At 36.5% G+C, this 70,106-nt stretch overlaps 3 pseudogenes; 2 read left to right on the forward strand and 1 right to left on the reverse strand.

Annotated features, from left to right (window-relative positions):
* Positions 1–1,006: 1,006 nt before the first annotated feature.
* Positions 1,007–3,714, forward strand: LOC120127577 (annotated as a pseudogene).
* Positions 3,715–15,762: 12,048 nt separating this feature from the next.
* On the forward strand, positions 15,763–34,117 carry LOC120127580 (annotated as a pseudogene).
* Positions 34,118–34,496: 379 nt separating this feature from the next.
* On the reverse strand, positions 34,497–35,272 carry LOC120127581 (annotated as a pseudogene).
* Positions 35,273–70,106: the final 34,834 nt, after the last annotated feature.

Here is a 70,106-nt window from a genome sequence, read left to right on the forward strand (position 1 = left end):
TAACATTTAAAAAGTAATCATATTAATATTTTAATTACATCATAAGTTAAAAAACTAATAATTTATAAGATTTCCATGGTAATATATAAGTCAGATAAATATTAGATCAGGTCATTAACAAGTCGAATCATTTACAGGTCAGATTAAAAACAAATCAGGTTAAAAATAGGTCAGGTTGAAAATATGTCAGGATGAAAACAATCGGGTAATACCAATTATTTACCAGGTCAATCTCGGTTCGGTTCATATCAATCGGATGTAGTTCGGGTTTGAGTATCATATTTTCGGTTCAATTCGGGTTCAGGTCGTTCTCAGGTCTAGTTCGGATCCACAATTTCCAGGTCCAAATCGGGTTCAGGTCAACACCAATTTCGACTCGAGTCGATTTCGGATCACCACAGTAAGTTAAAAATAATTTTGACTCGAGTCGATTTCAATCAATTTTACAAGTGGGGTCAGCTTTTTACCCTACCTTTAAGGTGTAATATATATATTTTATTTCTTTTGCTCTAATTTCCAATTCATTTGCTCTCTGTGTCTGCTGATGAAATGCGGGAAGTACAGGAATGACATGTGAAAATGCAATTTTCTTTTCTTTTTCCCCTTTTCCATTTGGGTTTGTTTTGATTTGGTTTTTTAATGAATTGTATGCCAGATTTAAATTTTACATATGTAGATCAAGCTCATTTAAGTTTCTAGATATCCTTGTACTTAGACAACGTTTTAGTTAGATTTGCTTTGTAATTTTACCTCTTTGCTTTGTATTGTTACAGTCTTTAGACCAAGCTAATAGATTTATCGTTTGCTCTGTCTCTCTGGGTCATTGAGAATTGTAAAGTGTTTAATGTGTACTGTGAGATGACAAACTATTTTGACTACAATTTTATCTCTTAGCATTTCGTCTCAATTGAAAACTCTTGCAAATTGATCTCCTGTATTTGAGCTCATATCTTTGATTTATGAACATATTGAAGCATTTGAGTATGGATGCGAAGGTCATTTTTTAGGTTCACAGCATGCATTTCTTGTGTTGCTCAATGGTAGTGCTTATTTTCTAGTCGAAATGATGCAGGTTGTGCAGTTGTTTTCTTGCTTGGATAAGATAAGCTATATTGAATGGGCACTTGATTCTGAGTATATTCTTTGCGGTCTCCATAAAAGACCGATGATACAGGTGTGGTCACTCACCCAACCCGAATGGACATGCAAAATAGATGAAGGTCCTGCTGGTATTGCTTATGCAAGATGGAGCCCAGATAGTCGTCACTTACTGACCACCTCGGAGTTTCAGCTGCGATTAACGGTTTCGTCCTTAGTTAACACAGCCTGTGTTCATGTACAATGGCCGAAGCATGCTTCTAAAGGAGTTTCATTTAGCAAAGATGGAAAGTTTGCTGCTATTTGCACAAGGCGGGATTGTAAGGACTATATAAATCTGTTGTCCTGTCACAATTGGGAGATAATGGGTGTTTTCGCTGTTGACACATTGGATATGACTGATATTGAGTGGTCACCGGATGACAGTGCAATAGTGATATGGGATTCGCCTCTTGTATACAAAGTATGTGAACTTTTTTATTCTTAGTTGTTATATCAAATTGTTATTTGGAAGAACTCTTTTCTTTTCGTTTATAAACGTTTGGTACATGGTAATTATAAGGATCTTATTCATTTTTAACGTCTTGAAAGCCTTTGCTTTTTTTACTTGATTGATCTGCTTCTTGCCTAGCACTATGAGCCAAGGGTGCTAAACTTTGCAAGCTAAGATAAAATAGAGCTCTATGTTGTTGTTGTTGTGTGTTTTCCCTATCCTGGTGTAAACGGTAGCTTGTGTAAGATATATTCAAATATACAATTACATGGCCCTGAAAATTGTGTTTCTAATTAGCTATCTATTGTTACATACTAATGTTTATGGTTTTACCAACGTAAAAGTAGCATTTTATTTTGTGTGCAAATAACTTTCTCTGTTGAACTGATATAATTGGAAATATTTAAGTGTCCAATGCTCTTATTTAATTTGATAGGTTCTAATATATTCTCCAGATGGAAGGTGCATCTTCAAGTATCAAGCATATGAAAGTGGATTGGGAGTTAAAAGTGTTTCATGGTCCCCTGTAGCCAGTTTCTTGCCATGGTTAGTTATGATCAGATGCTGCGAGTTCTAAATCACCTTACTTGGAAAACTTTTGCAGAGTTTATGCACTTATCAACTGTTCGTGCTCCTTGTTTTGCTGCTATTTTCAAGGTAAGCTGTTTTCCTTGTTATGATGATTCAATCTGTGAGAAGCATCTATTAAGTTTGTTTCTTATAATGGCAGGAGGTAGATGAGCCATTGCAACTTGATATGTCTGAATTATGTTTGGACGATGATTTTTTGGGAGGCTCTGGTAAGGCTAATGAGATTCTATATCTCTGATTATTTTCTTTAATTTGATGTAATGCTTGATACTAGAGCTTGTTGTGGAATTGTGCTCAACTGTCTAGAACCCGAGTGATTTGTGCATTTTTATACAATTTCTTGAACTTAAATGCTTTTGCCTGCATGGCTTTCCTGTCATTATTCAGTATCTGAATTGCAGCCTTTCTGTTATTTAATTCAGTTCATGTGCCCCACTAGCAGATGCTCCAGAAGGACACTTCAAGGTTAGATATGAGGTTATGGAAGTACCCATTACTCTGCCTTTCTAGAAGCCTCCTGCAGACAAACCTAACCCTAAACAAGGAATAGGTAAGTCTTACCAAACTGATGTAGATTGAATAAAAGTTCTATGCTTTTCGTACTGTATATTCAAGTGACACAAAATCCCAGTACAAAGAATTGAGAATGCTTTTTTACTTCAAATATTAACAAAACTCTCTTACAGTATATTTCATTTTTATCCGAAAAATATTGTTGAATTTGGAAACAATCAGTATCCTTTCTACGTTACCTCTACCATTATAGCGATCAGCCTGTAGCATGCAACTTAAAACCAATCTCTAATGAGAGGCAAGACCATACGAAACCTAGCACGTAAAGGCCACTCAGCTCTCCACCTCATTTGTAACTCAGCAGAGGTCTACACGTAGACAACCTTAAATGGAATTTGGCAGGAAGAACATAACACATTGGGTTTGTTTTCGTGTTAAACAACTATCCTAAAAGCTAATTGACTATAGGTGGAGAGGTGCAACTTGATACAAGACCACCACTTAACTGTCGGTTGCCAATTATCATTGCCGATGCCATATTAAGATGTTTGAAAATGTATTCTTAATTGATATGATGATTTGGTTTCAAGTACTTTTTCTAAGGATCAATCTTAAGGACACTCGTATTTAAGGCTGCTTAATAAACCGAGTAGCATGAGTTGATCGAATTAACTTTGATTTTCCTCCCTTTAATGTTGTTACTAACCAACTAATTTTATTCTAGGTCTTCTTTCATGGAGCAGTGATAGCCAATATATCTGTACTCGCAGCGATAGCATGCCGACTGCACTCTGGATTTGGGACATACGCCATTTGGAATTAGCTGCCATCTTGGTGCAAAAGGATCCTATTCGTGCAGCAGGTTGGGATCCGATATGCACTTGCCTTGTTCTTTGCACCAGCAGCTCTCATTTGTATATGTGAACCCCTTCGGGTGCATACTGTGTAAATAATCCACTACCACCGTCTTTCAGTTGGGCCCGAAATTGGCTTCGACTTAGGAAAATAGATTAGGAGTCGCCACTGACCATTTTAAAACGAATTTAGGTGGGTCGGATACCATCTTACCTGATCTGCGTTGTACCAAAACGTTTTGATTTGGAGTCGGTTACGGTCAAGGAAGGATTAGTACCCTTGAACCGCTCTTCGATGGCAATTAATTTGTCGGTTGTCTTTATTTGTGAAAATTTAAAATTTAAATTGAAATTTAAAATTTCGGTTCGATTTGTATACCTTTGATCGATTGAAATTTCTCTACAAAGTTAAAATGTTAAGAAAAAAATATATATATATATATTAAATAAATGAGGAAGAAAAAGAAAAAATAATAATAAAATAAAACAATAAGAAAATAAAGAAAATAAAAACATTAAATAAATCAAAAGGGAAAAAATAAAAATAAAAACAATAAAAAAATAAAAGTTAGATTTTAAAAATAATAAACTAAAAATAAGAAAAACAAAAATACACCAAAATTTGGAAAAAACTGAATAACTAAAATAAAAAATGCTAAAAGTTAAAAAGGAAAAATAACTAAAAAAATAAAGGACAAAATCAAAATAAATTAAAATGGATGGATTAACATGACACTAAAAATGAATTGCAACAGAAAAAATAAAAGTTAGGGGCCAAATTGTAAAAAAAAGGAAAAAGAATGTAAATTGAAAATAAGATCAAATTGAATAAATCGAAAATGCAGAGGCCAAATTGCATACAGTGACCAAAATGAATTACGCTTCGAAAGTAAGAGACGGCAGAAAGGATTAAACTTTCCCCTAATTGCAACTTAATTCCCCGTAAATAAAAGGCCTAAAACCCCCAATTTTCCCTCGTTCTCTCATTTCACTCAAATTATCATTCTCTAATTCTCTCCCAACTCTCTCAACATATCCCCATCGACGGGGAACCGACCACCAGCCGAGCACCGTCTGCCACCGCCCAAAGCCGCCGTCGGCAGACACTTTTGGTGGTCGAAAAAATAGAAATTACATCCAAACACTCGTTTCAACGTCCCCAACCCAAAACCATAGCCCGATTACCACAAAAAACCCTCGGTCGACCTAGATCTGAAGTAAAAGCTTCGACTTTTTACCTTCCACGAACGGTTCGTCTTCCGATGGTCCTTCTTCTCCTGCTTGCTTGTTGACCTTGATGAGGCAAAAAGGCTTGCTTTTTTTGCGGTTTTATTTCTGTCGTTTTGGTGTGGTTGGTTTCGGCAGACTGTTTTGGTGGGTTTTTGGTGTAATGTTCTCTTTACTTTGTGTTTGATCTTGTGAATGGGTTTGTGATGCTCTCGGTATTTTTGGTCGTTGGTTCGATTGTTGTCTCTGTTTGGTTGGTTCTTGGTTCCCCGTGGGTTTTCTCTGTGTATTGTGGTATATTGTTGATGGTATTTTTATGGCTCTCGGTTTTCTCGATTCTGTGTATTCTGTTGTTGATTTTGGGAACTGTTGATGTCGTTGTCCGTTGATTCTCTGTGTGGTATTTTTGTACAGCCCCAATGGGGACTGTTTTCGATGATATAGGGGTTGTTCCCGTATGTTTCGGCCTTACGTTGTTCATGGTTGGCCGGTCATCTAGGGATGGGTCAGTCTCGAGAATTTCGGCGGAAAATCTGACCGCTTGGGCGTTTCGTGCTTGACCCCTTGACTACCCCCTTGTGCGGCGCCTGTGCTGACGCGTGTAAACCCTAGCTTCTTTGGATGTTGACTACAGGCTGGGTCAGGCCCAACTATCTCCAAACTGAGACTTAATGGACTCAAAAATGAACCTGACAATAAAATGAAAGTAAAATTAATAAAAGAAAGAAAAAATAAAAATAAATAACAATGATAATAATAATATATTATTATATAAAATATTTTCTAAAATCTATATAATATATATTTTCAAAAGTATTTTAAAATTATATATTATATATTTTTAAAAAAATGTTTTTCAAAATTATATAGTTTTCAAAAATGTTTTTAAAACTATATATTATAAGTTTTCAAAATGATTTCAAAACTATATAATATATATATGTTTTTCAAAATGTTTTTAAAAACTCTATATATTTTCAAAATGTTTAAAAACTATATAATATATATATTTTCAAAATTTTTTAAAAACTATATATTATATTTATTTTCAAAATGTTTTAAAAACTATATAATATATATATTTTCAAAAATGTTTTAAAAACTATATATTATATTTATTTTCAAAACTTTTAAAAACTATATAATATATAAATATTTTCAAACATGTTTTCAAAACTATATATTATATATATATTAAAATTTTTTAAAACTATATAATATAAAAAATGGGACGAAAATGAGTGTTTACAGCTGCCTATCTTTGTCATTTTTCGTGGAACGAAAAATAGGACAAAGATAAAAATACACAAATTTTCGTTGGTGGAGTTGAAGAATAACTCCCTGTCGAATTCAGTTGCAGATGGCTCCTCCGTCGCGAAGTCGAGTCCACCTTGAAATGATACAAAATTGAAGTCGTAGTTCTGAATCAAGATATGACTTCAAATTGCAGTCCACCTCGATCTTCTTCTGGGTTTAAAGATCTTGGTTGGAAAATTCGACTGGAAAGTAGTTCCTTGAGCCTACGATGTGGTTGATAGGCCCTCGAGCTGAATGAAATTGAACTCAAAAGGTCTTCGTTGACAGATAGATTTTCTCGACTTAAGCTATGCTACCTCAAAACAATTTTTTGTCACTGAGGCACGGTTAACCCGAGTCTTCTTCTTGACTTGAAAAACCTCGATTGCAATCGGACAGTAATGTGATTGAGGTATCATCGAGCTGAATGGAATCGAACACGACAATTTTATTGACATATAGCCCTTTTGCCTTGAACCATGCTATAAGCTTGATTTTCCTTTGAGTTGAATGTAATTGAACTCGAAGGCCTTTAGCAGATAGCCCTTCTCGACTTAAGCTATACTGCAAATGATGGTGCCTTTGAGCTGAGTGTAATCGAACTCGAAGGTCTTTGGCAGATAACCCTTCTTGACTTAAGCTATGCTGCAAATGATGTGCCTTGGAGCTAAGCGTAGTCGAACTCGAAGGTCTTTTGTTGGCAGATAACCCTTCTATCCTTGAGTTATGTTGCAAATATTGGTGCCTTTGAGCTGAGTGTATTGAACTCGAAGGTCTTTGGCAGATAACCCTTCTCGACTTAAGCTATGCTGCAAATGACGTGCCTTGGAGCTGAGCGTAGTCGAACTAGGTCTTTGTTGACAGATAACCCTTCTAACATTGAGTTATGCTGTAAATGATGTGCCCTCGAAGCTGAGTGTAATCAAACTCGAGAGTCTTTGGCAGATAACCCTTCTAACATTGAGTTATGCTGTAAATGATGTGCCCTCGAAGCTGAGTGTAATCAAACTCGAGAGTCTTTGGCAGATAACCCTTCTCGACTTAAGTTATGCTACAAATGATGTGCCTTGGAGCTGAGCGTAGTCGAACTCGAAGGTCTTTGGTTTGCAGATAACCCTTCTCGACTTAAGTTATGCTGTAAATGATATGCCTTGGAGCTGAGTATAGTCAAACTCGAAGGTCTTTTGCTGGCAGATATCCCTTCTAGCCCTGAGCTATGCTACAAATGATGTGCCTTGGAGCTAAGTGTAGTCAAACTCGAAGGTCTTGGCTGACAGATATCCCTTGAGTTATGCTGATATTTTCTTAAAAAATGGCTTCCCTTCATGGGTCTAAGACGATCATAATTCTCCAGGTGGCTCCCCTGCGCGGATCTGAGCCAAGTAATGTGATTTTTGTATAACTTCCCTTAATAGGAAAGTCCACTGATAAATTTGCCAAACGAATATCTTCCGTCGTGAATTGAAATCAGCTTGAAAACGTCAATCGGGAACTAGCCACTCATCGTTGAGTTAACCTGAACTGAACACTTTCTAACTAGTTCTCAAACTCATCTGAAGTTGATTATCGATCTTTCAGTCTGTCGAATTAGTTGAGGTGTAGCTTCTTGATGTCGAGTTAAGCAACCACCATCAATCTTTAAAGGTGCTTTTGAATCGAGTATCCTTCGTCTTGAAGTCGAAACTTGACTCTAAAAGCAGTAAAAAATCATGTATGTGAATAATAAATGTGATGCTCTTAAGTATGCCTAAGATGCATGCAACATGAATGAGTTATGTTTTATCTCTTGGATTGGAGTCCTGTGTTCTGTCCGCCAATATGGTCTTAGGATCGATCGTGCCCCATTTGCTTCTCGAGCTTTGGCTTTACAGACTTTCATATCTGAGACTGTTCTGTTTGAAAATGTTTTTCCATTTTTCTTGTTTTTGGAGGGAAAAGAAATTTTTTTGTAAAATATTGCTCATTCATTCAGGCTTGCAATCGAATCAAATCATAAACGTGAGTTCGAAGTATATCAAATGAATCATTATCTCTTTTAATGCTTTCAGAGTTATAGATCTTTGACAAATGTTCAAATGGATGAGTTGACTTTAGGTTGACCTAAGGTTATTTTTTCGGTTATTGCAACATGCTTTTCTTTGGCTTGGCATCTTAATTGGATGCAGACAAAATGACGCAACTATCACACTTACAGGACCTTCTATTTCGGTTCTCTGAAATCTTCCATTTGTTCAAGTTTTGTAAGCTCCTCTAACAAAGGTAGTGCAGAAATATCGGTCTAAAAATGAAATTCTTGAGTGCTCGTGTGTATTTGACTATAACAGGTGTTCCTTAACTCCCTTAGTCCATTTTTATCGAAACTCCTTATTTAATTTGCCATTGTATGGCTAGCTGGATCCATAAAGTCGGGCGTTTAACTAATTGCTTTAGAGGGACAACTCAATAGATATTATAATCACCTTTATCAGGCTAGCTGAATATTATCCATAAAGCCGGGGCGTTTATCCAATTGCTTTAGAGGGATAACTCAAGCTTTATTGTATATTAATCACCTTTATCAGGCTAGCTGAATCTTATCCATAAAGTCGGGGCTTTTAACCAATTATTTTCTAGGGACACTCAAGCTTTATTGTATATATATAATATTATAATTTGGGTATACGGGTCTAATTTCTTAAGATTGTCAAGAAGAACCTGTTATAGTCTAGGTGTTTTTGAAAGTCAAGAAATCTCATCTTTAGAGTTCAATTTCCAAGCAACTGACCTAAACTAGATTTACCTACTCAATTATTTCATCTGTGAATATCATGATCATCACTGAATGTCTTAAATAAAAAGCGTAGTAATGTCATATGAAAAAGAATGCCCCAAGTTGTCCGCAACTTATGAAAGGAAAATGTTATATTGGTTAATTGCAAGAGCAGGGTACAGTGTTTGAGTGTATATTCTGGGTAAGGTCAAAGTCCTTGTTTTAAATCATGTTACTTCGTCAAAGATTTGTAACTTTGAACCATTTACTGAGTTTCTTAATTCAGATGATATTAAAGAGTTACAAGTTTGCAAATGTGATTCATTGCTTAACATCTTTAAAGTAACACAAATTTATTTAAAAGTCCTTACAAAAACTTGAGAAAATATGAAAAAATAAATTTAAACAGAATGCCTCAAATGATGAAATGATCTTCCTCACTTGGATGCCACCAAGTTGTTGAAGTCGATCCAGTTCTGGTTACGCATCTTCTGTACGACTCTCATGAATGCGTAACAGTTCTTAATTGTGTGCCCTGGGACACCGCCGTGATATTCACAATGAGCATTCTCATCATACCACTTGGGTATGGGGGCTTCATGGGTTCCACCGGGTATGTGACACTACATGGGTGTTAAGAAGTTGTTGGTAAAGCTCTTTGTAGGTCATGGGAATAGGGCTGAAATGTTCCTTTTCCTTTTTGGGTTCTCTAGAATCTTGTTTAGAAGTACATGACGGTACAAATACAGTTGATTTTGGTTTGGAGATTATAATACCTTTACTGACATGGTTGATGTTGTTAATCTCCACCCCTCTCTCATATATGAGGTTTCCTACTGGCCTCCCCATCCTTAATTTTGCCTTGCTTTATGGCCGACTCGATCATTTCTCCGGCCATAACCAAGTCTGAAAAGCTCCCTGATGTAATCACAACCAGGTTTCTGAAGTATAGAGCCTTCAGGATCTGTACGAAAAGCTTCTGGGTTTCCTTTTCATCCAAGGGTAGATGAACTTGTACAACCAAATCTCTCCATTTTTGTGCGTATTGCCTGAAACTCTCGTTATGCTTCTTTTCCATGCTTTGTAGCATAACTCGATCTGGCCTTATGTCATTGACATGCTTGTATTGTTACAAAAATGACTTGGCCAGGTCCTTCAAGGTCTTGATATTTGATCGGCTTAGCTGGTTGTACCATCGGATGGCTGAGCCTGATAGACTCTCCTGGAAGCAGTGAATCAAGAGTTGATTGTTTCCTCCATATACTGTCATCTTTCGGTAGAACATGGTGATGTGAGCGGATGGGAAGCTATTTCTGTCGAACTTCTCGAATTTCGGGGACTTGAATTTCGGAGAAGAACCAAGTATAGGACTAGGCTGAGTTTCGTGGCATCGATTTCATGGTAGTCATAGTCTCCTTTGACTACCTTCATTTGGTCCTCCAATTGTTTGATTTTTTCCTGCATCTTATTCGCTTTGTCCTCTTCGTCCAAATCCGGTATATGGTAATAACCCGGATTGTTATTAGGGTTAAATATAGCAGCTTGTATCTCTGTAGTAGATGTGGTTTTTACTTTTGCAGTGGATAGGTCCTCTTGAAGTTCAGGTAAGATTCCAGGTGCGATAACCACTTGTGGGGTAGGTGATATATTTACCCCTTCGGATGAACTGCCCCAGGTGCACTCGCTTACTGTAGACCAGACAACTTGGCCACAATTTGATCGACCAATGACTCTTGGTTTTTCATGATTGTATTCAGAGTACTCAGACTGCTCTGGTTCATCTTGTCTTCCAACTCCCTCTGGAGCTTCAACATGTTCTCCTCGATCTGAGCAATTCTGGCTTCCATTTTCTTCTTTTTCAAGCGGGTGTTACACAGATGGGGTGTGTCCAACGCTTGAGGCGGTGTATCTAGTATTTATTCCTTTATTGAGACATTCTTCCGTTAGTTAATGCGAATGCAAAGAAAATAACAAAATGCAAAATATGTCTAAATGCATGATGCATGAAATGTCTGAGGCATTGATCCAAAAAATGTGCTTGTTATTATGAATAATCCTGATTGGGGACAAAAGTGTTACGTATGGAGAGACAAAAAACATTTTGATGGTATAGATTCAGAACACCTCTGATAAGTGATTCGTCTTCCGTCTTTTTTGTCACTGGTTGAATATCCTATCGAACCGTTACGGCTCCTTTGGCTAAACTTGTGTCAGTGACGAGCTGCTTGCCCCAAAAAAGGTCTCGAAGTACTGCATCTCCGACTTTCACTCTCTACCGAGCTTGTTTCTATTGGAGCCCTCCATCCAAAGTTTATCGGCTCGTTTCTTGAATTCGTCAATAATGGTCTCCAGCTTAGCTAGGGTTTCGCCATCTTATTCTCGTAGTTTTCGAAAGGACCGCCCGGGTCAGAAACATTTTCCTCGTCTTGCCCCTAAACCTTTGCCTCTGAGTATTCTTTGACTACGGCTGGACTTCTGAGCTTTTCATCTCTTTGTATTATAACCCATTTGTCCATTAATGCAGATTATTCATGTTTAACAAATACTTTTTTGGTGGATCAACACCTCTTTTAAATGATGCGAATGATGAAAACAAAATAAAATAGAACAAAAATGAAAAAGGTTAGTGAGGTGAAAATAATAAAAAACAATCATTAAAATAAAAGTCCTACCCCACATGATATCTACCCTACATGCTTATTGTTCCTACTCGGACATGATCTTATCCTACATGCTATTTTCAAACAAATTCTAACCGCATATTTCTCTAGTTCGCATGCTTTGAACTAAAGTAAAGCATGAAATAAAATCAAAGCAGCCTAGGGTTTGGAATGAGGTTTTAAGGTGGGCTCTAATTGCCTGTACTCTCCGGCTTAGGTTCAAAAAAGGTACCCGAGTTCTCCTTGTTGGTGCCCCTTTGGGCTTGCCAGACCCTCAGTCTCAAGCCCATTACAAGCTTGTGTGGACTAAGTTAAACTCGAGAGGATACATTTCCTTATGCCTATACGGTGAATAAATTCACATGAAGACATAAGGTATATGAATCCCGAAGGCTACTTGCTAGGCCTATGCGGAGAATAAATTCTCACGAATGCGTCATTTTCACCCCCACTTAAAAGGGTTCAGAGCTCAGGTAATCTGAAATCATTGAGAAAAACGTCAGTACAACTATTTATTTGAAAAAAATAATCAGAGGTAAAAAATTGGAATCGAATAAACAAATTAAAATTAAAATTTACCTTTTTGCATAAAAGACAACCGAAAATTAATTCTAGTCTGACTCACTTACCTGTCCCCAGTGGAGTCGCCAAGCTGTCGGGACCGTCTTTCGATTGGGCCTGAAATTGGGCTCAAAATTGGGCTTCGACTTAGAAAAATAGATTAGGAGCCGCCACCGACGATTTTAAAATGAATTTAGGTGGGTTGGGTACCATTTTACCTGATCTGCGTTGTACCAGAAACGTGTTGGATCCGGGAGTCGGTTACGGTCAAGGAAGGATTAATACCCTTGAACCACCCTTTCGGTACCAATTAATTTACCGGTTGTCTTTATTTGTAAAAATTTAAAATTTAAATTGAAATTTAAAAAATCGGTTCGAATTGTTTACTTTTGATCGATTGGAATTTCTCTACAAAGTTAAAATGTTAGAGAATAAATAAATAAATATATATATTAAATAAATGAGAGGAAGGAAAAGAAAAAATAATAATAAAATAAAACAATAAGAAAATAAAGAAAATAAAAGCATTAAATAAATCAAAAGGGAAAGGAAAAAAATAAAAATAAAAACAATAAAAGAAAAATAAAAACAATAAAAAATAAAAAATAATGAACTAAAAATAAGAAAAACAAAAATGCACCAAAATTTGGAAAAAACTGAATAATTAAACTAAAAGTTAAAAAGAAAAAATAACTAAAAAATAAAGGACAAAATCAAAATAAATTAAAATGGATGGATTAACTTGACACTAAAAATGAACTGTAACAGAAAAAATAAAAGTTAGGGGCCAAATAACAAAAAAAAGGGAAAAAGAATGTAAATTGAAAATAAGACCAAATTGAATAAATCAAAATGCAGAGGCCAAATTGCATACAATGACCAAAATGAACTACGCTTCGAAAGTAGGAGGATGGCGGAAAAGATTAAACTTTTCCCTAATGCAACTTAGTCCCCCGTATAAAACCTCCAATTTTCCCTCATTCTCTCATTTCACTCAAATTATCATTCTCTAACCCTCCCAACTCTCTCAACATATCCCCACCGGTGGGGAATCGACCACCAGCCGAGCACCGTCTGCCACCTCCCAAAGCCGAGCGGCAGTCAAAAAAATGGAAATTACCCCAAACACTTGTCTCAACGTCCCAACCCAAAACCATAGACCGATTACCACAAAAAAAAACCCTCAGTCGACCTAGATCTGAAGCAAAAGCTTCGGCTTTCTACCTTCCCCGGCGAACGGTTCATCTTCCAATAGTCCCTTCTTCTCCAGTGTGCTTGTTGACCCTTGATGAGGCAAAAAGGCTTTCTTTTTTTGCGATTTTATTTCTGTCGTTTTGTGTGGTTGGTTTCGGCCTATTGTTTTGGTGGGTTTTTTGTGTAATGTTCTCTTTACTTTGTGTTTGATCTTGTGAATGGGTTCGTGATACTCTCGGTATTTTTGGTCGTTGGTTCGATTGTTGTCTCTGTTTGGTTGGTTCTTGGTTCCCCGTGGGTTTTCTCTGTGTATTGTGGTTGTATATTGTTGATGGTATTTTTATGACTCTCGGTTTTCTTGATTCTGTGTGTTCTGTTATCGATTTTGGGTACTGTTGATGTCATCGTTCGTTGATTCTCTGTGTGGTCTTTTTATACAGCCCCGATGGGGATTGTTTCCGATGATATGAGGGTTGTTCCCGTATGTTTCGGCCTGATGTTGTTCATGGTTGGCCGGTCATCCAAGGATGGGCCAGTCCCGGGAATTTCGGTCGGAAAATTTGCCGTTTTGGCGTTTCATGCTTGACCCCTTGACTACCCCTTGTGTGGTGCCTGTGCTGATGCGTGTAAACCCTAGCTTCTTTGGATGTTGACTACCGCTCGGTCAGGCCCAACTATCTCCAAACCAAGACTCAATGGACTGACAATAAAATGAAAATAAAATTAATAAAAGAAAGAAAAAATAAAAATAAAAATAAATAACAATGATAATAATAATAATATTATTATATAAAAAATATTTTCCAAAAACTATATATATATTTTCAAAGTATTTTAAAATTATATATTATATAGTTTTTAAAAAATGTTTTTAAAATTATATAGTTTTCAAATGTTTTTAAAACTATATATTATAAGTTTTCAAAATGATTTCAAAACTATATAATATATATATGTTTTTCAAAATGTTTTTAAAACTATATATATTTTCAAAATGTTTAAAAACTATATAATATATATATTTTCAAAAATGTTTTAAAAATTATATATTATATTTATTTTCAAAATGTTTTAAAAACTATATAATATATATTTTCAAAAATGTTTTTAAAACTATATATTATATTTATTTTCAAAACATTTTAAAAACTATATAATATATAAATGTTTTCAAACATGTTTTCAAAACTATATATTATATATATGTTTTAAAAATGTTTTTAAACTATATAGTATATTAAAAAAATGGGACAAAAATGCTCCATAACTGATTTGAAACGGAAATCGGACGGGAGCTGTCTTCTCCTCAAAGACAAGGACTCATTCTGCCGTGCCGCTACTGCCGGAATCTAGCAACTATAGCTCAGATGAGTGAACCAGATTTCTCTTTTAATTTGTTTGCTTGATGTTATCAAGAGGAACAGAAATATAAATAGGCATCCTCAGTTCTTAATCGACCCCCGTCTCCCGCTCTCACTGTTGTACCATGTTGTTGTGTATCTGAGACATCGATGGCAGAGTTATCGAGCTATGAAAATGTTTATATTGTGTCGTTCTTTTCCCATTGTTGGTTAATGCTCAAAATGTAACCATTTTATAATGATATTTAATTCTTTTTTTTAATAGAATTAAATTGTACGTTTCACCAACAATCAGTTGATCTAGTAGGATGAGACATTAGGCCCCTTAAGTAAGGTTAGGGGTTCGAATCCTGACGTTTGTGAATGGAATAAACTGGGTTGGGAGGATCGTCTTCGCCTCTGCAGTACCCTATATGGATTAGTCGGTCAATAGATCGGATATTAGTGATTAATTCAAAAAAAATTATTAATTTGAAATGACATTTTTGCCTCACTATTTAACTTATAAATAGTGGACAATTTTTCTCTTTTGTGAGATATTTCCTTAAGCAACATTCGTCCATTGTAGCGATTACATATATCGAGACGAATTCGTTTCTAAAATAATAATTAATACTACGATATGATTACCGTTCTGATTGACTATGTAATTCAATATTTTTCAATCATGGCTGACGCCTCATTCGTACCCAACAATCTCAAAATATAAATATGCCCGTGCTTCAACTGATGTAATCAGTTTACATAAATTGTTGTTTAGTTTGAGCCGTTCCTTTTATTAGCACAGCAAGTTGTTAGGGATAAGCTGAGCTCCATACATCTCATAATTTAATACATATTTAGAGTGATGTATTTAACACTCAAAAAATATATTAACTATGTGAAATTTTAAAGATAAATTTTAAAACGTTAAAGATAAATTTTAAATTTAATAAGTCTTGTATTACTACAATAATTAAAATTAATTATAAATACTAAAATCTCAAATATTTCGTAAAACAACTAAACATACACTTATTATGAACTAATGTAGTGACAAGACAATAACAAGAACTTTAGTTAAATTATAAAATTAAATCAATATTTTATCCATTACAATTTTTAACTAAACAGGTCATCAAATTAATGAAGATTAACATCTCATTTTAACTTAAAATAAATTTATTTTCTCGCGTTCTCTCTCTCTCTCTCTCAATATTTTCTCGAGAATCTTCAAATGCGTGATTTTTTGTTGTTAGTATAATTACTCATCATTAGGCGTCGTTGGACGGGACTGTAATATATAATTTAGATTAATTAATGATGCAAAGCGGCGTCGCGGCCAACGGAGTTTGCTCGTCGGAGTCGGTGAATGGAAGTCGAGATGTTTGCAGTCGTAAAGATTCTGATTCTTTATCAGCTGATCATCTTGTTATCATGATCCACGGAATTCTCGGCGGGTTACCTTGTCTTTCTTTCCTTTAATATTTCCGTTGAAGAATTTTGAGATTTTTTTTAGTTGGATTTTGGATGCTTGAATTAGTTCATTGGTACCTTAACTTTGTATTATGATGAATTACTTATTCCTTGTACTCTGTTTTGCGGAACTTTTTAGTTGTACTTGCACCATGATTATACACATTTCATGCTTGGTTTTATTGTAATCGGTTTAACCGGAAATGATTAAAATTATATTTTCGTGATTCTGAGATTAACTCAACAAATGTTGAATCTGAATTGCAATTTTTCCTGGTTTTTGACTATTTGCTTATAGTACCAATATCTTTGTTTTCAATTCTATGGTGTTTAATTGTGTTAAGTTCTATATGATATTTTTCTACGATTAATATGATTAAAAGTTCTTCTCAATTGGTTTCGGCCCTGGTTTTATGGTTGCTTGTGTAGTTCTTCGGATTGGAAGTTTGGAGCTGAACAGTTTGTTAAAAATCCCGGAGAAAGTATTTGTCCATTGTAAGTACCATTTTTTCCTCTTGGATAAATTTCATTATATTACCCAAAAGGAAGCAGTTAACTTGATATGATCCCGATTATGTGTTTTGAGTCATAAATGTGAATGTCCGATCGTGATTCTAGTAAGAAACCCCATAATGATAGCTTGAACTCTGAAATTGCATAAATATAAACATAAGAAGGAAATGATAGGAAATAATAATTGAAATGATAGAATGAGGAAGTTGTTTGAAGGTGATGGAAGAGTGATGGTTGTTGTGGTTTAATGATAATGAAAATAGATGAAGTATGAATGGCGTTGTCGTGGCAAATGGTGTTGTCATGGTAAGTGTTGTAAGGATAAGCGGATTGTGACCCGCTAGCTATTTGGAGCTAAGAACCAACAATATAAAAAAATGGAATCAAAATGGTAGGGTATGGAACGTGACCCACTAGCTATATATGAGCTAGGAACCAACGATATAACAAAAGGAAATGGATGAAGACTACAAGACTATCTTGAAGCCAATAAAGTTCTACAAGAGAACAAGAATGAAAACAACCTCTCAAAGATGTTTTATATATTCAAATGTGTGTCTACAAATAATCCCAAAGGTGCCTATTTATAGTATTTCTAAGAAGCATATGAAAAGACTCAAAAGATGAAAACATTCTCATCAGTTTAGCAATAAAATGCACTTGAATGCTTTGTCTTCTTATTTTCAAAGTTGGATGAATATTCTAGATCATTTTGGGGATGAATCTAGACAATTTGAAGATGAATTTGGCCTTAATTTCGTCCAAGGGGAGGAAGACTCTTGCTATTCCATGCTAAAAATTGTCTTGATAAGTGAATTAAATCACCCTTCATTGCATACTCCCTTGAAGAATATGAACAACCCTTGAACTTAGATGATAACAATCAGCTTTGAATGCCTTTAATGGGTGAATCAATAGTCCTTCAATGGCTTGTCACTTGGCTAAAGTTGAAAAGACTCTCCCTTGGCTCAAACTCATCCAAATCATCATGCATAAAATTCCCGTAACAAAATTCCAGCCTGCACTGTCTTCAATTAATCGATCATATCTCAAGCTCCTGATATCGGATTAAGGAGATTCAAAAGGCGTTGGAAAGATAAGAGATAGAGGAATAATGTCCAATTGATTTCTAGAACCAAACACATCTGTATCGCATCCAGAATTGGAAGACATTCTGACTAACATTCTTGCATATGATGAAACCATTCTACTTCTCTCATGCACCTAGACACAAAGGTGAACTTTATTCAATATTTAATTGAAAACATGCATGAAACAATTAAGACTTAATCTAATAAATGACCTAATTTCATGAATGAACTAGATGATTTAAATGCAATGAATGCTTGAATGAACAATACACTTATTAAATGCAATGGATGTTATGCAAACTTTAAATTCTCATGCAAATTCATGCATAAGCAAAGTAAAGTATTCCTCCCTTATTATTCCTTCTTCATCACATTCCAAACATGATGTGAACATACTCTCCATGGCTGCTTGAAACTCCTTAGCCCTTGCTCGTGTGATGGGGCCACTTGGGTACTTCTCCGGGTCTTTGCTATTGGCTATCATATCAGTCCCTCCCTCTTTAAGGCGATTTGTCCTCAAATCATCACCTATATCATAAGGAGAGAAGTCAGCAACATTGAAGGTTGTACTGATATTAAAATCACCTGGAAGATCTAATTGATAGGCGTTGTCATTAATCTTCTTGACTATTTGGAATGGTCCATCTCCCCGAGGCATTAATTTGGACTTTCTTTGTACCGGAAACCTTTATTTCCTCATGTGTAGCCACACTCAATCCCCTGTCTCAAAAGTAATTCACTTTCGACCCTTATTTGCTTATTGCTCGTATTGCTTAGTTCGCTTTTCAATGTTCTCCCTTACTTGTTGATGAAGCTTCTTAACAAACACAGTTTTGTTAAGTCCATCTTTATTCACAATTTGATCAGCATGTAATGGTAACAAGTCTATCGATGTTAATGGATTGAACCCATACACCACTTCGAAAGGCGTACGCCCCGTATTAGTATGGATTGAACGGTTGTATGCAAACTCCACATGTGGTAAACTCTTCTCCCATGTTCTCAAATTCTTCTGAATGATAGATCGAAGTAACATGGAAAGTACTCGATTCACCACTTCAGTTTGACCATCCGTTTGAGGGTGGGAAGTGGTGGATAATAGTAGCTTAATACCAATCTTACTCCATAGGGCTCTCCAAAAGTGGCTTAAGAACTTCACATCCCGATCAGACACAATAGTTCTTGGTATACCATGTAGCCTTAAAATTTCCCCTAAAACAAAGTAGCAATATGTGAGGCATCATTAGTTTTGTCACATGGAATGAAATGAGCCATTTTGAAAAATCTATCAATAACTACAAAGATGGAGTCTTTGTTGTTCTTTGTGCGTGGATGCCCTAGCACAAAATCCATTGAAATATACATCCATGGTGCTTCCGGTATGGGTAGTGGTATGTAAAGTCCATGTGGCATGGCTTTAGATTTGGCCTTCTTGCAAGTAATGCAATGCTCACATAACCTTTCCACATCTCGTTTCATTTTGGGCCAATATAGGTGTTCTTAAAGTATAGCCAAAGTCTTTGTTATCCCAAAATGTCCCATTAATCCTCCTCCATGGGCTTTCTTAGTGAGCAATTCTCGCATGGAACCTTGAGAGACGCATAGCCTCCCTTCCTTGAATAGAAAACCATCATGCTTAAATTATTTATCAATCGTCCCTTTCTCACAAACTTTGTAAATTTCCCCAAAATCAGAGTAAAAATATATAAGTCTTTAATAAAAGTAAAGCCCAACAACTTAGATTCCAAAGTGTTTAAAAGAACATACCTTTGTGACAATGCATCGGCAACTATATTCTCCTTACCTTTCTTGTACTTGATAACATATGGAAAAGTTTCAAGAAACTCTACCCATTTGGCATGCCTTTTGTTGAGTTTATGCTGCCCCGAATATGTTTCAACGCCTCATGATCAGTGTGAATGATGAACTCCTTAGGCCAAAGGTAGTGTTTCCATTGCCCTCACAAGAGCATACATCTCTTTGTCGTAGGTAGGATAATTAAGCGTAGCTCCACTTAATTTCTCACTAAAATAGGCTATAGGACGTCCACCTTGAGACAAGACTGCTCTAATTCCTACACCTGATGTAGCACATTCAATATCAAAAGTTAAATTAAAATCAGGTAGAGCAAGTAAAGGGGCATGTATTAAACAATATTTAATTTTATTAAAGGACTTCTCTTGATCTTCCCCCCAAAAGAATTTAGAATTCTTCTTAATAACACTTGTTAGTGGGGTGGCTATGGTGCTGAAGTTTGGGACGAATCTTCGATAAAAACTTGCAAGTCCATGGAAGCTTCTAACTAGAGAAATGCTTGTAGGTCATGGCCACTCTTCAATGGCTTTAACCTTCTCTTTGTAAACCTCCAAACCTTCAGAACTCACAACAAAACCTAGGAAAACAACCCTGTCAGCATAAAATATACATTTTTGTAAATTAGCAAATAGTTTTTCCTTCCTCAAAACAAGTAAAACTGACCTTAAATGTTGAATATGTTCTTCGTTTTACTATATATTAGAATGTCGTCAAAATAAACCACACAAAACTTTCCCAAGAATGGCCTAAGAACATGATTCATTAACCTCATAAATGTGCTTGGTGCATTAGTTAAGCCAAAAGGCATAATCAACCACTCATAAAGACCTTGCTTCGTTTTGAATGCTTTTTTCCACTCATCACCTTCTCGCATTCGTATTTGGTGGTAACCACTCTTAAGATCAATCTTGGAAAAGAGGTTAGAACCACTAATCTCATCTAAGATGTCATCTAAGAGAGGAATAGGGTGACAATACTTTACCGTATTTTTGTTTACCGCTCGACAATCCACACACATGTGCCAAATTCCATCATTCTTTGGCACAAGTAGAACAGATATGGCACATGGGCTAAGGCTTTCCCTCACGTAGCTTTTTCCCATAAACTCAAATACTTTCCTTTGCAATTCCTTAGTTTCTTGGGGTTGCTTCGGTATGCTGGTTGGTTTGGAATGACGGCACCGGGAACAAGGTCTATTTGATTTTCTATGCCACGAATAGGTGGCAACTCACTTGGTATTTATTCCAGAAATAGGTCATCAAACTCATGCAATAAAGACACAATAAAAGAAGGCAAATTTTGATCAAGGTAATTAGTGTTCAAAAAAATTTCCTTGTACATGAGCACAAGTGCTTCATTTGCCGTCATTAAATACTTTTTAAACTCTCTCTCTTTAGAAAGAATGATAATTTTCCTTCCCTCATTTTGATCACACTCTTTTCTTTTACCTCCATTTTGGTCTCTCTCTCTTTGGCTTTTTCAAATTTTCCTCTCAATTGAATTTGGTCTTCATGTATTTGCTTTGGTGAAAGTGGAGCTAAAGTGATCTTCCTTGCCTCATGGGTGAATGTATACCGGTTGGTATAACCATCATGGATCACTCGCCTATCAAATTGCCAAGGCCTTCAAAGTAGTAAATGGCTTGTGCATTGGTACGATATCACATAACACCTCATCTTTGTACTTCCCTATGGAGAAAGCAATTCGAACTTGCTTGGTCACCTTGAGTTCTCCCTTCGTTGAGCCATTAGTTTATAAGGTTGTGGATGCTTTATTGTTTCCAAGCCAAGTGTATCTACCATTAAGGTACTAGCAACATTAGTATAACTACCTCCATTAATTATAACAAAGCATACATTTCCTCCAGCGTGGCAGCAAGTATGGAAGATATTTTCACGTTGTTCATCTCCTCCATTGGTTTCACGTTTAGCTCCTTTTGACAACAAGAACCTTTCTTCCACGACATGCTCTAATTCTTCCATATCAATAGTAGCATCTTCATTCTCATTATCTTCTTGTTCCGATTCAACTTATCCATCATCTCAAAGAAGCATGGTGTTGCGATTTGGACATTGGCATGCAATGTGTCCACGCCCAAAACACTTAAAACATTGTATGTCACGAGAACGATTTGGAGTGGCAACAGTCTTACCCTTGCTGGTTTCGGTAATGCTTACTTCCTTTGAGCAGTCCTCCTCTTTCGTGGGATGACAATGGAGGAGTTTCTTGTATGAACTTTTCCCCCATTTTGAAGTTGCACTCCTATAAGATCGTGTGGTACCTTTCCTTTTGAGTTATTTTCCACCTTTATGGCCATATGCACCATGTCTTCCATCTCCATATAATGTTGCAACTCAACCACGTTCGCAATGTCTGGATTAAGTCTCGCTAGGAATCTTGCCACTGTGGCTTCTCGATCCTCATCGATGTTGGCTCGAATCATGGCCACCTCTATCTCTTTGTGATAATCTTCAACATTTCGGTTACCATGTGAAAGGTTTTGAAGACGGTTGAATAACTCCCGATGGTAGTAGGTTGGAATGAATCGCCTTCGCATTACTGCTTTCATTTCATCCCATGTAGTGATAGGATGTCTCCATTGCGTCTCCTAATTGATGTCAATTGATCCCACCATATTAGTGCATAATCCATAAACTCAAGGGCAGCGAGTTTTACCTTCTTGAGTTCGGAATAATCATGGTACCCGAAGATGTGCTCTACCTTCTTTTCCCATGCTAGGTAAACCTCGAGATTCGTCTTGCCTTGGAATGGTGGAATGGAAATCTTGATATTAACAAGATTATCATCCATTAATGGACAAAACCTTTGGGGCCTTATACCTCGATTTCCCATTCTTTGTTGTGATGCACGATCTTCTTCTGGTCTTTCCACTTCTTCATTTCCTTCTTGATTGACATCTTCTTGCTCTCGAAATCCTTGAGTATGTTCCTCTTCAATACAGTCAATACGTTTATGGAGAGGTTCCAACTCTTCCCTCAAAATCCTAGTCAATTTACATACCATAGCTTGCATTTGTAGATTTGGTTCAACGGTACTGTAACTTGAGAATTGTCTCCCGAATGATGAGACATAATTAGTAATAAAAAAACCTCACCAAACACTCCAAGAAAAGTCACTCCCACTCGTGTTTCACTCGAGATGGCTTTTACCCTTAATGATCACTCTTGCCTTTTACCACTCGTGCTTTGATTTCAAGTCCTTTTGAGAACTTCCTCAAGGCTTACAAGGTCTAGTGGACTTCGACTGAAACAATTATAGTTTGGTAGTAATGATAGTGAAAGAAAATTGGCTACAAGGAAAAAAGATGGTAAGTAAAGGTAAAAAATTGAATAATTGAATATAAAGATGAAGTAAATATTTTTTACTTTAAAGATGAAAAGAATTACTCCCTCTCTCTTTAAACTTTTTTTCTTTTTTTCTTTCTTTTGATTTTTTTTTATTTTTTTACTAACCCGGAAGAGAGAAAATGATAGACTTACTGAATCGACTAGCTCTGATACCAAATGATATGATCTCGATTATGTGTTTCGAGTCATATATGTGAATGCCCGATCGTGATTCTAGTAAGAACCGTAATGATAGCTTAAACTCTGAAATTGCATAAATATAAACATAAGAAGGAAATGATATAAAATAATAATTGAAATGATAGAATGAGGAAGTTCTTTGAAGGTGATGGAAGAGTGATGGTTGTTGTTGTTTAATGATAATGAAAATAGATGGTGAAGTATGAATGGCGTTGTCGTGGCAAATGGTGTTGTCGTGGTAAATGGTGTTGTCGTGGTAAGTGTTGTAAGGATAAGCGGATTGTGACCCGTTAGCTATTTGGAGCTAAGAACCAACAATATAAAAAAAATGGAATCGAAATGGTAGGTATGGAACGTGACCCACTAGCTATATATGAGCTAGGAACCAACGCTATAACAAAAGGAAATGGATGAAGACTACAAGACTATCTTGAAGCCAATAAAGTTCTACAAGAGAACAAGAATGAAAGCAACCTCTCAAAGATGTTTTATATATTCAAATGTGTGTCTACAAATAATCCCAAAGGTGCCTATTTATAGTATTTCTAAGAAGCATATGAAAAGACTCAAAAGATGAAAACATTCTCATCAGTTTAGCAATAAAATGCACTTGAATGCTTTGTCTTCTTATTTTCAAAGTTGGATGAATATTCTAGATCATTTTGGGGATGAATCTAGAAAATTTGAAGCTGAATTTGGCCTTAATTTCGTCCAAGGGGAGGAAGACTCTTGCTATTCCATGCTAAAAATTGTCTTGATAAGTGAATTAAATCACCCTTCATTGCATGCTCCCTTGAAGAATATGAACAACCCTTGAACTTAGATGATAACAATCAGCTTTGAATGCCTTTAATGGGTGAATCAATAGTCCTTCAATGGCTTGTCACTTGGCTAAAGTTGAAAAGACTCTCCCTTGGCTCAAACTCATCCAAATCATCCATGCATAAAATTCCCGCAACAAAATTCCGGCCTGCACTATTTCAATAAATCGATCATATCTCAAGCTCCCGATATCGGATTAAGGAGATTCAAAAGGCGTTGGAAAGATAAGAGATAGAGGAATAATGTCCAATTGATTTCTAGAACCAAACACATCTGTATCGCATCCAGAATTGGAAGACATTCTGACTAACATTCTTGCATATGATGAAACCATTCTACTTCTCTCATGCACCTAGACACAAAGGTGAACTTTATTCAATATTTAATTGAAAACATGCATGAAACAATTAAGATTTAATCTAATATATGAACTAATTTGATGAATGAACTAGATGATTTAAATGCAATGCATGCTTGAATGAACAACACACTTATTAAATGCAATGAATGTTATGCAAACTTTAAATTCTCATGTAAATTCATGCATAAGAAAATTAAAGTGTTCCTCCCTTATTATTCCTTCTTCATCACCTTCCAAACATGATGTGAGCATACTCTCCATGGCTGCTTGAAACTCCTTAGCCCTTGCTCGTGTGATGGGGCCACTTGGGTACTTCTCCGGTCTTTGCTATTGGCGATCATATCATAACTGCTACAAGCAAACAAAACCACACTAGGAGAGTCCCTTATCTGGATATCTCCCGTCGATTACAAAGCTGAGTATTAACCATATCCAATATATCAGTCTTTTTACCCGCAACTCTAACTTGAAAAACTTCTTTAACAACATGCAGTAATCAGTAACCTCTTGAGCTACCCCTCGAAACGCCTGCAATAACCATTTTCTTGATTATATCTTATTCGATTGTTGGGATGATACATGACAGTCCATTAATGCATTCATAGTGGTATCAGTAACCATTAATTTGGTTTTAGTCATCACTCAGAACCCACACTTTCAACATGTATTTTAGTAAGCTTTTAAGTATTGAAGTTTTTGAGATCAGCAATGATGATATTTAAGTTTGAGTGGTGTACTTCAGCTTGATTCTTGGTGAACATGTTTGCAGGAAGTGAACGGAATATGTCTAAGCTGACTTTAGATGGTGTGGATATAATGGGTGAACGATTGGCGGGGGAGGTTAGCACAAATTTCATAATGTCCTATTTAAGTCATCAAAATCGTAGCATTTAATAGAAAACTATCAATTTCATAATCTACTATGTTATCAAGAAAAATATTTGAATACCAGGTCCTTGAGATCATTCAAGAAAGCCAAATTTATGCAAAATATCTTTTGTTGCACATTCTGTTGGAGGATTGGTAGCTAGATATGCAATTGGGAGACTCTATAGACCACTGTTGGTGTAAGGAGGAAGCGAGGTGTACAATTGGTGGCTTGGAGGCTATGGACTTCATCACTGTTGCTTCTCCTCATCTTGGTTCAAGGGGTAATAAGCTGGCAGGCCTTTTTTATTAGCAAATGAATATGCATGTACTAGGCAAAACAAATTACTCTAGTCTCTTGTTCTCACTCACGTGTCAGTATTTACATTCACTATGATTAAATGTGTCGATGGTGTTTATGACAGCATTACTGACTTTTCCATATGGTGATTCCGTAACTTTTTTTTTTGTTGCTTCTGAAACGATTTACTGCTGTAGTTTCTTTGTTGTAACGCATCGTACTTTTTCTGTAATAGTTTTGCTTGCCATGCAATATATTATCTCTCATCAATGTTGGCACGTGAAGTATTAGCCATAGTTGGGTTATCTTTGCTTATTGGTGTAGTAAAATATTTGTTTCTAGGTACCATTTCTTTTCGGGATAACCGCTTTTGAGAAAGCAGTAAGTTGTGTTATTCATTGCATATTTAGGAGAACAGGTCGGCACCTTTTTCTTACTGACTATGATGAAGGAAAGCCACCGCAGCTTAAGCGTATGCTGGATGATAGTGATGACTTATATTTCATGCATGCAACTTTCCCCTTCGTCTCGATTTCTTTCTATATAAAACTACTTGACTTTTATGCTCTGGTTTTGTAAAGTGACTGAAATAGTAGCGAATTTATCTATGCAGGTCTGCTTTACGTATATTCAAACACCGGGTTCTGTTTTCCAATGTGGCCCACGATCCTATCCGATTTACATTTCCTTAGCAACTTTAATTTCAACCTTTCATGATTTTTGTTAATTTGATTTTATTTGTATCTATTAACGAAATATTATAAAGATATTGTGGGCTGGAGAACCTCGTCAGTAAGACGGAATAGTGAACTGCCAAAGGTATAATCTTTGTGAAGTTTTGCATTTGACTAACGTTAACTATTCTTTTGGGTTGAGGTTGATGTGCAAAAGCCTGTCTTGTTATTAGTGGGAGGAGTCTCTAAATGAAACATATCCACATATTGTCTATGAAGAACACTGCAAGGTTTGCGACAATGATCAGGATGAAACTATTTCAGCGGAGGATCATGGATCATCTGACAAGCTAGAAGGTATACAAAATTAAGGAATTAGAAACTGCACTTTCGCTAATTTAGTTTTTCTTTTAGCTGGTTGCCTCCAGCATCCCAAGTTTACTACTATGCTTTCCCAAAATGTAACAAACCGAAAAATCCCCAATTTTTTTTGGGGATAATTCAACAATTTATTACCCAAAATAGCAAAGTTATGCTACAACCAATCAACCAATCAACAAAAGAAGCAAAGCAACCTAATTACAAAAAGAACCAAAGATTGGTTAGACCATACCCCAAACATTACAAAAAAAATAATTAGTGTTATCAAGTCTATTAATAGCTTTACCCCTAAGTCTAATGCTAACAACATCAATAATGTCTTTAAGCAAAATATCGATCGATCTAGAACGACCCTGGAAAATACGTTGATTTTTTTCCTGCCAGATGGAGTAAATAAAAGTTTCCAAGAAATCTTCAATAAGGTGGTGATAAGAGACTTCCCTTTCCAAGTAGTACTTGCCCGAGAGACCATTGTTTCCCAAGTGAGGGAAGTAAAGGTCATACCATTCAGTTGCAAAACAACTTTGCAAAGTCCAACAACAAAAGAACATTGAGAAAAGAGATGATCCTGCGATTCTTGATCTCGACAGCAGTTAACACATAAAGCATCAGAACATAATCCCATTCTCTGCAACCTGTCTCTGGTAGGTAACCGATTCAATAAGGCCATCCAGGAAATCAAACTATGCTTTGGAATATGCATAGGGTACCAGATCAACATGTGCCAACAAACTTTCAAGCCTTGTGACCGAATCTTGACCCAGACTTCCCTAATCGGTTGAGGAGCAGACATAACAATAGGATAAACAATTGGTCTCAACTTGAGAATTCTATTAATGCTCCAACTAACGTTAGATCCTGTTTCAAAGTTCCAGAAATCTTGTTCCTTAAAGACATAGGATTTAAGCCATGCTACCCATAAAGATCCGTCGCCTGCAAGGATCTTTCTAATAAGGCTTATGGTACAAGCTCTGTTCCAAATATAAGTGTTTTTCAGCCCCAAACCCCCTTCAGACTTCAGTAGACATATGGTCTCCCAATTGACTCTAGCACCGGCTGCTGATGTATCAGCTCATTTCCAGAAAAACCTAGAACAGAGTTGATCCACTGATTTAAGAATTGAAGCTGGAAGTATGAGTTGCCTACACAAAAAATTACAAACACTGAACAGGACAGAGCGAATTAACTCAAGCCTGCCAGCGTAGCTTAGGTTCCTGTCAGACCAGTGCTGCAACCGTTGCCTGATTTTCCCGAGTAATGGTTCACAGTCTTTGATAGTTAACTTCCGTGTAACAAGAGGTATGCCAAGGTATCTGACATGCAAGATCCCAATCTTGAAGCCAGAAATGAATTTAATTTCCTCTAACGTCCTGGCTGAAATACCCGTTGCAAAGAGTTCACTTTTTGAAGAGTTAAGTTTGAGCCCTAAAACTTGATAGAATTGGTCAAGAACGCTTAGAACACCAACCACAGAATTGACATTGCCTTTATAGAAAATCAAGAGATCATATGCGAAAGAAATGTGAGTTAGCCCAATCTTCTTGTACTTTGGGTGATACGCAAAGATGCCTTTAGCAGCAGCCAAATTGAGAATATTAGAAAGGACGTTCATAGCTAGAACAAACAAGTAAGGGGAAATAGGGTCCCCTTATCTGAGCCCTCTAGCTCCTTTGAAATATCCAGTTAAAGATCCATTGAAGGAGATTGAATACCTGGCTTGGAAAAAACAGACTTCAATCCAATTAATGAATTGTTTTGGGAATTGAAGAGCTTGAAGGATTGATAAGATGAAACCCCAATGCAAGGAATTGAAAGCCTTATTAAGATCGATTTTCATAGAGAATCTTGGAAAAATAGCTTTCCTACCATATCCTTTGACCATTTCCTGAGCAAGAAGTGAATTATCGATAATGTTTCTTCCTCCGATAAAAGCAGTCTGATTCAAGGTAATAATCCGAGGAAGGTAAACATTCATTCTATTAACAAGAATTTTAGTGATTGCCTTGTAGATAACAGAGCAGTAAGAAATAGGCCGAAAGTCCTTGACAGCACTAGGATTGGGGATTTTAGGAACAAGAGCAATAATGGTGGAATTAAACCCCAGGTGAATAAAAGCATTGTTGAAGAAAAATTTGACAGCTTCAGTAACATCATTGCCCACAATAGCCCAGGATATTTTAAATAAATAGGGAGTGAATCCATCCGATCCAGGGGCTTTATCATTGCCTTGGCAAAAGATTGCATTTTTAATTTCCTCATCAGAAATTTCCTTAACAAGATTAGATGGAGCATCAACTGGCATGGAAAAGTTAAGGAGATTATTGAGAAGAGCAGGGTCAATATCCTTGACCATTGGGTAGGAAGTACCAAGGATCTTAGAGAAGAATTAAATTACTTCATTAGACATGGCTTCATAAGACTCAAGTCGATTCCCTTTGTCATCTACAAGTACTCTTATAGTGTCCCTCTTATTTTTAAAGGATACAATCGAGTGAAAAAATTTGGTGTTTTTATCACCATCTCTAATCCAATGAACTTTAGCCTTTTGCTTAAGCAGATTAGATTCAGCAACTTCAAGAATTTTCAACTGATCTTGTAATACATGTTCATTCTCAATGGCTTCTTCTCCTTTAAGAGTTAGAAGTTGTTGATGTTCCAGCTCAATCCACTTTATTTTGACACGGTCCGAAAGGTTGCTATAATTGTCGTTGTTAAATCCCTTAAGACAAACTTTGGGTCTTTTCAACTTAGAGAACAAGACTGTCATAGGATTTCCGTGAACATTGTGAAACCATGACTGTCTTACAGTACTCAAGAAATCAGGATGGGTAGTCCAGAAGTTAAAGAATTTGAAAGGTTTTGGTCTAGATGCTGGATGTTCTTTAGAAAGCCAAATAACAATCATGATATGGTCAGAGACACCTGGAGCAAGGAACTCAACAAAGGAGTTAGGAAAAGAAGAGGCCCAGCTAGGATTAATCAAGACTCTGTCGAGCTTCCTAGCAAGAAAAAATTCTTGTTGTTTATTACTCCAAGTAAATTTTGGGCCAAAGAAAGGATGATCATGCAAAGCAAGCTCTTGTGCAAATTCTTGAAAATCTTTAATGTCAGGAGTGAGATAATGGCCTAAGAGGTCGTGGTCAGAGCTTTCTTGGGAGTGCAGAAAAGTGTTAAAATCACCTCCTAAGACCCAAGGAGAATGATCAACAATAGAATCAATTTCCTTCATCTTATGCCAAAGCTGCCTACGATGTACTCCATCATCACTATCGTAAATGGCCGAGATGAATACCGGTTTGCCATGGAAATTCCCTTTAGCAGTAATACTCTGTTCAACAACTTGGGTAATAGACAGATTAATTCCCTTCCTCCAAAGCATCCATATTCTACCATTTATGGCATAATCATAGTTGAAGCAAATGTTCCAATTAGGAAAATTAGAACTAAAGATTTCCTCTGATTTATCCACTTTGACTCTAGTTTCCAATACACAAAGAACATCTAACTTATTCTGCATGGCTCTAAGAACCACTTTATTTTGTTTTAGAGGGCTATTAAGCCCTCTAACATTCCAGAAACTGATTATCATAGACTTGGTGATCCAGAGGATCCCCCTGGACTTTCAATAGATATATTTTTACTTTGTCGAGATGATTTTTCTTTTTCGATTTAAGCTTCTTGACTAAACTACAACTCCTAATTATGCTGCTTTAGACTTTCTTGATTAATTCTATAAATTAGGGATTTCTTCAACATAGCTGAGCACTTCGAATCTGTTTTTTGTTCCTGATAGTGAGCCCTTTATAGTATCCTTTATAGGTCTAGCTCTTCCCCTTTTAGAAGTTGAAGGCTGGGAAATTGTGTTGGTGACAGGAACAATGGCAAGCTGGGAATTAATTTGATTTGCAACAGTAGCATTCATTTCAACCTTATGTTGCAGTGACTCAGAATTAGCAGAAAGGACAGAATGCACAAGCTTATCGGTAACAGAAGCTTCTGACTTCTCCTACAGATTAGAGGCATCATCATCCTTAGAAAGTTCACTGGGTAAACCCTGAACAGAATCAACTCCTCCATCAAGATTATCAGATTGGTTCGAGAAAATTCCTCCCGACTCCTCCTGCATGTTACATGCCTCAATATCCTTAGAGGTATTACGAGCTTGTTCTTGAAGAGCTTCAACACCTCCAATTTGAATGGGAACAGGATTTGTAATAGATCCCTTCTTTTACCAGACTTGAGCAGCACCAGAGTTGACAATGGAATTGATTTTTTGCTGGCAAGCTTTATCATTGTGCCCAAAAACTTTGCATTTCTTACAAGAAGGGGGATACCAAGGAACCTCTACATAAATAGAAGTTTTCTATCCATCTTTAAGAGCAACTTCTATGTATTTGGAAATGACATCATTTACACCTATTTCCACACATACCTTTGCAAACTCAAGCCTAGTTTTAGTAGTAATAATTATATCCATTGAGAGTGGGAAACCAATTGCACTAGAAATGTAACTAAGTCCTACTCGGGAGAAAAGCTCTAAGGGAACATTGTATAAATGAACCCAGATAGGAATCTTAGTTAAATCTAAACCAAGGCTTTGCAAATTTGGTTCCCATTTCCTAAGAATTAGGGTTTCGTACATGCCAAAGACCATTATCAACAACCCAATCTCTGGCAGATTCATTATCAAATGAAAAGATAAAAAGATTGTTGCCCGTAGTACTGACCTGAACACGTGAACCCATTAAGAATTTGCTCCAAAGGTTGTTGACGATTCTTTGTAATGAAGCAAAGCTCGGTGTGGCTCCAATGAACTGACCCACGAGTGATCATTTCCATTCAGAAATTGTCGCATCAAGGATTCAGGTGGGGGAAGCACAATCGGGGATCTGTCGTGAACTTTTGGGGGAAATATTCAAGGTCGTGGGAATCTGAACACTTGAATAATTTTCTCCAATCATTAAGAATTCAGTTCAGCCGTGAGAAGAAAACAAGAGCTTCGAAGAGAGAGGGTGGCAAACGAAAGAGAATCGACGGTGAATCAACAGGAAACTCGGGCGCCATTAGACCTGCTAACATGCACCCAAAGAAAACTATTTTGTGCTTTCATTCTCGGATTAATTATGTGGATCCTAACTTTGGGTTGAGCTGCAGGAGATGAAATTCGGATTGGAGACGGATCTTCGGGATTAATTTCGTGAGATCTCTTAATCCCCAAATTAAAACCCTAAAATTTGAAAAATTTTAACCCAAATTCCTAATTCGAAATCAGTGACTAAATTGCAAAATTGGAGAATTAGGATCCATTTTCGCAAATCCCTAGAAATTTCAATGTTATACCAATTTTTATTTGATATCAAACTCCCCTCCCCCGTTTATAACTCTACACAGTTATCCCCTTTTATTTTAAAAACCCTAGCAGCAACAAATCTCCCTTTAAGACGCCGCCGTTCACGCCATCCGACCGGTCAGGTAAGCTCACCGACAGTCTTCTTTAATCTTGTTCTTGCTACCCGAAGCCTCGTTCGCACGAAACCAGTGGGCTTTGCTCACGAATGCGCCGCGTCGGCAGCCTGCTTTGATCGTTCGTGGCCATGGCATGGCTAGAAGTGGCAAGGGAAAGGCCTAAATGGCTGGAAATTAGCCGGTAGACCCTCGTCGGCCTTGTTTTTAATGCTATCACCGTTTGACAGCAAAGGGTCGTCCTTGGTGGCCGGGCGTTTAAGCTCACGGAGAGTGTGGCCGTGAGTTCGTCGGCCCTCTGGACTATCGCTGGCCCACCCTTGTCGCCTTCATCCCTTATTTCAGTTCTGGCAGATTACGTTATTCGAACCAAATACTGCTGCTAAATTTCGTTTCGAATTGGTGATCGTCGTTATCGTTGTTAAATTCAATTTGAAATATTTGGGTTAATTAGATATTGATTCGGACATTGTAATGTTGCAGAAAACTCTGAGCCGAGGTGTGTCTCTTTAATCGGTGCTATATTATTTGTATGATTGATTTTGCTTCGTTGGTTGATAATATGTTTGAAAGCATGATTGATTGTGAGTTATCTGTGTTAAATGAAAGTCGGTTTATTTTGCCATGTGATGCATATTGACTGTCAGATCCGATACATGGTTGTACTTACCTTATCTGTGAATATGTTGACTCAGATATATGCTTCAGAAATATAAGTGCTTCGGAATATGTACGTCGGATTATTTTTTTTATGAAATATTGTTATTCAGATCAAATATAGGATATTCTATCATTTTGCATATCATGATGGGATGAATTTTGATAGGAGAAGTTCAGTGCATTTATTCGATGGGGGTGAATGTTATTTTTTGGATTAAGAGGCCTATGCCTTTGTGGATTTCACTTTCATGGTGTGTGGGTTGAAATAGTGTGGTTATGGGGAATCCACTCTCTTCTGGGTGTGATTGGAGTACGGATGGGTGTATGAGCATTTACATATCATTTGAACTGAGATTACTGATGATGTTTTGTTGTATGAATATTATTTCCTACTTCGGACTATGCTATTAATTGTGTTTGAATGCATTGTAGAGGCAACTAAGCTTGTTAGCTTACACCCCTTAGTTTCTCTCTTTCAGATTCTTGAGTTAGGACAATCGGTACTTGGAGCTAGACATTATCCCATTTTAAGTATTTTCTCAGTATGACATTTTATTCGGTTTTCTAATAATATTTTTATTATTTTATTTGGACTATGTACAATATGTTTTTGGATATTGGTTTTGAATATTGTTTGGACTTTGGGACTTGAACTTTGGGTTTTATAAATATTCGTTATAATTTTTTAATTATCAAAAATTTATTTTGGATATATATTAGGTATTTGATTACATTAAATGCGAGCGTAAGATTTTAATATGTCTAAAGTGACGTTTGAGGTTCGATTTGGGTAAAAAACAAGATGATGGGCTTCTTGGATCTGGCCTTTTCCCTCTAGGTCGGGTAAAAGCGGGTACATAAAACATTTGTTTTGCATCTTTTGATTGAATTGTTCTATGTTTCTCATTCTTAAAATTCCATTAATTGATAATGTTGTGCAGAGGAACTGATAAGAGGCCTATCCCGAGTTTCGTGGGAAAAAATAGATGTTAGTTTTCGCCGAAGTAAACAGAGAATTGCTGCTCATAGTGTCATACAGGTCTCAGTCTGCCTCTCTGGATCATATAAACTTTCAAAAGCAACATTTTATTTCTTCCGAGGGGGCATGTTCTTATTCTGCGTATTTTTGCAGGTTAAAGATCAAGTATTGCATATTGAAGGTGCAGATGTCATCCAACATATGATAGATAAGTTTCTTAAATTAAATCATCAATCTTTGAAATACATATCGTATGTGCAGATGCAATGTTCTTTTCACCACTGAGCTCCCCGTATTTGTCGACCGTTATCACTCGATATCTCCTTGCTGGTTGAATGGATCAGCACTCACTGGTTGCTAAGGATGTCTATGACAACTATGACTAATTCAGCTACCATTAAGAAACTTTTCTCATTCTCTAATAATATTGAGTTTGCTTGCTAAGAAAGATGGAAATGGGTAAAAACAAAAGAGGGGGTCCTTAATCTAATGGCAAAGATTTATAACTGTTTCTACTTTGTAGTTTAACCATTAGATTATTAAGTTTTTTTTTCATCCTGATCCATTTTCATCCTTAGATTACTAAGCATTTATGTTTTATACACGAGTTCAAGTTCAACACTATATGCCAAGAGTGTGTATCCATATTTGATAATATCTTAAAAAATAATTAAATTGAGAGATTTTTTAAATATAAAAGGTTATTTTTTTTAATTACTCAAATTATGATCAAATTGATAAAATCTATAAGTTATAGGGATTGAAATAATTATTATATTAGGTAAAATTAAACTTTTGTTTCGATTTTAACAGCGAAATGAATGTTTGTAATAATATTTTGATTTAGTAACTAAATTATAATATTTTAGTTTAGTTATTGAATTGTAATTTTCAGAAAAATGTAACTTGAATGTAGCTGAACTAATAATTAAGTGACCTGGAATGTAATTTACCCTATTCCTTATTAGCTTACATAACATCAAGCGTAGTGTACCCAAAGATAAGGGAGATAATAAAGGGGCACTGAATATTTCATTAATATCTTCGTAATCCCCAAACGCCGTCCAATTCGACGTTGTTACACTTTCCGGTACCGGCACCGCCTCCTTGGGGGTCACCGCCATCAACTCCTCATCCCTTTCACTACTTTAAACTCCGAGTTCTCTCTCTTTTCTTCTTCCTCCTCTTCACATCTCCTTTTCCTTGAAAAAGAAATATCTTTTGATAACGAGGAATCTGATTTCACAGCTTCAAGAGGGAAATTCAAAATGGCTTTGCGCCCACGTAGCTTGAACGCAGCTCGATCGTATGCTTGAGCAGCTTCAATGGCGGTGTCAAAGGTTCCGAGCCAAACCCGTGCGCCTTTCTTGTTAGGGTCTCTGATTTCAGCAGCGAACTTGCCCCACGGCCGTCTCCTAACACCTCTATAATGCCTCTCCTCACGCGGTTCAACCGCAACCGGAACTTGAGCTGAAGCCATGTTAACGTTTGCAGGTGGTATCATAACGTTAATACAAGGACGACGTCGGCTAAGAGTGGATTGCTTCGGCTGCTGGTTTGGGGTGTAAAGATGAGATGGGCTGGGAATCACACAGGTTTCGATGGAAGCAAAATCAGTAAGGAGATGTTGCCTTATCAGTTCCAACTGAGCTGATGTTTCTTCAGAAAATCCCATTGTGAATGAAGATAAATTCAGATACAGAATTTGAAAATATATATAAAAATGGAAGTAGGTGAGTTGAAGAAGAAATGTGATGGGTTTGAGTGGAAAAATGTGTTTGGTGGGATAGTATTTAAAGGGAAGAAGAGGAGAGTGTGTGCTTGTCAAAGTGTATTCATATTCCATGGAGGGTCCCTTCTCTTCGAAAAATTATTACATGGATTAAGCTTACTTAGCATCAATCAATAATTGTGACTCTTCATCTGTTTCTTACGGTAAATAACGAGTAAATAATTATTTGAGAATTATTTTAAAATTAATATATGTGATTTACTGAAGTCATAAATAACGCGATAAGAAGGATTCATGAAATAATTTCTCCTTCCTTATTTTAACTTTCCAACTGCTTCGTTGGTACCTAAACTTATAATTAACCAAATCAATACAACACGTTAGATTCTAACCAACCATTAAAAATAAACCCATAATTAAGGGCATAAATGTTTGGATAATGTGTTTGAAAAAATTATTAACTCATTGGGAGTATGTAAAATTTATTTTCCGACAGTCTTTGAAAAATATTTGAAACATACGGTGTTTTATGATTGACGCCTTCTTAAAGATGTCAAATAATCTATAATTTTTTATTTATTTATACTGAAATTAATATCTTATTTTAAAAATAGTATCTTTAATACTCAAATTTGAATCGATCTTTTTTCTCATCATATTGTTTTAAAGAAGTTTGACTAAATATAAAAATCCCCTTTTATTCTTTTAAAATTTGGGTAAATTATAAATTTGTTAACTAAACTTTCATATGATTCCTATTTTACTCACCGGGCTTTTAAAATTTTCAATTTGCTCACTCAACTTTATGGATTGAATTTTTTTGGTCATTCCACTGTTATATCACTAACATCTAGTTGATGTTGAATATTTTAATATTAAACATGCCACATCGGATTTTCGTGTAATAATAATTGTAAGGGTAAATTACAAATTTAATAACTATTCGTATGATTCCTATTTTACTCACTGTACTTTTAAAATTTTCAATTTGCTTACTCAACTTTATAGATTGGGTTTTTGGTCCGGGTGAGACGAACGGACGCGGGGTGGCCAGAAAACATGTTCAAACTACTTATCCAACGGCTGACGACGGAGGCAGCGATGATGAGAGGGCAAATCAATTGAGTTTTGGTCGGAAAGAGGAGAGGACTTCAGCAATGGTGGCGTTGAGATGAACGGATGGCCTAGGTGGCCGAAAATTGCTGAAAACCGATGGGAAGCTTTGGTTTCCCAACGAACCTTCGACGATTTTTATACGACGAACGACGGGGAGCCTTATGATCGGTCACCAAGGTTTTAGTCGCGGTGGCCTGACGCTCACACTGGTATTGGCGGTAACGGTCACCGTCTAACAATGACGGAGATCAACGACGGGTAGTGGTGGACGATCGTTGGCGATGAAAAGTTTAACAACAGAGTGACAAAAAAATCAATCTATAAAGTTGAGTGAGTAAAATAGGAATTACATGAAAGTTTAGTTATCAAATTTGTAATTCACCTTTTATTTTTTCTGGTCTATCATAGCATCTGTGACTTTTAACGATTAAAAAACTATTTCTCTAAGCCACGTCATAACAACGTGAAAAATTTAATGGTAGAGTGACAAAAAAAAATCAATCTCTAAAGTTGAGCGAGCAAATTGAAAAAATTGAAAATAGAGTGAATAAAATAGGAATCGTATAAAAGTTTAGTTGCCAAATTTGTAATTTACCCTCAAAATTTTTATTGAAGTATATTGATTTGGTTAAAATAGGAATCATTATTTTTTTATAACATTTTAGTAGTTATTTTAAAAAAATCATTTTATTCAAAAAATTATAGTTTACTAATAGATAAAAATAGATGATAAAGTACTAATATATTAATTTTTTTATAAATAATTAAAAATACTAAATTATTAATTATAATTATTATTTTACTACATCCAAAAATTAAACACTAATTATAGTTTGTTATTTTGGTGTTTAGACTTTGAATTTGTTTCATACACTCTTTTGATAATTTTTAGTTAAATTTATTAATTTATATTTATATTAAGTTATATATAGAATTAGTAGATTTTACTTATAGTTAAAAGTAAAATAAAAAATTCGGTGAGCTTAATGAGAAACGAGTCGAGCAAAATTTTAATGAGTTTGTCGAGTAATGAGTTGAGCAATAAATTTTCTTAACGAGCACAAGTTGAACAAAATTCTAACTAGCTTAACGAACAATGAGTTAAGTCAAACAAAAAATACTTTTAATGAATACGAGTCGAACACTGTTCAACTCGCGATCGACTCGCTCGACACTCATAAAGAGGACAAAAAAAAACTGTGTTGACTTGTGAGTAGTAGCACGTGCGTCGACTTATAGTTCAAATTCCAAGTAGACTTATACATTGTCGGATTGGAATTCTATACTTGGAAATGTTGAAACTTCTTAACCTTTTTCACTACAACTCTATAATCATAAATTCAATTAATAAATAAATCTTACTAAAGCTTTCAATGTTTGTGGAATTTTAGACTAACAATTAATTAACTTAGTAAAATAAGACATAGATTTTTTAGATAAAGTTAAAAGTTTACATTTTAATATTTGGGATTAATATAAAAATAAATGCTTAAAGAATGTTTCGAAAAACGTTTTAGTATCTAAAGAATTTTTTGTTAAAAGTGAGTGTCTAAAATTATCTCCATTACATTTTTAGGAGCATGCCATTAAAAAAACATTAAGTGACGCGTGCCATGTTTAGATTTAAAAAAATATTATTTAAAAATATTTTAAAAAAAATCTATACATGATATGTGTCACTTCACAGTTTTTTTTAACGGTAGGTACCTAAAAGTGTAACGGAAAAAACTTTAAACATTTAAAAATATAACAGAGAAAACTTTAGGCACTTATTTTTAACAAAAATTCTATAGGCACTAAAAGTTAATTTTACGTATAATTTAGACACTTATTTTTATATTAACCTAATATTTAATAAAATAAACTAAATTAAAGAATCTCCCTCACCAACCGTATACAAGACAGATTAATTTATTAAAAAATAAAACCCATATAATTATACCAACATATATGGACTTTTAGACTTTTAACTACCACGAGCTATTTTGTGAATAAAGTAAATTTTCTTATTGTTTATTTTTCATATTATTATCATTTTGTCAGTTTTTAAATAAAAACTAAAATATATCACGTGCAATTTTAAAATAATCTGAATTAATTATAAATAAATTTGTGTTTATCAAATGATAACTTGAAAAATAAAATGGTACATTTTCATATCACTGAATTCAAGGAAGTTCTAAATTGCGGCATCTTTAATATACAGTTAAAAAATGTTATTGGTTTTGTTATTACTTAAATCAGTAAAATTATTTAAAATATTATTATTTCTACCTAAAACATTAATATTTTTAACATTTCTCGTAAAGTGTCCAATAATAACAAAATCAGTATGTTTATTGTTTTTGTTAACAAAATAGATAAAACCCAATAATAACAAAACTAATAAAATAACAATATTTCCGATAAATTTTTATTAATTTTTATTTAATAATAACAAAACTAATAATATGTTTTTAATTAAGACTGCCGCATCTGATCTGAATTCAACCAGAGGAATTCCAAAAACATTTCAAGCTTTGACCGATAAAAGAGCCTGAATTCAAAATCCATGTGGTTTGAATTGTTGACCAATCTCCACAAAAGGACACTTTATATGTTTTAGTTTTAGAGAACTGCACCCTAGTTGTATACGAAGCAGAAAACAGCGGAGAAAAGGCAGAGTACAAAAAGTCCATTGAACATTAAAGTCCTTATTAATATTAATAAAATATTATAACAAATTAATAAAACATGTTAAATTTTTATTAGTTTATATATATAGTATGATTTGATACATCATAAATAATTAACAAAATAGAAAATAAACTTATCCACCTTGTATCTAGGTTTGAACTATGTGCATGTTTTTAATTAATGGTATTAATAAATGATAACCTTTATAGTAAGATGATGTAATGTTTACACATTATTCTCTCCCCGTTGTTATAGATGAAAACAATTCGGTATTCGATCGATTTTGATTTTAAATAATACAAGTTAATTTTAGGGTAAATTACATAAATGATTACTAATGTTTGAATATATTTTTGTTTTTCTCATTAAAGTTTCAAAAGTAACAATTGATTATTAACGTTATCAATTTATAAATTAATCGCTAATCGTTAATAGTTGTTATTGAGAGTTAGAAATTTGATGTGGCGTATTAAACTGATGATTTGACATCACTTTGTCACATAAGACAACAACATAAAGGGGGCTGGACTCCTCAAAACTTTTGACTGGTAACCTTCGACGGTAAACCTCCAAGCGAAGAAGATGAAGAAGTATGTAAATAGCATAATAAGGTGCCTCAATTGGACTCATTCTTTAGTAGCTGTCTCTTTTAGCTCACCATCCTATTCCTTTATATCAAACAAAGGAAATATAAAGAAAAAGAAGTATGTGTTTCTCTTCAATCATCTTTGTTTTAGACAATGAATATAGAGAGCCTTAAGAACTTGGTGGATCACAAATCTTGTAACAAAGATCCATCACTGTCTCACTTCTACACAAAGGTCGAACCTCGCCATCACTTATGTCCACCAACACCAAGACGCTAAAGATCTCATTGAAAGCATGCTATGAAATAGAAACATAGGGATATGATAAATGTTGCTTAGTGCATCTAGATTTCATGAGAACTTGCAACTAGGGGAAGGATATCAAACATTTACGGGTTTAAGCAAGTAAAAGAAATGCCAAAAGCAAAGGAGTTAAGGTAAGAGGCAGGGTTTTGTTGGGTAGAGGTTGACAAGGTGGTCCACTTTTTCTACGGCGGTGACGATACTCACCCGATGTAGAGAAAATTCATGACGTGTTAAAGGAGAAGGAACAAAGGATGAAACAAGAATTGGGTTATATTCATGAGGTGAAATTTGTATTACATGATATAGACAAAAAGTTAAAGGTTGAGAGCTTGAGGGCTCATAGTGAGAAGTTAGCAATTGCATTAGCAATTCATCAACACAGAGTGAGAGAGACTGAGAGAGGGATGATGACGGGTAACAGATGAATGTCGATTGGCTAGAAATTGGGCGGGGTGGAGGTTTCAGTTAATGGCAAAGGTTTCTAGGTTAGCTCTACACCATTTTCTGTGTTTTTGCATTTTATAACAGGGGGCTGAGAATGAAGAAGATATTTGGCAGAGTTCGTCCAGTGTCGAAGGTTACCGTCAAAAGTTTTGGACATTCAAACCCCTTTTATGTGTGACACTCCCTTATTTTTTTAGCTTTAATTTATATATATTTAAATTTGGGACAATTCATAAGTTTATGAAGAGTTCAGGGGATCTTTCGCAATTCTTAAAATTTAGGGACCTATCCCTAATGTTTCCCATTTCATTTCAGACATGAAAGAAAGAGAATGATGAATTTGGTAGGATTTGAACTCACATAATATGATATAGGAAGTAATGCCTTAGCCACTTAGCTACCGAACTATTATGCTATAATTAATAGAATAAATGATTTAATTTTTTATTATTTGATTTTAAACCCCCGAAAATCAGTTTCATTTTGGAACAAAATCCCTAAACCATTTATATTAAGTCCTGTCACCCGATCACTGTAGGCTATTTTCCTGGTCATCGTGTCGTGCACCCCACTGCCGTTAGAATCATCACCATCGTTCAACCAAACCCTGTCGAAAGCTCGTCAAGACTCTCGTCGTTTACCGTGGAGGACCGATCGAAGGTTAACCGAAAAACTTTATCATTGATTGTTCTGTGATTTCTGACCACCACAACTATTTGTTCGCCTCACCGCTCCCACGCTGGAGTCCCCACATATTGCGACCATAACCCAACCAGAAGAATGCTTCACCATCGATGATTCCGTCAAATCATCGGGGTAGGCTCTTAGGCCCCATGTACTCACTTAAGTTGGCTACCAAATGGGTATAGGGTAAGTCATTATCAATGCAGTTTTGGGGGACTGCATTTTGGTGTACAGATGGAGGGTAGTTATGCGATTTAAATAAACTTCACGTCACTTTTACGATATTCTACTAGATCACGATCCTGATCTTATAGTTTACTGCTCAATTTGATTTTTACTAGGGCATGGTTTCCCTAAACCCGATTGGGCCTAAAGTGCTACATTGGGCTACCGAGGTACCCTGATTTTCAAAACATGTCATTTTCCTTTCAAACATACTGAATGGTATCATAATTAAAAACAAAAAATGGTTATAAAAAATTATAAATCTGAAGCTTCGTGTCCATAATTTAAAATTAAATAATACAACTCTGAGTTTAATAAATTGAATACATAAGTAAGGTTCTATGATACATATGCCCACCAAGGTACGATACAATACTCTGAAGGAAATGAACCCTACTGCGACGGTGCTCTACGAACTGCTCAATTTGCTGACTGCCAACGGAAAACATCTGAAGGTTGAGCTTACAAGCCTAGTAGTATAATCACTAATCTAGAGTAGTATAAGAATTTCATAAACACAGCATGCTAAGACAGATACTATGTCGGTACGTGCTGATCTAGATAAAGTGTTGCATACTTAAGGCTTAGATGTCCTATCTCTAAAGTAGGGGTCTCATGCTTCCTAAATCCTCTGCTAAGGGATTAGCGAAGATACACCTCTAAAAGAGTCTCTAACCCTACTGATTGTATATGATCCACATTGTTTAAATGATACTAACAATCTTGTGCATTATCTGAATGCAAACTAACTCTACTATGCATTATTTGAATGTAATACTGACGCTCTTGTGAATTATCTAAATGCAACACTAACTCTACTATGTATTCTTAATGGAATATTGACTCTGCTATGCGTTATCTAAATGCAATATTGACTATGTTATGCACTATATGAATGCAAAACTAACTCTGGTTGTGCCTCATACACTAGTTGAGGTAGGCGTCATAGTGCAACTGAGGGATCCTGTTCGGAGCTCACATACCCTAGCCTGCCAGATACTAATATATGACAAATAAAAACAAACATAAAGTTATGGCGAGCATCATGGTATGGCTGGGGTTCTGCATCTTGGAGCTTACACACCCCTCTAGCCTGCTTGAATACCTTCGGGTACTCTGGGGTAAGATCATGAGCTGCATCGAAAACGTACACAACCAACTTACTCCGTTAAGTCTTAGGGCATCTGAGCCCAACTACAAGAAGTGCCTTGACACTAACTGTATATCTGGACATACTAACAAACAAGACAATCGTCGTACTGCTAAAGTAACTCGAGTGTCTGGGTTGTTTCCGAGTGTCACACAAAGGCAAGTTTTATGACATCCTAGCTATTATTGTTTCTAGATATTCTGAGTTATTATTGATCTCGTTCACTGTTCTCCCTTGTAACTATCTTGGATGTTCTCTCATCTAGAACGTTATGCGAGGGTTATTAGTTTGTTACTACTGATAATCTGTATTGATCTGGTTATTCACTACTTAAGGTTATTTAGTTATTTTATGACTATGGGAAGTCTTTACGCATTTTCTGACTTCACGACGATTACTGGTTTACTGATTACTGCTTACTGATACTAGATACTTGATATTTGATTCGGGTTAATGTCTGGGTAGCGATACTCTAATCACTAATATTACGCTTTCCCTTAATTCGCCCTCAAATTAAGGGATAAATGTACTCTTACGTCCTTGGTCGTTCTTAGGGTAAACGACGTTGTTCCATAATCTGATTATTTCGTACGCTTGCTGACACACCCTAAGCAATGATCTTACATTCTTAGATATATATACGTTCTCAGCTGAGATACGTTACTAGTTGTAACCACTCCTATGAGTGACGTTGGGCCCCTTTGGCCATTTACGTTCTTCACAAACTAAGTTTTATCCTTACAACCCTCCCTAGCTCTTATAGACCTTAAACGGATCGAATATGATCATATGATGGGGTAGATCAATACTCTACCCGTAGTATCGATACCCCTATGAGTATCGGTACCAAAAATACATTTTGTTGTTGAAATTGGGGCTCAGTATCGATACTGCTACCCTAAGTATCAATACTATAGGGATATCGATACTCCTATCTAAAATCCCTAAATGTTTGCCCCAATTCAACCAGTATTGATATTGTTCATCCGAGACGATATTGAGCCCTGAAATAGATTTTAGGCTAAAAACCAAAAATCAGCTAAAGGCCATGGTTTGATTCCAAATCATGTACTAATGTGTGGATAGTTTATTTAGGGTATTAAGGTGTCATAAAAAACATTTTTATAACAAATTTGTGATTATGGCATGAATCAAAAGTAAAACCCTAAAAATGCTCAATACTAAATCTTAGCAAATTCTTGAATTTTATGAAAACTTAACACTCAAAAGGATTAGAAATACATTACTTTGATGATTGAATCCTGAAATAGAGTCCATTTAACTAGAATCATCCCCATCATGACTTGGATGATAAAACCCCCCAACTTTCTCTTGTAAACAAATAACTCATGTCTTGAATTGTTAAATCCATGTTGCTTGAGGGATTAAGATGAAAATAAAACTTAAAAGAGGTAAGAAATGGCTCAAAAGACTTACCCTTCTTATGGAGCTTAGAGAGAAAAATGAGAGAAAAATAGAAATAAAAGGAAAATATGAAATGAGTATAAAAGTTTCCATTTTGAAAATGGGCTAATTAGTCTGCTAGTCCCTCCTTATCTTCCTACAATGCAAAAAATCCCCTTTATGGCTAATTGGGAAATCCAACCTGTTAGGATATTCAATGAAGCTCAATTAATCATCCAAATAATTTGCCAAGAGGGGGTGAATTGGCTATTGATAAAAATTCAGGGAGTAAGGAGATTTAAAGGATGAGAAAAATAATGCACATTGATTTATAGTGATTCAACTCCCTCAATGAAGTTTACATCCACTACCTAAGCTCCTCACTTAGGATTTTCCTACAAATCCTAATTTGTTCTTTCTTTTTCAAGGATAAAGAGATAACATTTACAAACTCCCTAGCTTTTTAAAGGCTTAGCTAGAACCAAAACCCCTTTAAAAAAGGAAAATAAAGTAAACAAAGAAACCTCTAAAAGGTAGGTGTTTACAAAATTAAAGCCACTTAAAAACACTAATATTTACAAGAGAAAGAAAATAAGAATAAAAGGTTCTCCTCTTGTATGATTTCTTGGATAGGTGTTCTAACCTTTTCAAGTATCTTGAACTGTATTTATATGTTGAAAGTGTTTTTGGCCGTTCTAGCCATTGAGGATGAAATTTCGTGCAAAATAAAACTGCCCAGTACAGGAAGTATTGTACTCATTTAATGAGTATCGTACTCCTTATTATTTTTAAATCAATAGCGTGGGCTTAATATGATACTATGCTCATGGTATCAATACTACTATGTGAATTAGTATGACACCCTTTAGGTATCGATACCTATTTTGCATTCTGGAATTTGAGAAAGCTGGTAGTATCGATACTTCTCTTATTTTGGTATCGGTACCACGTGAACAATATCAGTACTACGTATCCAGAAAAGTATTTTGTACACAAATTTATTTTACGGACTTTGAATTATTTTGAAAACTTTTAAACAAATTCAATTCAAGTCCAAAAACATTTTTCCTTAATTTGTTATATCAAAACATTATGAAACACTCAACAATCTCCCCCTTTTTGATATAACAAAACATTTGAAAATATTTTTTGGAAAAAACTCCCCTTAATAAAATTTAATGAAAAAGAGAAATATTTGGAAAATATTAAAGCTCCCCCTTTTTCATTCATGAAATTGAATTTTTCAAATCTATATTTCTCCCCCTTTTTGTATATATAAACTAATTCAACTTTAAAGGCACAAAACAACAATGGAGAGTATGTAGTAATTTTATCAAAATAAAAACCATTTGAAAAATCAAAGTCCCCCTCAATAAAAACATTCCAAACAAAAGTTAAACTTTAAAAGCATGACACTTAAAAGACATTGAATTTCAACAAAGATGAACAAACAAGTAGTATCACATGAAATTCAATATATCCAAGTCGAAATACTTTATGCAATACTAATTTTGTATTTAAGTGCATGTGCATAAAGCTATCCAAAAATGTTATGCATCGGAAAATTGATATCAATTTTTTAGAGAGATGTCATTTGTATAAATCACATGCATAAACATTTAAATTAAGGTCAAAAATTAAAATTTGTGAAAACAACGCACTAAAACAATTTTGACCAAAAAAATTATTATGATGAACTAAAAATTAAGAAAAATCATTAAAACTTAAAATGTCCATCATACACTTTTCAACATACATGAGATGAAAAACATAAATTAATTAAAATCAAAATTTATGCATGTACAACAAATAGGCAACCAATTAATCAAAACAAAACATTAAGCTTAGAGGTTACCCATTCATTTCAAGTGTGGCTAAAGCATTTGAGCATCTTCACTTTCATCACCATTGCTCTCACACACCTACAAGAGACATTCATTTGGATTTTAGTATCCAAATTGCTTTGGATCCTTGGACGTTAGTTTCAATGTCTCTAGTTCCCTTAGGAACCCATACTTGTCTAATTTAAAAGATTTCTTTTTTTATAGGACAAATATGTACATTTTGACCATGAAAATGACAATGTGGGGCCATTTTTCCATTTTTAAATATGATGAATTGGTTTGAGAAATTAGTTTTTTTTTTTGTTAAGCTTTCAAGCTTAACTTTAAATCAAGATTTTCGTTTCAAATGATTTTTTGATTTTTGAAAGCTCAAAATAATTTTTCAAAATTTCATTTTGCTTTTCAAAATCCAATTTGATTTCAAAAGAAAAACATTTTGAATTTTGAAATTAATTTCTTATATTTGGAATTCATGGTCTCAAATTCCAAATACAATTCATAATAAGCTAATCTTGTAACTTATTAAAGAATATGAATTAGATTCATAGAGTTAAAAGATACCTCGGGCTCTTCAAGAGCCATTAAGCACACCACATTTTTGTTTTCATGAATCTTCGAGCTTATTCCAAAGCTCCTGGAATTTGAACAAGAAGAAACTCTCATAAAATCGTGCTAAATGCATAAACACCATGCATGGCCTTAACATTTTGTTGAGCTTTCTTCCGTTTTGGGCACTCACTTCTTCGTATTCTTCTTTGGAGAAGAGTGGTCATTCTCGATCATCTCCATGCATCAAGATCATGGATTGATGAATAAGCTTCATTTATTTCTTCCAATGACAGTAGTTGGCTCCATTGAAGTATGAAGTCTTGTCAATCAATTGGGAGTCTTCCATATATATCATGGTTGTTATACCTTCTAATGAGTCAATATCTGATACCAATTGTTAGGATATTCAATTAAGCTCCAATTGATCAACCGAATAATTTGCCAAGAGGGGGTGAATTAACTTTTGATAAAAATTTAGGGAGTAAGGAGATTTAAAGGATGAGAAAAATAATGCACAGTGATTTATAGTGGTTCAACTCCCTCAATGAAGTCTACATTCACTACCTAAGCTCCTCAAATTAGGATTTTTCAACAAATACAGTAATTTGTTCTTTATTTTTCAAGGATAAATAGATAACCTTTACAAACTCCCTTGCTTTTCAAAGGCTTAGCTAGAACCAAAACCCCTTTACAAAAGGAAAAGAAAGTAAACAAAAAAAACCTCTAAAAGATAGGTGTTTACAAAATTAAAGATCACTTAAAAACACTAATATTTACAAGAGAAAGAAAAATAAGAATAAAAAGCTCTTCTCTTGTGTTTGATTTCTTGGATAGGTGTTCTAACCTTATTCAAGTGTCTTGAAATGTGTATTGCCATTGGGTGGATTTGGACCGTGGGGATGAAATTTCGTGCAAAATAAACTGCCCAGTACAGGGAGTATCATTAATTCTTTAATGAGTATTAGTACTTTCTTTGTTATTTTAAATCAACTAGCCGTTATTAGCCGTTGGGCTTAACCAGTATCGATACTATGCTCACGATATCGATACTACTATGTGAAGTAGTATCGGTGCCCCTTTAGTTTTCAATACATATTTTTCATTCTGGAATTTGAGCAAGCTGGTAGTATCGATTCTACCTAAAGAGTATCGATACTTCTCTTACCTTTGGTATCGGTACCACATGAACAATATCGGTATTGTTAGTAGTATCTATATTGTAAAAAAACATTTTATGCTCAAATTCTATTTTAATGGACTTTGAATTATTTTTGAAAATTTTTGAACTAATTCAATTCATGTCAAAAAACATTTTTTTTAATTTTTTATATCAAAAAATTATAAAACACTGTTCAACACAATCCAATTAAGCACAACGACTTGAATTATAATTTATGTGGAGTCTACTTATTCCCCTGGTAAACCCGAAACTACTAGCCTGAAATTTGGGGTGTTATACTATCTATGTAGGAGTCTAGAGTTTTGAGGATCAACACTGATCTAGCTGATAATTCCTTACGGACCTAAGGTGATCCTTGGGTAGGCATATAGGCCTCAAGGTACCCCCTTAGGTTGGCTCTTACGCCCAATAGGCCTAGGGTAAGTCCTTATAGATGCAGTTCTGGGGAATTGCATATCGGTGTTCGGTTGCAGGGTATTTGTGTAAGTTTAAAATCTATTTTTTGGAAATAAATTATTATTGTTTTTAAACTATATATTCATTATTTCTATTTTCTGGGAACAAACTAGGTATCCATTTTCAATCTTCTAATTTTGTTCATCCAAATGATTCCTCTAAACTTGTCAGTGGAACTTGTATATGTCTAGATCAATAAGCGAGTTTTATGCTTTGTCATATATCTGTTTATCCTCTAACATAATCTAATAGTTTATTACCGAGCTTTCCCAAATCTCACTCTGGTAATCACCATTTTAGGTTAGAAGAATTGATCTTGTGCAATACCGATATCAATAATGGGAGTTCCTTTGGCGTTGCTTACAGAGTATGATACATGTATAACTAGGGGGGATGTAGGTCATATTTGACTTTTATATTGAGTTTGAAACTTGTATGATTTCAATACTTTTTTATTATATGAATGCCTTTTTGAGATTGTATTTGTATTTATAATTTGTTTTACTGTTTGAAATGATTTAATGAAATTTTTAGTTTTTCCTATTTTTATCGTGAGTCGCTCCGATGGCCCTAATGTGACACCTCAGATCATATCAAGTCACCCTATTGGGTTGGGGTGTTACAATGAGGGTGTCTTGTGTGATAAAATGATGCCAAATCATCGTTTTAATGAGCCACATCAGATTTTCATTACTCTCAGTAATGGTTGTTAATGATCAATGACCAAGTAGTTACAAATCGATAACGTTAGTGACCAATTTGTTACAAATCGATAACGTTAGTGACCAATTTGTTACTTTTAAAACTTCAATGGGAAAAGTAAAAATTTACGCAAACATTAGTGATCATTTGTGTAGTTTACCTTTAATTTTATATATCACCAGACGTAACTATGAATAATTTTATATATTCGATCAAGTTTAAGTGTATATATTAATTAGAATGCCTGACCCTTAAACATCGGTTAAACATAACTATTTTTTATATAAAGTAATAAACATGTTTTAAATTATACAAAATATGACAACTCTCTAAATCATTCGACGCATACATATAAATAATATGTTAGAATTAATTATTGAGTATAATTCTAAATTACATTATATTTTCAGAAAGAGAATTTAAATTTAAATTTAAATTTTGATAATAAAATTATTGAAAGTGTAATTATAAATCATAAAATTAATATATATATATATATATATATATATATATATATATATATATATATATATATGACAATAAAAATAAACATGAAAAATAATTGCTATCATAAAAAAGTGCATTAACTTACAAATTTTCAGGTGTTACATTAAAATAAATTTACAACTCAATTTAAAAGAGAACAATTTATCGGGGAATTAGTTACAAAAATTTTGAGTTTTATTAATTATTAAGTAAATAAATTGAGGGACCAATTTGTGAGTTTTCAAAGTGTTTAGGTTAGTTTTAGATTTCTCTAAAAGTTCAGGGACTTAATGTAATGCCCCAAATACCGATTTAAGGACTATATTGAAATAATTCAAAAATGTGAGGATGGATTCTTTTAATTAATAAAAGATAAGAAGGATTAGGATTAATAATTTAGACTACATTGTGATAATGGAGTATTAAGAGGGCATTTTGGTCTTTTAAATGAAAAAGAATTTAAAATGTCTTTTGATGGGTATTAAAAAAAAGGGGAAAAGGGGGGTTAGGTTACAAAAAGTTTTTTTTTCTCCTTTCTTCCTCTTTCCCGTAACCAAGCTCCTCCATAGCTCAAAGGTAAGTTTTTAAGTTAATGAATTATTCCTTCAATTTTTGTTGGTTATCAAATCCTTGTATATGATGGAAGCTTAAGGAAGGTTTAGAGGAGATTAAAACTAAGTGATGAATGAGATATTAGAGACTAAAGAAAATGGGTTTTTGAGTTATATGTTGAAATAAGAGTGTTTATGGATGTTTATTGGTAAAATTGACTTGTCAATGAGGTAAAATGAAATATTAGAAGCTTATAATGAGTTTAATAAAAAGTTCAAATTTTGGTGTGATTCTAAGAATCAAATGCATTGAGATATACTAGATGTTTCAAGTATCTAAATGAAGTAAATTTAGTAGGGTTAGGTAGAGAGGTGTTACATAGTATTGTTAGGGGTAAATGAAAGGAAAATTGGCCAAAGTGGGATAAGTTTCGGGTTGAAAACTGGAAAATTTGGGAAGGGGTATCGGTACTGATAGAACAGTACCGATACTATAGGCAAAAATTGGACTAAATCAACTGAGAAGTATCGATATTGATTCAATCAGTATTAGTACCGAACGAGGTGGTATCAATACCATGGTTGGGGTATCGATACCGGGTGACATCGAACCTAATTTTGGTATTGATACCATATAGGGGTATCGGTACCATAGTAGAGTAGTATTAATACCATGGTAAGGGTATCGATACTGGGACACATCGAATCTAAATTTGGTATTGATACTGGAAGGGGGTATCGATACCAAAGTAAGGTAGTGTCGATACCATGGTAGGGGTATCGATATTGAAGGGTCAAAAATTTTAAGTTGGGTTGATATTGTTGTAGAAAGGTTAATAATAAGTATTTTGATTAATGTTTAATTTATAATTGTTAGAAATACACTAACAATGTTATTACATGTATTTATGAATGTGTGATAGATCAAAATCAAGCTCCCCGACGGTAAGGCGAAATGCAAGGGTAAAGTTCAGGAGTAATCATCCTTAGTTTTGGACACTTAGCGAAGAAAGCCAGGTGAGCACATTTATTGTATTCAATCTTGATGAAAGTGATTAGAAATAAGTTAATGTGTTGTTTAAATGTTAATGTATGTTGTATTATAATTACTATGTTTCATTGAATATGTGGAAAGGATATTGTGTATGAGTTTTAGAGTATAAATTGCTCTAAAAGAAATGAAAATAATAATGCATATGGGTGCATTATTGGCAAGAAAGGATGCCATAGTTGAAATGTATATGGGTACGTTATCAACAAAAAAGTATATAGTTGAAATGTATATGGGTACTTATCGATAGAAAGTATACTAGTTGAAATGCATATAAGTGCATTATCAACAGAAAAGTATGCTATAGTTGAAATGCATATGGGTGCATTATCAACAGAAAAATATACTATAGTTGAAATGTATATGGGTAAATTTTCAACAAAAAAGTATATTATAGTCGAAATGCATATGGGTGCATTATCAACAGAAAAATATGCTATATATTAAAGTGTCTAATGGTGTATTATAATCATGAATGAAGGGTACAAATGAAAAGAAAGAATCCAAACAATTGATTATTATAATTGGGAAAAATTATTTATGTATATACAAGGGTTTATTTAATATATTATGATGCATTAAGATATACTTAACATGTGTATTTCCACGCGTAGGTAACAACAGAAATAATCAAGTAATGAGTGAAGCCGTAGCAACAGATATCATTCACCAAGGTTGATTCATCAGTAACATTAGGACGTTAGTAAACCTTTTGTAAACTTTTTGGCATGTAATTAGATTTAACATAACATTTTGTAATATGTTTTAATGAATACTTATTTCTTATGTTTATTTATGTAGACATTAAGTTAAAACAAAATTTTTAAAGACTTTACAAAATGAGTAAATCGGTTTTTAAGTGATGTGACATTTGTATACGTATACGAAAAATGTATATGAGTGTTACACTTAAGCATGGATTTGACCCTCACTCGGCAACAAAGGAAAAAAGTGAGATATTTGTTAACTTATGGTTGTGATAGGTTGAACCTATGACATAGGAATAGCCACTTACACCTTAGCAGCCAGACTAAGTCTGTTGGTGTCTGGAAACACCTAAAACATTACATAAGCCAAATCGACTGAAATTTTAAATCCCAAAATTTCCCCCAATCTAAGTCAAATCCCTAAGTTCAAAATCCCAAAATTTCCCAAACTTTTCGATGTCCATCACCGATCATGTCACCTCCGATGACCGTATAGTGTAATGCCAATATCATCGTTATCACCGTCCGCTCCCGACCAAAACACAATCCGTCGATCTTCGTAAAGACAAGCCGTTCACCGTAAATCACCGTTTGATTGCTCGTCGAAACCTAAAAACCCATTTCTATATATATATTTTTATTTTGGCCATCGTAGTTGTCAGTGACTATCACCAATAATTCCATTGGAAGCTCTACCTTTTCCTAACAAAAATCTGACCCTTCCCACACCGGTTGGCCCAACCGTTCATCATGAAAAAACCGTCGAACATCTGTTGAAAAAACCTCCATCACCTCGGTTTTTCTCAGATTTCGACTGATTCTGTCGACTGTTGGCTACACCACCACCACCATTTGGTTCCCTACCCTGTTCCGACCAAAACTCGATCGATTGCGTTCTCTCCCGCTGTCGTTTTCATCGTCAGTCGTTGGGTAAGCGCCGGTTTCTTTATATTTAATTTGCATCGACTTTTGGTTGATTTTTTTGTGTTGTTTTGAATTGATCTTGGTGCTGGTTATTTTTCGGTTAATCAACCATCGTTTTCATCCCCGTCACCTGTCGCATGCGCCGTCACATGCCACCAGCGTGCGTGCTCTTTGTCCCTAGTCAAAAGTCTTCTAGAATCGAGTCAACTTACTAAGTCAAATCGTGAGTTAACTCATATCGAACTGAGTCAACCTGTTGACCTTGACTGAAATGTTTGATTTATGATTCCCTGATTTTTCGGAACTATCTGAAACTATTTTATTGGGGTACTATCCGAGTAGGTGTTTGGAGACTTTGAGGTTTAGCTAACTGGTAATTGCTTTTCGTTATGATCTTCTATATTGGACTCCTAGATCTTAGGGGTCTAGGGTAAGTCCCTATGGATGTTTGTTCTGAGGTATTTCATATGGCGTTTGAGTGGAGGGTAGTTATATGTTTTAAATAAAAACTATATTGTCATTTTTACTCTGTGATTTCTGAAATCATATTTGAAATATATCAACATGTTTTATTCTGCACTTATTGGAACACATTGAGCTTCCTAGCTCTCTCCCCCTTCGTTTCCCCTTTCAGATATTTTGGATAGGTACCCAGACCCGACACTTGGAGAACCGACATATTCCATATAAAAATTTTATTATAAGGTTTTAATCTTCCAAATTGCCTTTAACTCGGTGACATGTGCCTATTATTTTGATACACTGGTTTATGTCTTATTTACTTTTGCCTTTTATGGATGGAATTACTTTATTACTAATTTATGGTATTTAAAGTGGGAAAATTATTTTTGTAAATTTTTATTGTACTGTTAGATCTTGTTGTAATGCATAGGTTGAGTCTAAGGGTTACATTAGAATATTTAAATTTATTTGCTTAAATTATTTAAATTACTTGGGGAATATTTTTTATACGAAAGAGAAAAAAAGGCATTGTTTAGCCTACCATCTTAATATCCCAATCCTTAATTTTTCTGCCTAAAGCAAACTCTCCAACTCTTCTAGAGGGTTCTTGAGAAGATGCAACCCCTCTTCCATCGTGAATGCCAGATTTATTAGCCGATCAGTATATCGATTTCCTTCCCTCAATGTGTGTCTTATTTCAGTAATCCAACTCTATCTTATTAGCTCTTCACAATCAAGGAATATCGTTTCTCTTTGAATATCTTTGTTATCTCTTTATTTAAGGTTTTGACCAACCATTTGGCATCCCTTTCAACCACGAGTTTCCTCGCTCAAATCTGTTTCACCAGTAATAGCCCTTGTCTTAGTCCCCAGACTTCAGCTAAGGTACTTGACGTTTTATGTAACACCCCAATTTAGGGGGTCAAATTTTAAGTTTTCAAAACTTATAGGCAGTTTTAGAATGTGTTGAAAATTTGGGGATTTGAACCCGAATTTTACCATTTTTATTATCCAATGAAAAATAAACCCCCGATCGATTAACCATAAATTATCAAACCTCAAAATCAAAATCTATAACCCCTAAATTCATCCCCATGGACCCATCTTTACTACCTCGATCTGTCGCCGTTCTTCCACCGTTCGCCACTCCGACGCCACTTATAGACTCACCGTCGAACGGTGAACAAAACCCGACCACCCTCGTTCCGGTTGGCCCCGCCGGTCGCGGGAGAGGAAGTCTTAAAGCTTCAATGGAAAAACCAAAACTCCCGTTCAGTTTTTGAAGATTTCCAGCCGATTCTGTTATCGGTTGGCTACACCGCCACCATCATCTGGTTTCCCATCTTGTTCTGACCAAAACCCAGTCGAGTTTGTCCCTCACCGTCGCTGTCTCCACTGATCGTTGTTGGGGTGAGTTCCCGATTTATTTTTCAGGGAGTATATTTGTTGTGTTTTTAGGTTGTTACTGATTAAATCAAGTGTATAGATGAATCGGGAGTGAACAACCATCAAAACTAACCTATGTCACCGCCGCACGTGCTGACCGTACGCATGAGGATGCTCTGCCGGTCCAAGAAGCTTCTAGAACGGTCCAGGTGGATCTGACCGCCTCGAAATGGGTCTGGTTGACCCGATCGAGTTAATCCAGACTAAGTCAACTCGTCTAAGTCAATTAATCTGAGTCAACTATTTGAGTCAACCCGTTAACTTTGACCAGTTGACTTTAACCTAAAAGTTAACTTTTTCAAAAATGTCATATTTTATGTTTTTCGACGTCCCGAGTCCGATTCTGAAGCCCGTTTTTTCAAATTCACACATGGTAAGCCGTTTTTCAATATTTTATCTTCAGATTCAAGTTGATTTCTCATTTAAGTTCAATTTTTTACGTAAATTTGGTTGCAATGTATCAAAGGAATTGTTGGACATTGAATTAAAGTTTGAGGGTGATCGAATGTAGTTTAAATGGTCGATCATTATGGCACGAAAATTGAGGTAATATATATTACTACTTGTTTCATGCTTTATAGAACATGTTAGTATTGATTTCTACATGGATGAGTATATTTGGTAACATGTATATAGTGATCACTTTCTAAACTCGATCTGAATATTATAAAAAGTCGGTAACCGAATATGACTTATATGGCTCGCTTAAGAAAGTAGAAGATCAATCATAAATAACAATAATAAGTTCAGTGATTCAATAATAAATGATTTGATTTTAAGATCAATAAATTTTGATAAATTTTCTTAAAGGTTAAATACTGGGGTTAATTGGATATGAAATTACCGGAAAGAGCACCATTAGATAAAATTATGAAAATGCCCTTGTAATGGAAAACGGACCAAAACTTCCCCGGATGGTGAAAAATAACTCTAAAAGGACATATTTAACTAATTATTTTAGAAACTACATATGATTGAATTTAAAGGAATTACTGAAATGTCCTCGATCTTCGTAATAACTATAATAATAACCTCCATTGATCAAAAGAACAAAAAACCCCTGAACGCTAAAAGAACTAGATTGTATTCAAGCCTAATATATCGAAAGTATGCCACTACAGAATTGAGTGGAATGATGATGATACGCTTAAAATGTAAAAAGTACAATGGATGGCTTTGATAAGGGATACGACCTAAGAATTTATGTTCTGATTCACTTGAACTTTGGAATCATCAAAATAAATTCTAGATCTATATTGGAATGCCTCTGAAATGTAAAATGACCCAAGGAACGTCTAAGCACTGTAATAAATAATACTTTTGGCTCTGAAAAGAATAAATAAACCTCGAATACTAAATGACCTAAGTAACCTCAATGAATTAGGATTAAGTGAGTGACTTGGATAAGTCTGGAAACGCTGATGAACTTACATGATGTATTGTCCCCATGGGTTATAAACCACGAATCAAGTATGTTGACATTTTCTGATAGTGTTGCAATGTGGGAATGAAATAAAGACCATTATAATATTTGTTCGTCTCCTTAAGATATATTCACCGATGATTCTGAAGGTGATCTATAGACAATAAGTGTTGGTATTAAAGAGTGAATACCTTGGAAGGGAAACGAATTGACAGATTGACATAAATTAGTTATGGGAGTTGTTCAGCTCGAGTTAACTTGATAATCCAATAGATCGACAAAGATTGTAAATGTCATGGATCTTAGTTTCTCCCTTATCAGCTCAAATCACTCCGGTCATATCTGAACACACAAGTAACTCAGATGCAAAGGATCCTGGATACCTTATTTGGTTTAATTGGACTTAAAATCCTGATAATTCAATATATAATCCTAAATACCTATGATTGTTTGGGTAATGGAATCACTCTTAGTAAATCTGAATTTAGAATTATTCTGTATAAAAGGTTCCTAAACACCTTCCTGTTGCACCTAAATCATAGCAGGATCCTAAAGTATTAACTTTAAATGTCTGATTAGATCCATTAGTAATCGATCCCTTTCAATGGGACCTCGTTCCTGGTATCCGATCAAATTAAATAAATTTCATGTTTTCTTGATAACTATTAAGTGCTTCTGAAAAATACTTTGATCCTCTAGTGTGTTCTCCATGTACTACATGACTGTTTTATATGTTTTGAAATGCGATTTACCAAAATTTACTAATTTACTGGCTTTTGAACCATAGCTACATGGTATGTGTTCTCCGATTATGATTGTCACCGAAAAATATGAATTGTTCATGATTTATGGAATCATGGAATTTACTAATTTATGAACTATGGTTTCATGTTTTCACTGATTACTACTAAAACTATTTTATTGGGATATTATCTGGGTAGGCTAAAGGTTCAGCTCTGATCAAGCTGATAAATCCTTACGGACCTAAGGTGAACCTTGGGTAGGCTCTGAGTCCCCGAAAAACTTTCTTGGGTAGGCTCTCAGGCCCCAAGGCACTCCTTTGGGTTAATCATGAGACTATATATGGTGTACATGTGGAGGACAATTATATGGTTTATTTCATTGACACGTTTAAGAGATTTTACTGGATCACAATTCAGATATTACGATTTACAGTTAAAATTGATTTCTACTGATTTTTATATAGGTAGGATATTTTAGTGTGGAGGTTCAACCCTGATCCAACTGGTAAATCCTTACGGACCTAAGGATACCCTTGGGTAGGCCCTTAGACCCCAAGGCATTCTCTTAGGTTGGCTCCCTTTGCTGTGTGCTTAGAGTAAGCCCTTATGGATGCAGTTCTGGAGAACTACATAACGGTGTTCAGTTGGAGGGTTTTACTATGGTTTTGAAAACATGTTTTAAACAGTTACTGTTTTAAAAAGATCTATATATTTTCATTGGTTTTGGTTGGAACACACTAGTCACCCTTTTCCAATCTTCTGAAATCATTGTACTCTGAATGTTTTCTATGAACCGAGATCTTCATGGCTTTCACTCGATGAACTACCAGTGGAATCCCAGCTTATCCCGAAAACCTATATATGTCTGATTAAATAAGGAAATTTTATGGCTTTCCATTTATTTTCATGTCCTGTAGCATCAATAGGTAGTTCTGTATTATTGTGCTTCCCATAGCTCACTCTGTTACTCACCATTTCAGGTTAAAAGAATTGTACCAGTGCAACTATCGATATCAGTAATGGAGTTCCATCGGCGTTGCTTGCGGAGTACGGTGCATGTGATTAGGGGGCATATATGTTGTATTTTGTTTTTTTATATCCGAGTTTGAAATCTGTTTTATATTTGAATATTGATAAATTTTACTTTTGTATTTATAAATTGCTTTTATGATTTTACATGTTTTAACAAAAATTTTAATTTTTTGATATATTTACGGTGAGTCACTCCAGTAACCCTATTGTGACACACCGGATCGGATCGGGTCAACCACATCGATTTATGGGGTTACATTTTACCAATGTTAATCATGAATCCATAGATCCAATTTCCCTCTTCATCCCCGATTAGACCGCCTGCCGCGGCATAACCTGAATCTTGTTTGCAGGCTCCATCGGAGTTTAAAATCCAGTTACCACTTGGAGGTTTGTTCCAGCAAATCCATTTCGGTTCCAGCAATGTTAATATCCCTAGAAAGATTGATGTCATAATTTTTTAGTTGTAATATATCTTTCCCTCTGTTGTTGAACACATTTTCATTTAGTTCTTCCATAATCCCCAAATAATAGACAAGAATAGCGACACCCATTGAATTTCTTCCATGTCAAGCTTCTCTGAACAACAATTCACTTTTAGCCATTCTTTGAATTCTCTAACTGCAAAAAGGTTATCTCTGGCAGAAGTTTCGAATTCCTTCCAGACCTCTTTCGCAATTTTACAATTTTTCAGGACATGCTCAATAGTTTCAATTTCTCCATGGCATAATTTGCAGTCTGAATTCTGGGCCAAGTGCTTCTTTGCTCTCACTTTATTTGTATTCAATTTATTTAACACAGTAAGCCATACGAAGAATCGTATTCGCTCTGTCGTTTTCAGTTTCCAAATCCATCCCATTTTTGCAATCTGTCGGCCCTCATTACTCCAGCAAAACCAGACTTTTGAAGGCTGTTTTCACAGAGAATTGGCTATCTTTAGAGTTTCCCCATATTACTTTATCCTCCATTTCCTCGTGATTTAGCCAAGCAATCTGTCACGAAATTGGGCCTTTTCCCCACACTTTGGGCTATGTTGGGGCCACATTTGGTCTTGGAGGTTGATAGAATAGTGTAGATTATTCTAGAACACTCAAGACTTGTACATATTCTAGAAGCATTCTAGAGTCTTCCATGTTAGGTAGGAAATAATGGAGAATTCTAGAGAATCTCTCCCTACCGTAGGATCAAATCAATCTCCACCGTCCATTGAGGAGGTGGGATGCTATAAATAGGTGTAGAATCCTCATTTGTAAATCATCCAAGAGTTATAAGCATTCAAGCATTCAACAAGCTTTCTCTCTAAGTTCTTTCCTTTCTTCCTTGTTTCCTTGCCAATCCTTTCTCTAGCACGAGTTCGAGTGAGGCTGACTTAGCTATCGCGAGGGGCGAAAAGGAGCTAAGGCCGCACGAGGCTTATTGAGCGATTAAGTCCGTGACAGTTGGTATCAGAGCCAGTAAAGGCGTCAATATCGTGCACGTGTATTGTAGGAATGGCCGGAAATTCGAACGAGTCGATTGTTGCTGAGGAACGTGGAAGAGAAGCTGCACCCACCAACAAGAATAAGAAGAGGGACCAAAGTAAGGCCCGCGAGAGCACTTCTGTAGAACCGATAGTGGCAGAGTTTGGCGAGAAGCTGGAAAGGGTCCAGCACGACTTCAAGACGTTGGAGGACCATGTCTTGGAGCAAGTTGACACACTCAAAGGAAATGCCGAAGAGACCAACAACGAGGTGGAAGATCGGTTTATACAGCTCGAGGATATGATCCAAGCCGTCCGTGAAAGCATCGAGGGGATGCGGGAGGACTTGACGCTCTGCAAGAGAGCTGCCGTTAGCGGGAGCGCTAACCATGTCTCCACCCCGAGGGTCGAGTGCCCCAAGCCACAAGGGTTCAACGGGGCAAGGGACGCCAAGGAAGTCGAAAACTACCTATGGCGGATGGAGCAATACTTTGAGGGAATCAGCCTTAACGACGAGGCCGCCAAGGTAAAGACCGCTGCCTTATATCTTTCCGATACTGCTATGTTATGGTGGCGTAGGAAACATGCCGACATTGAGCGAGGAGCTTGTCGGGTAGATACGTGGGATGAGTTCAAGAAAGAACTCAAGAAGCACTTCTATCCCGAGAATGTGGTCTACGAGGCTCGCAAGAAATTGCGGGAGTTGAAGCAACGGGGTATCATGCGGGACTATGTGAAAGAATTCACAACCCTTATGCTTCAAATTCCCAATATGTCCGAAGAAGATCTCTTGTTCTACTTCATTGACGGACTACAAGGATGGGCCAAGCAAGAGATGCACCGTCGGGATATTAAAACGGTTGATGAGGCCATTGCCATCGCCAAGTCACTTGTCGACTTCCAACCCTACTCCCACACCAATGCAACGAAAAATAAAGATAAGTATCCAGCCAAAGGTGGGGGAGAACGGCGGGAGAATTACCAAGGCAACCGAGACCGAGATCACCGAAGGCCACAAACTAAAGAGGGAGATCGTGATCGACGTCCGGGCCGAAGGGACTATGAAGAGAAGAAAAAGGCCTTCGTTCCCAAAGGAGGATGCTTCTTGTGTAAAGGACCACATCCGATGAGTAGCTGTCCCAAACTTGGTTCATTGTCTGCCATCGTCGATCGTCAAGACACAGAGTCTCAAGCCGAGATGGGGTCACTCCAAGTTCTAAACGCCTTGAAGGCCAAGCCATTGACACCAACATCGAGTAATGGGCTCATGTATGTGGAAGCGGTGATCAACGAGAAGTCGACAAGAGCCATGGTGGACACGGGAGCTACCCATAATTTCGTGTCTAAAGACGAAGCCAACCGTTTGGGCCTAAAGTACACTGGGAGCACAGGATGGCTCAAGACGGTAAACACACAAGCTGTACCACTCCATGGCGTGGCACGAGGGGTCGAGCTACGCTTAGGCACTTGGAAGGGCCAAGTGAACTTTTCTGTCATTCCCATGGATGACTTCAAGGTCGTTTTGGGGTTAGACTTTCTCCGACAGGTAACCGCTATCCCTATGCCTTCCTTTAGTTCTGTTTGTATCTTGGAGAAAGGATCTCCTTGCATGATCCCCACGGTCGAGGCACCGAAAGAGAAAGGTCGAGATGCCACACAACTCTCGGCCATACAACTTGGTAAAGGCATCAAGAAAGGGGACATTACTTATTTGGCCATGCTAAAGGAAGATGACGAGATCGAGAAAACGGATGACCTACCATTGATCATCCGTGAAGTCTTAGAGGAGAACAAGGACGTGATGCCGCCCGAGTTACCAAATAAACTTCCACCAAGGCGTGAGGTGGATCACAAGATCGAGTTGGAACCCGGTGCCAAGCCGCCTGCCCTGGCACCCTACCGAATGGCCCCACCCGAACTTGAGGAACTTCGAAGGCAACTCAAGGAGCTAGTAGATATGGGAATGATTCGACCTTCGAAGGCACCGTATGGCGCACCGGTACTCTTCCAAAAGAAGCACGATGGGTCATTGCGCATGTGCGTCGATTACCGGGCACTTAACAAGGTAACCATTAAAAATCGCTACCCGATCCCTTTAATTGCCGATTTATTTGACAGACTTGGAGGAGCCAAGGTGTACACGAAGATGGACTTGCAAAAAGGCTACTACCAAGTTCGAATAGCAGAAGGCGACGAGCCAAAGACTGCATGCATCACCCGATACGGATCGTACGAGTGGTTGGTCATGCCCTTTGGTCTAACCAATGCACCGGCGACGTTTTGCACGCTCATGAACAAGCTCTTCCAACCGTACTTGGACCAGTTCATGGTGGTGTACTTGGACGATATCGTGGTATACAGTAATTCCATCGAAGAACATGTAGACCACTTGAGGATTGTGTTCAAGATACTTCGAGAAAACGAGCTGTACGTCAAGAAGGAAAAGTGCACGTTTGCCACCGAGGAAGTACACTTCCTTGGACATGTAATCGGTCACGGGAAGCTATTAATGGACAGGAACAAAATCAAGGCCATAACCGAGTGGGAGCCGCCGACCAAGGTAAGTGAGATGAGGTCCTTCCTTGGTCTAGTAAATTATTATCGCCGGTTTATACAGGGCTACTCAGCGCGAGCATCACCATTGACGGAACTACTCAAGAAGGGGAAGGCATGGGAGTGGTCCGAACAATGTCAAAAGGCCTTTGAGAACCTGAAGGCAGCAGTTAGCCAAGAACCTGTCTTGGCCTTACCCGACTTTACCATGCCGTTCGAGGTGCATACCGATGCATCCGACTTCGCAATCGGGGGAGTATTAATGCAAGAGGGGCATCCGATAGCATTTGAGAGCCGCAAGCTGAATGACACCGAGAGGCGGTACACGGTGCAAGAGAAGGAGATGACAGCCATCATCCATTGCTTGCGAGTATGGAGACATTACTTACTCGGCGCGCACTTTACCATCAAGACCGACAACGTGGCGACGAGTTACTTTCAGACCCAGAAGAAGCTATCACCAAAACAAGCTAGGTGGCAAGACTTCCTAGCCGAGTTCGACTACACGTTGGAATATAAGCCGGGCAAAGCCAACGTTGTAGCCGATGCCTTAAGTCGAAAGGCGGAGCTCGCTGCGATCTCTCTAGCCAAGGGAACCGTGTTGGAGCGCATCAAGGAGGGCCTTGAGCAAGATCCAATGGCAAGAGAATTAGTAAAGCTGGCTAGCGATGGCAAAACCCAACGGTTTTGGGTAGAGGACGGTCTACTCTACACCAAGGGACGACGAATCTATGTTCCAAAGTGGGACAACTTAAGGCGAGATCTTGTCAAAGAGTGTCACGACACCAAGTGGGCTGGTCATCCAGGTCAAAAGCGCACTATGGCATTGCTAGAAACGGCATACTATTGGCCCCATATGAAGGATAGCGTGGAGCTTTACGTGAAGACTTGTCTTGTGTGCCAACAAGACAAAGTGGAGAACCGACAGCCGACGGGATTACTGGAACCTTTACCAGTTCCCCAAAGACCTTGGGATGCGATCACCTTGGATTTCATTAGTGCATTACCCAAGTCCGAGGGATACGGTTCGATCATGGTCGTCGTGGACCGATTTTCTAAGTATGGGACTTTCATACCATGCCCCAAGGATTGCACTGCGGAGGAGGCCGCGCGAGCATTCTTCAAGAATGTCGTGAAGCATTGGGGCCTACCAAGGAGCATCATCAGTGATCGAGACCCTCGATTTACCGGACGCCTTTGGACGGAATTGTTCAAGCTCCTTGGCACCGAGTTAAATTTCTCCACAAGCTTTCACCCTCAAACTGATGGGCAGACCGAACGGGTGAACTCCTTGTTGGAGTGTATTTGCGGCACTTTGTGAGTGCTAACCAGCGAGATTGGGCTAAATTGCTAGACGTCGCCCAATTCTCTTATAACTTGCAGCGAAGTGAAGCCACAGGCCGGAGTCCGTTCGAGCTTGCGACCGGACAACAACCGCTCACGCCGCACATATTGACAATGCCACTTGACGAGGGTAAGAGTCCCGGGGCCGCCAAGATGGCTAAGTCATGGGAGGAGAACGCCGACATCGCCCGCGCATGTCTGGAGAAAGCACGAAAGAAGATGAAGAAATGGGCGGACGAGAAGAGGCGACATCGAGAGTTCTCCGTTGGAGACCTAGTCTTTGTGAAGCTTTTGCCACAACAATTCAAAGCCCTCCGAAGCGTTCACAAAGGACTAATACGGAGATACGAGGGACCATTCCAAGTACTTGCCAAGGTGGGAAAAGTGTCTTATCGCTTAGACTTGCCAAGTACACTTAAGATTCATCCGGGTCTTCCATGTAAGTATGCTCAAGCCATATCATGCCGACAAGGAAGACCCAAGCCGAGGGTATTCGCATCGAGCACCTCCCGTAGTAACCAAGTCTTATGACAAAGAGGTGGAAACGGTGCTCACAAACAGGACGGTCCGCAAGAGAGGAGTCCCACCGCGTACCGAGTATTTAATCAAGTGGAAAGGACTACCAGAGTCCGAGGCAACATGGGAGCTAGCTGAAGACTTGTGGCAGTTCGAAGAACATCTCAAAGCGTACGAGGCGACGAGGACGACGCCAGAATAGGTGGGGGAGAATGTCACGAAATTGGGCCTTTTCCCCACACTTTGGGCTATGTTGGGCCACATTTGGTCTTGGAGGTTGATAGAATAGTGTAGATTATTCTAGAACACTCAAGACTTGTACAAATTCTATAAGCATTCTAGAGTCTTCCATGTTAGGTAGGAAATAATGGAGAATTCTAGAGAATCTCTCCCTACCGTAGGATCAAATCAATCTCCACCGTCCATTGAGGAGGTGGGATGCTATAAATAGGTGTAGAATCCTCATTTGTAAATCATCCAAGAGTTATAAGCATTCAAGCATTCAACAAGCTTTCTCTCTAAGTTCTTTCCTTTCTTCCTTGTTTCCTTGCCAATCCTTTCTCTAGCACGAGTTCGAGTGAGGCTGACTTAGCTATCGCGAGGGGCGAAAAAGGAGCTAAGGCCGCACGAGGCTTATTGAGCGATTAAGTCCGTGACAAATCGGTGTACTTCGAATCTGGTCAATATTATCTTTTGAAACCATGCTCTTAAGTCTATTTAGGTCCCATTGCTTATTCTCCAAAATAAATCTTGCCACCTTTTCAGTTTGGTTGTTTTCCCTCTTACGATAATCTTTCACCAGCGCTTGGTTTCCTGTCCACCAATCTTTCCAGAAATCAGTTTGTTCACTACACCGAATTTGGTGTTTACAACCATTATTGACAACTTCCCTCACTTTTAATATTCCCCTCCAGATTAATGAGCTATTCTCTCGCTTGTTAACATTCATAAAAGTTTCTTGCTCCAAGTACTTTTCTTTACAGATCTTGCACCAAAGCAGGTCCCTTCTTTGAAACATTTTTCAACCATTTTTTGCCATAAGAGCCAGGTTCATCATTTTTGTTTTACGAATACCCAAACCTCATTCTATTTTAGGATGGCAAACCACATCCCAGTTAACTAGATGATTTCTTGTATACTCTGGGCCTCCTCGCCACAAAAAATTACGGTTGGTGCTATCTAGTCTGTTAGAAATAGCCGCTGGTAAAATATTCGTTTGCATGGTATGAATCGGTATTACTATAGTCACTGCTTGAATGAGAGTTCTTCGACCTGTCATCGACAAAATTTTTCCTTTCCATCCAGTTAATTTTTTCTAAACTTTCTCAATTAGAGGAGTGAAAATTTCCGCGTTCATCCTTTTATGAATAATAGGAACACCCAAGTAAATGCCTAGGTCTTTAGTCCTCGGTATACTACTAAGTTGAACCATTCGTGCTGCCAGGTCTTCGTTAACATTTGGAGAAATAAATTTTTTTGACTTTTGAAGATTTACATCAAGGCCTGATGCTTGGCAAAATTCAGTTAGGCAATTTTGAACTTCTATGATCTGCTCTTCGTTTGCTTTCAAGAATAACATAAGATCATATGCAAAAAAACAGATGGCTTATTTTAGCTCCTCCCCTAGTGAGCTTTATAGCTTTCCATCTGTTGGGGAAATCGGGTTATTTCCCATACGAACGTAGTTTCAAAATTGACCTAAAATGTCAAGATTAAAACCACCAAAGGTTGCACAGCGGATAAACATGTTAAACTATTGAATATTGAAACACAATGGAAAAACCGAATAAAAAACAATAAAGGAGATAACACACCAAATTTACGAGGTTCGACGAGAATATCGTCTACTCCTTGGGCACCACGCCGGATGATAACTTCACTATATCGCCAATATTACAACAAATGAAATTCTTTAGAATTCCCAAAGTGGGAGAATGAAGAATACAAGAGGAAGAGATAACTTGTTTTGGGATGATTTCTAATGGAAATACTTAGGCCTATTTATAGTTGAGTTTTAAGGACTAAACTTATAAATAACCTAATATTTTAGGGATCAAATATGGAATTCTCATGTTCAAAGTTTGGCCACCTACCAAAGAATTTTCCAATGTGTACAAGTTAGCCACCAAATATGAAATTCTCATATTCAAAGTTTGGCCACCAACCAAGATGAAATTTCCAATAAGTTGGCCACCAACCAAGATGAAATTTCCAACTTGCCAACTCAATTTCAAGCCAAATCTAGCAAATCTCCACCTTGGCTTGAAATTACCAAGCCTACTCAACTTCTTCAACTCCCCAAATTTGTAGTGCCTTTAATTGCCCTCACAAGCGCCACACACCCGAAGGTTTTCATACTTTCAGGATGTTAATCAAGTTCAAACAATGATTTAACTTGATTACTGTTACCACCTTGGTCATCATATCTGTAGGATTTTCTGATGTCGTAATTTTCTGAAGTAGAATCTTTCATTCTTCAAAGATCTCCCTTACAAAGTGATACCTCACGTCGATATGCTTAGTCCTTGAATGGTAGACTTGATTTTTCACTAAGTGAATAGCGCTCTGACTGTCACAATAGAGACTAATGTGACTTTGAACAACTCCCAAGTTTTCCATCAACCCGTTAAGCCAAATTGTTTCCTTTACAGCCTCTGAAACTGCCATGTATTCTGCCTCTGTAGTAGACAAGGCCACCGTAGATTGCAATGTAGACTTCCAACTTACTGGGGCTTTAGCAAGAGTAAACAAATACCCAGTAGTTGATCGACGCTTATCCAAATCACGAACATAATCGGAATCAACATATCCAACCACACACTGACCAAGTGTTTCATCCTATTCAAACACTAAACCAACATCCACAGTTTGTTGGAGATACCGTAGAATCCATTTCACAGCTTGCCAATGTCCTTCTCCAGGATCATGCATGTACCTGCTCACAACTCCGGCTGCTTGTGAAATGTCAGGACGCATACACACCATTGCATACATCAAGCTCCCAACTGCATTAGCATATGGAACTTTTGCCATATACTCTCGTTCTTCATTAGTTTTAGGAGATAATTGAGAACTAAGTTTCAAATGAGAAGCCAGTGGGATACTTACATGTTTGGAATTTTCATTCATGCCAAAACATTGTAATACCTTTCTCAGATACTACTTTTGTGATCAACAAAGCTTCTCTCTCTGTCTATCTCTGCTTATCTCCATACCAAGAATCTTCTTGGCCTCACCAAGATCTTTCATCTCAAACTCTTGATTCAACTTTGCCTTTAATTTGTCTATCTCCTTTTGACTCTTCGAAGCGATCAACATATCGTCAACGTACAAGAGAAGATAAATGAAAGATCCATCTTTGAACTTTTGCAAATACACACAATGATCATATTTGCTTCTAGTGTACTTTTGCCTCCTCATAAAGCTATCAAATCGCTTGTACCACTGCCTCAGAGATCACTTCAATCCATATAGTGATTTGTTCAGCTTACAAACCTATTTCTCATAACCACCATCTTTGTATCCTTATGACTGAGTCATATAGATCTCCTCTTCTAAATCACCGTGCAAGAAAGCCATCTTTACATTAAGTTGAGCTAGCTCCAAATTCAACTGTGCTACCAAGGCCAACAATATTCTAATGGACGAATGCTTCACAACAGGGGAAAATACTTCATTGTAGTCGATTCCCTCCTTTTCAGCGTAGCCTTTAGCTACCAACCGTGCCTTGTAGTGAACATCTTTCTTGCTATGAGATCCATCTTTCTTTTCAAATACCCACTTGCATCCAATTGCTCTTTTACCTTTCGGTAATTGTGTCAGTTTCCAAGTGTTGTTCTTTTGGAGAGATTGTATTTCTTCATCCATGGAACTTTTCCACTTATCACTTTCCAAGCTTTGTATTGCTTCTTGGTAAGTGATAGGGTTATCATCATCAACAACTGGAAGAGCATAGGCCACCATATCAACAAATTGAGCAAGTCTACAAATTTCTCTCCTTGGCCTTGTAGCTGCAAGTGGTTCTGGTGTCTCCAATGGTTATTGGGTTTGAACCTCTTCATCTTCTGATTCTTCTATTGGAGTTGAAGAATCCGCTGCATCAACTTTTGGGATCATTGTCTGCTGAAAAACCACATGTTCTAGAGTATGCTCCATCTGTTACGGAGTACTACTTGTCTGGACAACTTCATTTGTTACCTTCTTTACTAGGGAAGATTCATCAAAGGTAACATCTCTGCTACAAATTATCTTCTTGGTGTCTAAACACCAAAGGCAAAATCCCTTCACTCCATGGGTGATTCCCATAAAGAGAGCCTTCTTTGCTCTCGGATCAAGCTTGGATTCCTTCACATGATAATAAGCAGTGGATACAAATACATGTAAAGAATCATAATCAGTATCAGGTTTTCCAGACCATACCTCCAATGGTGTTTTTCCTCCTATTGCTGATGACGGAAGACGATTGATGAGATGGCCAGCAAATGTCACAGCCTCAGCCCAAAATGTCTTGCCTAACCCAGCATTAGACAACATACATCGAACTTTCTCTAATGGAGTTCGATTCATAAGCTCTGCCACCCCATTCTGTTGTGGTGTATTTCTAACAGTGAAGTGTCGAACAAAACCATACTCTTGGCAAACATCAAAGAATAGGTCACTTTTATATTCCCCTCCATTGTCCGTCCTAAGACGTTTGATCTTTCTACCAGTCTGGTTCTCGATCATATTTTTCCATTTAAGGAAAATTAGAAGTACTTCATCTTTAGAGTTCATTGGATACACCCAAACTCTTCTGGAAAAGTCATCTACAAAAGTTACAAAATAATGGTTTCCTCCCAAAGACGATGTCTTTGAAGGACCCCATATATCTGAGTGAATATAATCCACAATACCTTTTGTATTATGTATAGTGATGCCAAACTTCACTCTCTTATGATTTTCCATAACTCAATTCTCGCAAAAGTTCAATTTGCAAGCCTTTGCACCTTTCAACAATCATTTTTATGCCAGAATTTGCAAAGATTTCTCTCCAGCATGTCCCAACTATATATGCCACAACTGGGTTGCGTCCAAATCATCACCTCCGGAAGTTGCTGCAACTGCTCCAATAATTGTACTACCTTGGTAGTAATACAAATTATTTTTCCTGATGCCCTTCATCATCACAAGTGCACCATATGTGACTTTTAAAACTCCATCTCTCATAGTGACTACTGAGCCTGTGGATTCCAAGGCTCCCAACGAGATGAGATTTTTCTTCAAACTGGGCACGTATCGTACATCAGTCAGAGCTTTGGTTGATCCATCTTGATTCTTCAATCGAATTAAACCTATCCCAATAGTTTTACAGTCATTGTCATTGCCCATATAAACAACTCTTGCATTTAGTTCTACTAAATCAGAGAACCACTCCCGATTAGGGGACATATGATAGGTGCAACCCGAATCTAATATCCATTCATCTGAATGGAATGTTGTTGATGAAGCAACCAATGATATGTCAGAGTCATTTACATCATGCTCTGCAACACATGCATCTGGAGTGGCTTTTCCTTTCTTCTTCAGCTTCGGACAATCTTTCTTCCAATGATCTTTCTCATGACAAAAGGAACATTCATCTTTTCCTAGTCTGGACTTCGACTTTGATCTCCCTCTCCACTTTGGCTTTTGACTTTTCGAGTGACCTCTTACCACCATGGCCTCCGCTGCTTCGTACTTGCTCTCCTTCTTGGTTTTCTTCCTGAGCTCATAACTATACAAAGCATCAGTTACATCCTTAAGGGTAACATTATCCTTACCATGAAGTAACGTTGTCTCAAGGTGCTCAAATTCATCTGGAAGAGATGACAACAACATCAAGGCCAAATCTTCATCTTTGAAGGTTTCATCCATGCCCAATAAGTCTGCCACTAGCTCATTGAACGCAGTGATGTGTTCATTCATATTGGTGCCTAGTTGATAATCAAATCTGAACAATCTTTTCTTCATGTGGAGATGATTCTGAGAGCTTTTCTTTAGGAATTTTTCCTCCAATGCTTTCCACATCTTACTTGCAGAAGTCTCGTTCTTGTAGCCATGCTTCTGCTCCCTGGAAAGATAAGATTGAATCATGTTGCATGCCAAACGATTGATTGTTCCCCATTCTTTCTCCTCCATATATTCGGGCTTTTCTTCCTCATTAGTAATGTCTAGACCTTGTTGGAATAAAGCGTCTAACACCTTGCCTTGCCACATGCCAAAATGACCGGATCCATCGAACAACTCCACCGAGAAATTTGCATTTGACATCACCCTCCTCACCGGTCCAGATGAAGGGCTTGATGTCTCAACTGATCCGTATTTTGGCATTTTAACTATAACGAACAATATTCAATATCACAAAAGGTATTTTTTTCAACAACGGAACCACCAAGATAACCTCAATGGAAGCTCTGATGCCAATTGTTGGGGAAATCGGGTTATTTCCCACATGAACGTAGTTTCAAAGTTGACCTAAAATATCAAGATCAAAACCACCAAAGGTTGCATAGCGGATAAACCAGTCAAACTATTGAATATTGAAACACAATGGAAAAACCGAATAAAAAACAATAAAGGAGAGAACATAACAAATTTACGAGGTTCGACGAGAATATCGTCTACTCCTCGGACACCACACCAGATGATAACTTCACTATATCGCCAATATTACAACAAATGGAATTCTTTAGAATTCCCAAAGTGGGGGAATGAAGAATACAAGAGGAAGAGAGAACTTGTTTTGGGATGATTTCTAATGGAAATACTTAGGTCTATTTATAGTTGAGTTTTAAGTACTAAACTTATAA

The sequence above is a fragment of the Hibiscus syriacus genome, unplaced genomic scaffold (genome assembly GCF_006381635.1).
Source record: "Hibiscus syriacus cultivar Baekdansim isolate YM2019G1 unplaced genomic scaffold, ASM638163v2 tig00110469_pilon, whole genome shotgun sequence".
NCBI classification, from domain to species: domain Eukaryota; kingdom Viridiplantae; phylum Streptophyta; class Magnoliopsida; order Malvales; family Malvaceae; genus Hibiscus; species Hibiscus syriacus.